The sequence below is a fragment of the Pyrus communis genome, chromosome 2 (assembly GCF_041283825.1).
Source record: "Pyrus communis isolate YQ-2024b chromosome 2, ASM4128382v1, whole genome shotgun sequence".
In the NCBI taxonomy this organism is placed as follows: Eukaryota; Viridiplantae; Streptophyta; class Magnoliopsida; order Rosales; family Rosaceae; genus Pyrus; species Pyrus communis.
The window spans coordinates 7,563,540-7,635,628 of record NC_142566.1 but is presented as its reverse complement, the minus strand read 5'-3'; the positions used below and the strand labels follow the sequence as shown (position 1 = coordinate 7,635,628).

General features: G+C 37.0%; 4 protein-coding genes across 7 annotated transcripts in view; all 4 read right to left on the bottom strand.

Moving 5' to 3' along the window:
* LOC148698458 (FCS-Like Zinc finger 3-like) overlaps nucleotides 1-230 on the bottom strand; it is a 1,008-nt gene extending 778 nt beyond the window's left edge. Inside the window, exon 1 of the mRNA XM_088683669.1 lies at nucleotides 1-230. This exon is cut by the window's left edge and continues 33 nt beyond it. Coding sequence (XP_088539795.1) covers nucleotides 1-89 — 89 coding nt within the window. The 5' untranslated portion in view covers nucleotides 90-230.
* A 19,903-nt stretch (nucleotides 231-20,133) lies between these two features.
* On the bottom strand, nucleotides 20,134-23,180 carry LOC148698457 (ATP synthase subunit delta', mitochondrial-like). The gene is made up of 2 exons (XM_088683665.1): nucleotides 22,622-23,180; nucleotides 20,134-20,675 (listed from the first exon to the last, which is right to left on the bottom strand). The coding sequence occupies exons 1-2, from the start codon at nucleotides 23,108-23,110 to the stop codon at nucleotides 20,331-20,333; spliced, it is 834 nt and encodes a 277-aa protein (XP_088539791.1). The 5' UTR covers nucleotides 23,111-23,180; the 3' UTR covers nucleotides 20,134-20,330.
* A 7,767-nt stretch (nucleotides 23,181-30,947) lies between these two features.
* Nucleotides 30,948-35,284, bottom strand: LOC148698456 (ALG6, ALG8 glycosyltransferase family). Its single transcript, XM_088683663.1, has 4 exons — nucleotides 34,340-35,284; nucleotides 32,761-32,967; nucleotides 31,979-32,216; nucleotides 30,948-31,400 (listed from the first exon to the last, which is right to left on the bottom strand). The coding sequence occupies exons 1-4, from the start codon at nucleotides 35,093-35,095 to the stop codon at nucleotides 30,997-30,999; spliced, it is 1,605 nt and encodes a 534-aa protein (XP_088539789.1). The 5' UTR covers nucleotides 35,096-35,284; the 3' UTR covers nucleotides 30,948-30,996.
* Nucleotides 35,285-37,974: 2,690 nt separating this feature from the next.
* Nucleotides 37,975-45,023, bottom strand: LOC148698455 (26S proteasome non-ATPase regulatory subunit 12 homolog A-like). Of its 4 annotated transcripts, none has more exons than XM_088683649.1 (13): nucleotides 44,875-45,023; nucleotides 44,134-44,201; nucleotides 43,840-44,034; nucleotides 41,867-41,974; nucleotides 41,658-41,762; nucleotides 41,477-41,533; nucleotides 41,158-41,354; nucleotides 39,973-40,072; nucleotides 39,600-39,712; nucleotides 39,334-39,487; nucleotides 39,172-39,249; nucleotides 38,310-38,561; nucleotides 37,975-38,219 (listed from the first exon to the last, which is right to left on the bottom strand). In XM_088683649.1, exons 2-12 carry the CDS (start codon nucleotides 44,134-44,136, stop codon nucleotides 38,343-38,345), a joined length of 1,329 nt encoding a protein of 442 aa, XP_088539775.1. In that variant the 5' UTR covers nucleotides 44,137-44,201; nucleotides 44,875-45,023; the 3' UTR covers nucleotides 37,975-38,219; nucleotides 38,310-38,342. The 4 variants fall into 4 exon arrangements, with proteins under 4 accessions (XP_088539775.1, XP_088539784.1, XP_088539781.1 ...); XM_088683658.1 differs by having other exon boundaries at nucleotides 44,134-44,193; XM_088683655.1 differs by having other exon boundaries at nucleotides 44,751-44,894.
* Nucleotides 45,024-72,089: the final 27,066 nt, after the last annotated feature.

Genomic DNA, 72,089 nt, shown 5'->3' with positions numbered 1-72,089 from the left:
GGTTTTCTACAAAGATGACAGGCATCAAGGAAGTGAGGCTCATTTGTTTGATCTTCATATGTGGTGTAGGAGAACATACCAGTCCTCATGCTTCAAAAAATAAAATTAGAGGAGCTGAGAGGAAGAAAATATTGTTGGACTGGGACTGGATGCTAATTTGCTACAAATTTGGAGCTTGCTGCAAACTTTGGTGCCAATAACAAGAAGGTGATGAGTGGGGGGGACGAATTTAGGGGGGCATCTGCTGGCCTATATAAAGACTTGTTCCAGTGGACTTGGGGGAATAAGCTGCTTTGTGGGCCTATGTGAACAAATTGTGTAAACCAATCAAGTTCTTTGATTGAGTCAACTTCTAGATTGTTATGTAAAATCAACCGTTGATATTGATTGGGAGATCTATGTTTTAGATTTATTCGATACCGTCGATATTTTCTTAGAAATATTCAAAAAATAAGACAAAGTTATGGAAATAGGGGTGAAATTCTTATGTTTAAACTAAAATCGATAAATATTGTTGATAGTTTTTACACGTGTTAAATATCAAATAAATTTTTATATTTCGTCCAAATCAATATTTGACAATTCTTAAAGTTTCATTTTATTTTTGTTTTCATTGAAAATAACCGATATCAATATAATATTCAATATATTTGTCGATATTTTTATAAATTTACATATGGATATTAATATTTTAAACAATGGGGAGGATGAGAGGTATTATGGACTGAGAAGCATTGGAATTTTGCTCACTGATTAAAAAGAAAACAGTGGATGGTGGTTTCGAGATTCCATGGGTTTCAATCTATTGGCTGCAGTGCATGCACCAGCATCAGTTTCTTAAAACCACTTTTTCTTTTATTTACTTTTTGCCACATTAGTTTTTTTCTGTTTTAGCATTTGGTCCCTTTTATGTTGGGTATTTTTAGTACATCCATAAACTTTTGTATTCCTCTTAATTGGATTGGAGGTTACCTTCCCCTAGATCATCGTAATGGAGGAGGTTAATTAGTGTATTTTTCTTTACTTTTAATAAACGATATTATCTAACTAACAGGGTTAGAGAGTGTGCTAAGTTTTAGTGCCTCACAGTGGGCTAGTAATAATAGGGTTCAAATACACATTTGGTCAAAATCGAATTTAAGATTTTTCACTTACAAGTGAAGAGGAATACCACTAAACTGTAATACTAAATGGCCGTTAATTAGTATATTAGTACCATTTCCTTTTGTGTTTGCTAAGATTAATACTAATTGCCATTTTACTAATGGTTCTTGTGTTTGTGTGTTCCTCATTTGACTAACAAGGTTTATTACCAATGAGAAGATACGATTAATTTAAAAGTTCAATGTATTAAGGGACACGAGTTGGGGAAATATGTGGGAATCTTTTTGTTTCTTTGTTTCTAGGTATGCTTTAGAATTAACTATTGACGGTGCATGTGAGCTTAAAGTGTAGATATGATATGGTATCTAGCTCCCAAGCAAAATCTAATCTATTGAAGATGCTACCATCATTGATACTTTTCTTTACTTGTACATGAAGTGTCTCATGTGTTTCGTCTCATATTTTATGTTTCATCTTACTAAAAATCGCTTTAATTTATTGATTAGGCATGTAACGTGTAGGTCTAATCAAACTTAATTTAAGAATTCGAGGTAGAGATCCTCTAAAACATTGCAAATGCAAATAAACTAACTTAAATTTGACTAATAACTAGATGGAACGACTACCAAACTACCCTAAAAACTTCTTTTTTTTTTTTTTTTTTTTGAAGAAAAAACTAGTTTATAAAGTTAAATTTCACTTAGGTAATCATTCAAGAGACAAATCGGGCTTTTGTGCGTACAAAACAAACTTATTACTATTGCATATCATGAAAATTTTTGGTAACTCATTTGTTATATAACCTCTAGGTAAGTTCTAAATTCTAAGTGGAAAAAGTAAAGACTCCAAGAAAAGAAAAATGAAAAGAAATTGTGGGTTATAAAAGAATTTGTAGAAGCTTTGGGGCAATAATGTCAAAACAATCCAATATTTTATCCTCTTTCGAAATTGCTTTTGTATTCTTCCTTAATTACAATGGCACCACCCTGGACCACTAGCAATTTGGAGCAATCACTGGGCCCCAAAAGCCCATAAGAAATCAACAACAGAATTAAGACCACACCGTGGAGGTGACTCGAGGGGACCCGCACCCACCAAAACATCGAAGCCGCGGGACCCACCTGACTCAGGATCATGCTGGCTCTACTTCCTAGGTCCTTGTCTCCCGGGCCCACGACCACTGACCGTATCCCACGGGCAGCTCCTTCCTTTTGTGCCCGTTGCACGTGTGCCTGAAAGGAACTACCAGCGCAACACATCGATTACCACACTTGCTACGTGGCAAGTGGCTGTGGAAAGAGACATAATTTTGCTTGCACCATGTTCTTGGAACGGTCACGATTGTGGAGGTGGGGAATGGACGGTGGAGATCGTCCCACGCTCGAAGGGTTCCAATTATTTGGTCGCCCTACAATTTTCCTTTGGTTTCTGTCCACGTGGACCGTAGCATGTGGCTGACGGAATGAGTTGTCAAAGTGAGTTTTTATCATTGGTTGCTTCTCTAATCAATTGAGAAATGCATTTGTGTCAAGTGATTAAGCAAATGCGCGCTGCAGAATGTGGCAATTGCTATATCATTTCGCTTATAAATTGGTGTCATTAATTTATATTTTTATTCTTAAAAAAAGAAAAAAACAGCGGATGACATCGCCATCGTAGTCCACTTGACACACCCTAACCGATATGTCCACTAGAACTCTGAATCGAACTGTGCTGATCAACATCTGAAAGGTGATGAAGCCATAAAGTGTAGTGATGTGGAAAATGTAAATAAATTTAAACCTAAAAGTACCTAAATATAAGAGTGCGCTAGTGAGCGAGAATGAACACATTTCACGCATGACGTCAAAGCATAAGTAAAGTACAATAGAGTGGATAAGGATTATACCCTTAGAAGTAGCCACCAATACTGAGATTCACTAAGAATCCTCGACGATACAATCATTCAACATCTAAAACCTGGAGGGACGAAAAAACAAGGGTGAGTGGGCCTGAAAATAAAGTTTTAATAAAAACCTTTTGAAAGCGTTATAATCCATCATCGTAAAATCCGTATAGTTTCCAAAATATCATACTACGTATAAGTGTGAAAATCAAATGCATGTTAAAAGTAAGTCCAAAAATATGTCACAGCAGAAAAGCTCAACAGCAATATAGATATGATCATGTGCTCAAAAATCTTTACTAACATGTTAGTCGAAGTCAGCTGATGTGACATGTACGACTGCACATATGGCTCATCAGTCATATGCTAACACACGAGTCGGAGTCACCTACTGACTGTAACCTATACAACATGCTAGGTGTAATAAATAACGCTCTAGTGCTATGATCACGTGAAGCTATGTGCGGGTCACCTACGAGTCGGAATTGCCCAATGCAGTTTGTATGATAGGCTAGCACCTAGTTGGATCCAAGGCTAGTGTGCGGTGCAGGAGGTGAACATACACATGAAGGTTGTGCCCTAGCCCTGGGCGAGAGCACTAACACCGAGGTGTAGCAATGATGAGCATTCTATATGCAAAAGCATGCCATTCAACCATTTCAATTCACCACGTAACCTTACCTAGACTTACTTGTGCATCCCATGATACCTTAGCATTTCAAACCATTCACAACAATTATAAGCAAGTAAAATGCATATGAATATGCCATGATGATGCATAAAACCCAATCATAATATAGCATTTTTAAAATAAATAAATCATGGCATAAAATGCATAAAACCATTTAAAAACATTTATGGAAACTATAAAGTATATGTATATACTATAAAAAGAAAAATACCCACTCACCTGAGATCCGCACTACAACTCCCTGGCACGAATATCAAGACTTCACAAACAATCGTCGCCTAGAACAAATATCAATTCACAACTCAGAATTCTTATTGATAGAACATGTAACTTACGTAAAATACATCCCCAAGGACGTTCTAGAATGATTTGAAACCCATTAACCAAAAGTTAACCATCAATCAAAGATCGATGATAGGGTCAATGACCGTACACGGTGGTCAATCGCTTCGACTCGCTGGAAAAATCAACTGTTTCTAAAAATTCTCAAACTTCACAAAAATGAAGATCTCAATGAGTAGAGCAAGTTTTATACCTATGGCTAAGTCCAATTTGGCCTAGAAATGCCCCAAATCGTCCTCAAACCGCCATAAACCCCATAAAGGGCGTGCTTCAATTCGACTTCTCCAGTGTTCCAACACCCCTATCACTGGTTGGGTCTTGTTCTTGGGTCCAAGGGGAGTTGATTAAGGGTGGTGGTGGGTGGTGAAACTCGCCGGAACAGCAGAATTGCCGTTAAGAACCTCCAGGTTCTCCAGTGAAGTTCTACTCGGTTTAGGCCTTAAAAACCCTTGATTTTTGGTGGAAATGGTACAGGAGAGGTTGTGGAAGAGGTTGCAGGTGATGGATGGGTGTAGTTGGCCTGAAAAAATGGTGGAGATTGGCCGGAAACAACCCAGGTCACCGGCAGGTTGTGGTGTGCACGAGTCGAAGAAATGGGGAAGAATATTTCTCACTCTCTCTCCTCTGATTGGTTGCTTCTATTCTGCCCTTTTTCTGATTGATCCTTACCCTTTAATTTGATTGGTCAGTTTTCCCACAAGGTGGGAGTCTAACACTTTATAATCTAGAATATAAATAATCAATTTCAAACGTCCATAACTATACCGTTATAATCTGGACTCGCAAACGGCTTTCGCCTACGAGTTCATACCAACGAGTACTACACAAATGTGCTAAAGGAATAAGTCATACGTTTCTCTAGACGATGCTTCACAGAAGTCAAAGTCCGCGCCTTTAGGGGCATTTTCGTCAATTCCTTGGATTAAAATAAATAAAAACGTAAATTTAGGGACGGGTTGTCACACCACTCTTTCGGGAATCGAAAAAACTCATAGAAGTATCTCAGTCTAACAATTGGAGTAGTCAATTTATCGAAGGGTCATGTTGTTTTCTCTAACAATGTGTAAGTTGCTGACTGACGTTATTTGGGAGATATCTAATGGAGTGAATCGATTTTACTAGAGTTTTGGTGAATTAATATTCATTGAGTGGCTAAAGTTCCTTAGAACATCTCTAAAGAAGACAATAAATTTTAAAAGTAAAATTTAAATTTGACAGTTTATGTGGCACTTTGACATCTTTTAAAAATTTGTTATTCACCCGATATATTAAATTAACCTATTATTTTATTACATTAAACTATTATAATAAATGATTTTTTTTTTTAACAAACAGTGTCATCTACACTAAGGGGGAGGGATGAGCTTAGTCTCACAATAGACTAGCAATATTGTGTTCAAATTCACCTTTGGTAAAAATCAAATCTAAAACATCTCACTTGCAAGTAAAAAGAAATATCACTAGACCGTAGTAGTAAGTGGCAAAAATAAATGTTTTAAAACAAAATAAAAACTAATAAATTGTATTTAATACCCAATTATTATTATTACTTTGAAGGGCCATCAATTTTGGTAACAAGTGCAAGGGCTGCCAATTCATGTCATGTCATACTTGATTTGGCTTTTCGGTTGAAAGTATTGTTGCTGTTTTTTTTTTTTTTTTTTTCATCTTTAATGCTGATTTGAACATTTTAACATCTGTTTTAAAGATATGATATTTTATAGCACAACATAATTTATTTAATTGTTTTCTAATATACTATACCATTCACTTAGTTTGCGGCCAGACGAAAGTAAGTAATTCTATTTGTTCTAAATAGTTGGACATGGTGGTTAACTTTTACACTACTTGTAATAAGTAGTTTGGTAAATATAAATACAAAGCACTTGACGCTAAAAGTATTTGACATGTTTGAGAGTTTTGTTCTCTTATTTCGTCTTTCTTGGGGAGAATCTGTGCGTTTGAGTTATGATTTTAATGTTAATTTTATTTATTGGTACAACATTATGGTTAATAATAATTTTTGTTTGCTGAGAGTTAATGATATTAAATTAGAAACGTATCGTTCTAGTGGGATATTAGAAAAGAATAATCAACTATCAAGGAGCTTGCATTATATCAACACATTATTTGGTTATCGGGGTCCAATGCTTATGTGTGCATTCAATCATTTGTATGTATTCTCTTTGTAATTAAAAATAAAATATGCAACGTGTATTATTAGAAAAATAATACAAATAATAATACATCGAAAACGACTAACTTTCAGTCTTGGAGGCTTTGAGCAATCTCTCACTCTTTTTAATTTGTCTTCCACTATGTTGGAACTAAAAAGGAAATTTAAATCCAAAGACGTGAAACACCATGAGCGATGTTGAGATCCGGAATTCAAAGTGAAATTTTTGTACAATCAACTTTAATATTAAACCCTATACTAAAATGCAGAAAAATTAAACCCTATACTAAAATTCTTATGTTGCAGCTACGAAGCACGGATACAAGAGCAGAGTTTAGCAATTCATAAAAATTCAAAATTTATCGGTTCGGAAGGGGCATGAATTCTGTTACTTAAAAAACAACATTAAATTATTTTTTTTATTTTTTATTTTTTTGGTCGAAGATGAAATATTATTAGATATAAATTGAAATGTTTACATCAAAAGCTAGAGCATTAAACAACCATTCTGGTTCAAAGCAGTCCCACATATGGTAGGCCCCCACACGCGTGACATAAGTTGCCACTAGATGCGCAACCCCATTATAGGCTCGAGGGGTGAAAAGAAACTCTACTGAACTTAATTGCTACTTAATATGATGAATGTCCTAGATAACACCTTCCATGACAGCCTCCTGTAACGACCCATCTCCAAATATCTCGGTTTTTATAATTTTATTGTGTGAATTTACGAAAATTCCCTTCAAGGAAAAAATGTTGACTTTTGTTGATCGTCTTGTCGTGTCACATAAGATTCATTTCCTTAACATATCCTTGTAGTAATCGTTGTTACGAACACGTGGGCGCAAATGGAATGCAATCTAGAGTTATAACAAAAAAGTTATAAACGAAAGAAGTTGAGGGCAAATTGGTCATTTGACCATAAATCTAAAAGGCTCCAAATCTGATGAAGCAGCAATCTGGAAGCCACATGTGTGGCTGTGGTGGAAATGAGAGAAGAGAAAGGAGGGAAAGGAGGGAGAGATATGACCAATCAGGAAAGGTGAAGGGAGGGAAATGAGAGAGGGAAAGGGGTAGACAACCCGAGTCCCCTCGGCTTGTTTCTCTTTTTACGACCTGACTCAACGGAAACAATGGTTTCCGATGTTTTCTCTGGCCAAATTTAGGCTAATTACACCGAATTATCACTTGGAAACAAATCCCCAACCTTCTCTCTTCCATTTGCACCCAAAACTCAATGGAAATTGGCCTCAGATTGGGTAAAATGCACCGATGGGTTTTGCGGGTGCACGGTGGCAATCGGCTGTTTCTGCAAGCACCATCATTGACCACCACCATGGTTCAACTCCTCTTGAGCCCAGGAACAAACCCTAAACAAGTTTGAGGACGGTGGAGCTGCAGATTTGACGAATCGAGGTTCACCCGTTTCTGGGGTTTTAGGTGGATCGAGGCGTTTTCAAGCTACTTCCTAGCCGAATTACACTTTGGCCCAGGTACGAAAATTCTTCCCCTTGATGAGCTTTACATTCATGTAAAATTTGGTGAATTTTAGAATTGGTCGGAATTTGTAGTTTCCGTTCATCGGAAATCGCCACAAGCTGTGATGTGTGTGGCTGCGCGTGGCCTTCCAGGCCACCATCCCCTAGCGGCTTATGCGGCGGCGCATGGGGGGAACCCGAGCTCCCTCATTAGGTTTTTCGACGTGATGAATCGGAATCCGCCGTCCGTTTTCCCAAATTCTAACGTTTTGGTACATTTTATTAAATGGTCTCTAGTTGTGTTTAGGTGTGTCAGTTGGAAGTGATCCCATCCCCTCTAGCTCGAGCAATTCCCTAGCAACAAAATATTTTTGCAACCTTTCTAGATAAAATGGCAAAGCTTAGGAGGAACCTTCAAATGCCATAATGCCAACCATATAGGATCCTTGATGTGTTCCCCACTTGATTGTCCCACACCCTTACGCCCAAGCTCCCCATTTCGATTCATCTCTTAAGCAACCATATACCCGGATTTAACCGAATACAACCCATTCCGTGTATAATACCAAATAATTCGATAAGGGCACCCAAATTAACTAAGAGGCATACTTAAAATAATCGGGCTTCCTCATTATTAAAATAAATGGTCAATAATATCCTTCTTCCATTTACCTCCTGGGGCCACAATATCGTTAACCATTTTCTGTCATCTCTATGTGCCACGAAAGAAGGAGAAAAGTACGCAAAGTAAGCAACCAGGGGTCTTTCACAATCCGAATGTTCCTACCATCCCCAACCCTCCATCGTCTTCTACCTTTCAATATTTTTCTCCCCTGCAAAATCCCTTTTCATCCCCAGGAAGTACCTCGTCCCACTGGTGCATCCACAAAAGACGATGAAGGATAGTATTTAGCTTGAAGAACTTTAGCTAGGAGAGAGTCCTGTTTACAAATAATGTGCCACCCAACCTTCGCAAGCATAGCTAAGTTAAAGGAAATAATTTCCTTGAAACCAAGCCCTCCAATTGCTTTCCCTTTCACAACTTTACTCCAAGCCATCCAGTGAACTCCCTTCTTTGTTTTCTGGTCCGTCCACCAAAATCGTGTAATCACTTGTTCAATTTCCTTTGCCAATTGAATGGGTAGCTGGAAACAAGACATTGTATAATTAGGTAAAGCAACAACCACACTTTTAAGTAGGACCTCGTTCCCATCAACCGACAAAAATTGTTCCGCCCATCCATTAATTCTCTCATCTAGCCTATTCTGTACATCTTTGACCACTTTCTTTTTTGAACCCCCAAAATCCGCTTGGAGACATAAGTATTTTCCAAAACTCTCCTAATATTTAATCCCCAAAACCTCTGCTAACCTGACTTTCAAAACATGCGAACAACTAGAGCTAAAATAGGCTAAACTCTTCTCCAGATTAATAAATTGCCCAAACCCCTTGGCATATTGTTGGAGTAAACAATTAACATGTGTAGCCTCTATTTCTGTAGCCTCGTAAAAGAGAACCGAGTCATCCACAAAGAAGACATGGGAAAGGGGCTCGGTAAGATGGTTAACCATCAACCCCCGAATGCGTCCAACCCTCTCATCATTCTGAATTAGGGCTAAAAAACCTTCGGCGCAAGAATGGAAAAAGCGATAAAGGGTCCCTTTGACGAAGTCCTTTATATGGTGTGATATATCATATGGCCTCACCATTAATAACCACACTATATGAAACGGTTTGCACACACTCCATCATCCATTGGCATAATATATCGTCAAATCCCAATTTGTGCAACATAGCGTTCAGAAAAGGCAATTCAACTCAATCACAGGCTTTCGCCATATCCAATTTTATCGCCATAAAATTAATACCTTCATCATTTCCTTGCTTCATGGAATGTAGCAACTCATGAACCACCAAAATATTATTTGAAATTTGCCGTCCCGCAACAAAACTTTCATGTCGTTGCAACGATTCAAATACAAAATAAAACATAACAAATTCAAAATACATAACAAAACATGAGAGAGTTTTAGCACAAGTAGACAAGTAGTTTTACTAGAGTAAAAATAATCCTCCTGCAGTGAAATTACAATTACTTGGTATTTTGAGAAAGTTTTAAAAGAGGAAGTTACCTTTTTCACCCTTTACAAAATTCACATAATTGCCTACAAATCCCTTGACAAACTAGACACTTTGAGAGGACAAAAGAGGAAAAAAGGGATTTTAGGATTGAATACCACTTTGCAATTGAGTCCAGGAGATTGGAATAATTTCTGAAATTACTTGTGATTAGGGATGGGTAACGGTTATGGCTGTCGGGTAACCACAGTTATTTACCCATAACCATTTATGTTCATACCCGTATAACCATTTACCTGTTGTGTAATTGCATAAATGGTTATACCCATACTCAGAACCGTTTATAAATGGTTAACCATAATCGTTTACCCGTTTCTGAACTTGTTTATCCTTTTTTTACCTATTTACCCCTTTTTTCAGCGTCTACATGTTTTTTTTTTTTTTTTTTTTTTTTTTTAACAACTTGAAAATTACAAAAGAAAAATTTGTTATAAATTTTTCAAATTAATCAGATTATGCAGGTGTTTTATGATTATAGTTTATACTAAACACAAACTTGGAAATTGATTCTCTTGTTGTTGTTGACGAATCTATTTTTGACCTGAATTCGAAGTGACAGAATATGACTTTTGCAACTTTAATTCAATATAACAGAACACTGTTCGAGGAACTTTAGATGTTGTTAAAGGTCGTCCAATATACTACTGGCTAGAATGTTGGGCTTCTACATATGCCTGCCGGGTTCAAAACTCCGCCCTTCCATAAATTATTGTAATAGTTTCAAACTATCTTCTATAATAGTTAATGTTTAGTTAAAAACAAAAGAAGAAGTTGTCAAAGTAAAAGATCATCAATAAGGGTTTTCTAGTGCGTTGTAGATTCTTATCCAAGACATGTATCATTTGGCAATGCCACTTGAATCACTAGAAACAAATAATAGCTAAACTGATACCAAAATGTTTTGTAAAGGATCAAAGAGGGCTACCATGAGCCAAAAGATCATCTAAGGAGATTCTATTTGGAAATATTACATGTCCAAGGTCCAATTTTGAAAAAAATCAAAGGTTTTTATGACTTTGTCCGTGTCAACAAACAATTAGTTAATAAGCCAAGGCAATCAAACATTGAGAATTTAGTCGCTAATCCTTACTAATCCAAACGTCAATTAAATTATTTCCTATTTGTTCTGACTTTTCTGCTCGATTTGATCGGATTGTCAATGTATTAATTTTTTTTTTTAAATTTTACATATATTAAATTAAATAAGTAAATGGATACCCGTTATAACCGTGGGTAATACCTATAACTGATGGATATCCATTATAATCGTGGGTAATACCCATAACCGCCCATTTAAATTTCATAGATAAACGATTATACCCATAACCGTTTGTTCATCTAAACGGTTACCCATAAACGTAACCGTGAACTTTAAATAGATGGGTAACCGCGGCTACCCAAACCCATGTGTATTTTGCCCATCCCTAATTGCAAGGAATATAAGGACCGAGTGCGTGTTGCTATCACTACTTTCCTAGAGCAGTGCAAAGAAACTAATGATGTACCCAAAGGAAGGGCCAAGGACTTCGCTGGACACAAGGAAACTGAACAAAAGGAAGCCAAGGGTAACTGAAGCCGGCTGGCCTTGCTAGACATAAGGAGTGGCAGAAGCAACAGGCGAAACAATATTGACCACCATTGTTTTGGTGGTTTTACCCCATCAAGTCCTTATAGCAGCAGATTCAAGATTGACTTCTTATACATATGAAATCCAACGCCAACCACAACACTTAAAAATTTGTAAGTTAAGTTCATCCCCACCAGCATCTAGTTGGTTCATCCCCACCAGCATCTAGTTGCTTTTGTGGGGATGCCTATGAAGGGACACAACTATTGGCTCATTTGGAAGAGATGTATAAGATGTACTTAATAGATAACACAAGGCAATATTTGTACGACATGTGCATCAAGGATATGGTGCCTTTGTTATCTTGAAGCTGTCAAAGTCTGAGGTATGGATGGGCAACGGTTAAGGCTAGCAGGTAACAGTGGTTATTTACCCATAACCGTTTATATTCATACCCATATAACCATTTACCCGTTGGGTAATTGCATAAACGGTTATACTCATACCCATAACCGTTTATAGACGGTTAACCATACCTATTGCCGTGCACCCATGTAACCATAACCGTTTACCCATTTAACCATAACCATTTTTCCGTTTATCCTTTTTTTGCCCATTTACCCCTTTTTGACCATCTACAAGTTTTTTTTTTTAACAACTTGAAAATTACAAAAGAAAATTTTGACATATTTTTTTAAAATTAATCGGATTATGCAGGTGTTTTGTGATTATAGTTTATACTAAGCAAAAACTTGGTACTTGATTCTCTTGCTGTTGTCGATAAATTTGTTTTTGACTTGAATTCGATGTAACAGGATATGGCTTTTGCAATTTTAATTCAATATAACAGGACATTGTTCGAGGAACTTTAGATGTCGTCAAAGGTCGTCCAATATCCTAGTGGCTAGAATGTTGGGCTTCTACATATGCCTTCCGGGTTCAAAATTCCGCCCTTCCATAAATTATTGTAATAGTTTCAACTATCCTCTATAATAGTTAATGTTTAGTTAAAAACAAACGAAGAAGTTGTCGAAGTAAAAGATTGTCAATAAGGGTTTTCTAGTGCGTTGTAGATTCTTATCCAAGACATGTATCATTTGGTAATGCCACGTGCATCACTAGAAACAAATAATAGCTAAACTGATACCGAAAAGTTTTGTAAGGGATCAAAGAAGGCTACTATGAGCCAAAAGATCTTCTAAGGAGATTATATTTGGAAATATTACATGTCCAAGGTTCAATTTTGAAAAATTTCAGAGGTTTTTTTGACTTTGTTCGTGTCAACAAACAATTATCTAAAAAGCCAAGGCAATCAAACATTGAGAATTAGTTGCTAATCCATCGGTAATCCTTACTAATCCGATCGGCAATCAAATTATTTCCTTTTTGCTTCGACTTTTCTGCTCGATTCGATCGAATTGTTAATGGATTAATTTTTTTATTTTTATTTTTTAATTTTACATATATTAAATTCAATGGGTAAATGAATACCCGTTATAACCACAGATAATACCTACAATCGATGGATACCCGTTATAAATATCCATAACAAAGGATACCCGCAGGTAATATCCATAACCGATTGATATTCGTTACAACCGCGGGTAATACCCATAACCGCACATTTAAATTTCACGAATAAATGATTATACGCATAACCGTTTGTTTGTCTAAACGGTTACCCATAATAGTAACTGTGAACTTTAAATGGACGGGTAATCGCGGCTACCCAAACCCATGAGTATTTTGCCCATCCCTAATTGCAAGGAATACGACGACCGAGTACGTGTTGCTATTGCTACTTTCCTAAAGCAGTGCAAAGAAACTGATGGTGTACCCAAAGGAAGGGCCAAGGACTTTGTTGGACACAAGGAAACTAAACAAAAAATGCCAATGGTAACTGAAGCAGGCTAGCCTTGCTGGACATAAGGAGTGGCAAAAGCAACAGGCGAAACAACATGGAACCACCATCATTTTGGTGGTATTACCCCATCATGTCCTTATAGCAGCATATTCAAGACTGACTTCTTATACATATGAAATCTAACGCTGACCACAACACTTAAAAATTTGCGAGTTACGCTCCTCACCACCAGCATCTATTTGCTTTTGTGGGGATGTCTATGAAGGGACACAACTACTGGGTCATTTTGGAAGCGATGAATGAGATGTACTTAATAGATAGCGCAAGGCATATCTGTACGACCTGTGCATCAAGGATATTGTGCCTTTGTTAGCTTGAAGATGCCAAAGTCTGAGGTATGGATGGGCATCGGTTATGGCAGGCAGGTAACCAAGGTTATTTACCCATAATTGTTTATATTCATACTCGCATAACCGTTTACCCATTGGGTAATTACATAAACGGTTATACCCATATCGATAACCGTTTATAAACGGCTGACCATACCCATTGTTGTGTACCCATTTAACTATAACCTTTTTTCCGTTTATCCATTTTTGAACCTGTTTATCCTTTTTTTACCCATTTACCCCTTTTTTATTGTCTACATGTTATTTATTTATTTATTTTAACAACTTGAAAATTACAAATGAAAAATTTGTCATAGTTTTTTTTTTAAATTAATCGGATTATGCAGGTGTTTTGTGATTATAGTTTATATTAAGCAAAAACTTGGTACTTGATTCTCTTGCTGTTGTCGATGAATTTGTTTTTGACTTGGATTTGATGTAACAAGATATGGCTTTTATAATTTTAATTCATTATAACAGGACATTTTTCGAGCAACTTTAGACGTCGTCAAAGGTCTAGTGGCTAGAATGTTGAGCTTCTACATATCCATTTCGGGTTCAAAACCCCGCCCTTCCATAAATTATTCTAATAGTTTCAAACTATCCTCTATAATAGTTAATGTTTAGTTAAAAACAAAAGAAGAAGTTGTCGAAGTAAAAGATTGTCAATAAGGGTTTTCTAATGTGTTGTAGATTCTTATCCAAGACATGTGTCATTTGGTAATGCCACATAAATCACTGGAAACAAATAATAGCTAAATTGGTACCCAAAAGTTTTGTAAGGGTCCGAAGAAGGCTACCATAAACCAAAAGATATTCTAAGGAGATTCTACTTGGAAATATTACATGTCCAAGGTTCAATTTTGAAAAATTTCAGAGGTTTTTCTGACTTTGTTCGTGTCAACAAACAATTAGTTAAAAAGCCAAGGAATCAAACATTGAGAATTTAGTTGCTAATCCATCAGTAATCCTTACTAATCCGATCGGCAATCAAATTATTTCCTTTTTGTTCCGACTTTTCTGCTAGATTTGATCGAATTGTGAATGGATTAATTTTTTTTTTTTTTTAAATTTTTTCATATATTAGATTAAATGGGTAAATGGATACCCGTTATAACCACGGGTAATATCCACAACCGATGGATACCCTCTATAAATATCCATAACCGATGGATACTCGTTATAACCACGGGTAATACTTATAACCGATGGATACCCGTTATAACCACGGGAAATACCCATAACCGCCCATTTAAATTTCACAGATAAATGATTATACCCATAACTGTTTGTTCGTCTAAACGGTTACCCATAACTGTAACCATGAACTTTAAATGGACGAGTAACCGTGGGTACCTAAACCCATGGGTATTTTGCCTACCTTTAATTGCGAGGAATACGAGGACCGAGTGCGTGTTGCTATCGCTACTTTCCTATAGTAGTGCAAAGAAACTGATGATGTACCCAAAGGAAGGGCCGAGGACTTTGCTGGACACGAGGAAACTAAACAAAAGGATGCCCAATGGTAACTGAAGCTGGCTGGCATTACTGGACATAAGGAGTGGCAAAAGCAACAGGCGAAACAACATGGAACCACCATCATTTTGGTAGTTACCCCATCACGTCCTAATAGTAGCAAATTCAAGACTGACTTCTTATACATATGAAATTCGACGCCGACCACAACACTTAAAAATTTGCGAGTTAAGTTCCTCACCACCAGCATCTAGTTGCTTTTGTGGGGATGTCATTGAATGGACACAACTACTGGGTCATTTGGAAGCGATGAATCGGATGTACTTAATAGATAGCGCAAGGCATATCTGTACCACCCGTGCATCAAGGATATGGTGCCTTTGTTAGCTTGAAGTTGCCAAAGTCTGAGGTATGGATGGGCAATGATTATGGCAGACGGGTAACTGCGATTATTTATTCGCAAACCGTTTACCCGTTGGGTAATTGCATAAACGATTATACCCATACCCATAACCATTTATAAACACTTAACCATACCCATTGCCGTCCATTTAACCATAAACATTTTTCTGTTTACCCGTTTTTGAACACGTTTATCCTTTTTTTACCCATTTACCCAATTTTTACCGTCTACATGTTTTTTTTTTTTAACAACTTGAAAATTACAAAAGAAAATTTTGTCATAATTTTTTTAAATTAATCGGATTATGCAGGTGTTTTGTGATTATAGTTTACACTAAGCAAAAACTTGGCACTTGATTCTCTTGTTGTTGTCGATGAATTTGTTTTCGACTTGAATTCGATGTAACAGGATATGGCTTTTGCAATTTTAATTCAATATAACAGGACATTGTTCGAGGAACTTTAGATGTTGTCAAAGGTCGTCCAATATCCTAATGGCTAAAATGCTAGGCTTCTACATATGCCTTTCGGGTTCAAAACCCTGCCCTTCCATAAATTATTGTAATAATTTCAAACTATCCTCTATATTAGTTAATCTTTAGTTAAAAACAAAAGAAGTTGTCGAAGTAAAAGATCATCAATAAGGGTTTTCTTTTGCGTTGTAGATTCTTATCCACGACATGTGTCATTTGGTAATGCCATGTGCATCACTAGAAACAAATAATAGCTAAACTGATACCAAAAAGTTTTGTATGCGACCGAAGAAGGCCACCATGAACCAAAAGATCATCTAAGGAGACTTTATTTGGAAATATTACATGTCCAAGGTTCAATTTTGAAAAATTTCAGAGGTTTTTCCTGACTTTGTTCTTGTCAACAAACAATTAATTAAAAAGCCAAGGCAATCAAACATTGAGAATTTAGTTGCTAATCCATCGGTAATCCTTACTAATCCGATTAGCAACCAAATTATTTCCTTTTTGTTCTGACATTTCTGCTCGATTCGATCGAATTGTCAATGGATTTTTTTTTTTTAAATTTTACAGATATTAAATTAAAAGGGTAAATGGATTCCTGTTATAACCGTGGATAATACCTATAATCGATGGATACCAGTTATAACTGCAGGTAATATCCATAACCGATGGATACCTGTTATAACCGCGGGTAATACTCATAACCGTCCATTTAAATTTCACAGAGAAGTGATTATACCTATAACTATTTGTTCATCTAAATGGTTACCCATAATTGTAACCATATACTTTAAATGGACAGGTAATCGCAGGTACCCAAACCCATGAGTATTTTGCCCACTCCTAATTGCAAGGAATACGAGGACCGAGTGCGTGTTGCTATTGCTACTTTCCTAGAGCAGTGCAAAGAAACTGATGGTGTACCTAAAGGAAGGGCCAAGGACTCTGTTGGACACGAGGAAATTGAACAAAAGAATGCCAATGGTAATTGAAGTCGGCTGGCCTTGCTGGACATAAGGAGTGGCAAAAGCAACAGGCGAAACAACATGGAACCACCATCATTTTGGTGGTTTTACCCCATCACGTCCTTATAGCAGCATATTCAAGACTGACTTCTTATACATATGAAATCCAACGCCGACCACAACACTTAAAAATTTGTGAGTTAAGTTCCCCACCACCGGCATCTAGCTGCTTTTGTGGGGATTTCTATGAAGGGACACAATCACTGGGTCATTTGGAAACGATGAATGGGATGTGCATAATAGATAGCGCAAGGCATATCTGTACGACCCGTGCATCAAGGATATGGTGCCCTTGTCAACTTGAAGCTGCCAAAGTCTGAGGTATGGTTAGGCAACGATTATGGCAGACAGATAACCGCGGTTATTTACCCATAACATTTTATGTTCATACCTGCATAACCGTTTACCCGTTGGGTAATTGCAAAAACGGTTATATCTATACTCATAACCGTTTATAAACGGTTAACCATACCCATTGCCGTGTACCTATTTAACCTTAACCGTTTACCCATTCAACCATAACCATTTTTCCGTGTATCCGTTTTTGAACCCGTTTATCTTTTTTTTACCGTCTACATGTTTTTTTTTTTTTTTTTTTTTAACAACTACAAATGAAAAATTTGTTATAATTTTTGTAAATTAATTGGATTATGCACGTGTTTTGTGATTATAGTTTATACTAAGCAAAAACTTGGTACTTGATTCTCTTGCTGTTGTTGATGAATTTGTTTTTGACTTGAATTCGATGTAGCAGGATATGGCTTTTGCAATTTTAATTCAATATAACAGAACATTGTTCGAGGAACTTCAGATGTCGTCAAAGGTCGTCCAATATCCTAGTGGCTAGAATGTTGGGCTTCTACATATGCCTTTCGGGTTCAAACCCCCACCATTCCATAAATTATTGTAATAGTTTCAAACTATCCTCTATAATAGTTAATGTTTAGTTAAAAACAAAAGAACAAGTTGTCGAAGTAAAAGATCGTCAATAAGGGTTTTCTAGTGCGTTGTAGATTCTTATCCAAGACATGTGTCATTTGGTAATGCCACGTGCATCACTAGAAACAAATAATAGTTAAACTGATACCGAAAAGTTTTGTAAGGGATCGAAGAAGGCTACCATGAGCCAAAAGACCTTCTAAAGATATTCTATTTAGAAATATTACATGTCCAAGGTTCAATTTTGATAAATTTCAGAGGTTTTTCTAACTTTGTTCATGTCAACAAATAATTAGTTAAAAAGCCAAGGCAATCAAACATTGAGAATTTAGTTGCTAATCCATCGGTAATCCTTACTAATCTGATTGGCAATCAAATTATTTCCTTTTTGTTCCGGCTTTTCTGCTCGATTCGATCGAATTGTCAATGGATTAATTTTTTTTTTTTAAATTTTACGTATATTAAATTAAATGGGTAAATGGATTCCCGTTATAACCGTAGATACTACCCATAACCGATGGATACCCGTTATAACCGCGGGTAATACCCATAACCTATGGATACCTGCTATAACCGTGGTTAGTACTCATAACCGCCCATTTAATTTTAATGGATAAATTATTATACCCATAACCGTTTGTTCATCTAAATGGTTACCCATAACCGTAACCTTTAAATGGATGGGTAACCACAAGTACCCAAACCCATGGGCATTTTGCCCACCCTAATTGCAAGGAATATGAGGACCTAATGTGTGTTGCTATTGCTACTTTCCTAGAACAGTGCAAAGAAACTGATGGTGTACTCAAAGGAAGGGCCGAGGACTTTGCTGGACACAAGGAAACTGAACAAAAGGATGCCAATGGTAATTGAAGCCGGCTGGCCTTGCTGGACATAAGGAGTGGCAGAAGCAACAGGCAAAACAGCATGGAACCACCATCATTTTGGTGGTTTTACCCCCATCACGTCCTTATAGCAGCAGATTCAAGATTAACTTCTTATACATATGAAATCCAACGCCAACCACAACACTTTAAAATTTGCGAGTTAAGTTCCTCACCACACGCATCTTGTTGCTTTTGTGGGGATTTCTATGAAGGGACACAACTACTGGGTCATTTGGAAGCTACTTAATAGATAGCGCAAGGCATATCTGTACGACTTGTGCATCAAGGATATGGTGCCTTTGTTAGCTTGAAGCTACCAAAGTCTAAGGTATGGATGGGCAACGGTTATGGTAGATGGGTAACCGCGATTATTTACCCATAGCTGTTTATGTTCATACCCGCATAACCGTTGGGTAATTGCATAAATGGTTATACCCATACCCATAACCGTTTATAAACGATTAACCATACCCATTGCCGTGTACCCATTTAACCATAACCATTTTTCCGTTTACCCATTTTTGAACCCATTTATCTTTTTTTTACCCATTTACACCTTTTTTACCATCCACATGTTTTTTTTTTTTTTTTTTAACAACTTGAAAATGACAAAAGAAAATTTTGTCATAATTTTTTTAGATTAATCGGATTATGCAGGTGTTTTGTGATTATAGTTTATACTAAGCAAAAACTTGGTACTTGATTCTCTTGTTGTTGTCGATGAATTTGTTTTTGACTTGAATTCGATGTAACAGGATATGGCTTTTGCAATTTTAATTCAATATAACAGGACATTGTTCGAGGAACTTTAGATGCTAATCCATCGGTAGTCCTTACTAATCCGATTGGCAATCAAATTATTTCCTTTTTGTTCTGACTTTTATGCTCGATTCGATCGGATTGTCAATGGATTAATGGTGTTTTTTTTTTTTTTTTTTCTTTTAACATATATTAAATTAAATGGGTAAATGGATACCCGTTATAATCGCGGGTAATACCCATAACTGGTGGATACTCGTTATAACCGCAGATAATAACCATAACGGTCCATTTAAATAGACGGATAACCGCGGTTATCCAAACCCATGAGTATTTTGGCCACCCCCACTTACGATACGGAGCTGGCGTTTCTATCTCCAAGGATTGTGAAAGATGCTCTACTAGAAATATTCTTGGTATTGCTGCGTCTCATACTCCCCGAAAAGTGGATGGATCCCTTGGATTTTATAACAACTATATTCTACATGCTGAATTGTATAACAGAAAGTATTGACTTCCCATTGTTTTCTTGGATGAAACAAGAACATCAAATTCCGGTATTATTTGTTCACCAATTCCACATTCAACACACAAGTACAAGAGAAACAAAATGACATTTTGGAGAAAATATTGGCTCCAAGAGACCAATCAGTGTCGAATTGCATCACCTTAAAGATACGACAGAGGGTACAAAAACCGAATCGATCAACATCACACAAGTACCAGTAAAACTAGCCGGTGAGCGCAGAGTTGAGGGCACTATGCACATCGACTCCAATCTGGGCTTCAGCTTTCTCCAAGTCAGTCGACGCTGAGTTCAGCTTCTGGTTGAACTCTGCAAGCCCCTTCTGGACAAGACTTGCATCGACACGGTCAAGTGGGACTGCCTCTACAGCAATTATGTCTGCAATAGAGTTGGCATGGACGAATGCAAAACCACTGCTGACAAAATACTTTGTGACATCAGTTCCTTCATGTACCGACATGACCCCAGGTTTCAACTCTGCAATTGTTGCTACATGTCCAGGAAGAACACCCATATGCCCAGTGCTCGCTGGTATTATTACCATGTCAACCTGTTAAGATATAAATTGTAGAAACTAATGAATATAGTACAAAATCCATGGATATCGAACCAAATACAAACAATTTTAATGCAAAACAAAACTCTTGGCATCGCTTCTTTGGATTACTGGTTCACACAATCAACAGATAATGTTGCTGCTAAAAAGTTTGTTCTCAATAGTCATAGAGTTTGGCAACAGACATGGTGACCTCACTTACAAAAGAAAAAATTGAATTTAACATTGTCGAATTCTGTTAACTCTATCAATTTCCACTTTGGCAAGAGACTTTGAGTCATAACATTTTTTTATTTTCTCTGCAGAAGATGGAACTCAACTTCAAGAAACTAATCTCCGATAACATTAAAAATAGTCATGCAATTATGCAACTAATCATTGTGTTTAGTTCCATTTATTTACTCTATCAGAAGCAAGTTATGCTGAAAGTTTCAGTTCAGTTTCAGTGCCGTCTATCAATGTCAGAAATGGCAGTGAAAAGGATAGTAAAGAAGGTGTTCAATGATTATCCAAGTCCAACGCTATAAATGCAAGACCCCGATGAAACTGAGGAGGGAGAGCATGTTGATCTCAAAATGCATCACCAAAAACTTTTTCTTAATTTGTGGAGAAAGAGAGAGATTCATTTGGTTTTACTGGGACAAAGCCATCTTTAGTTCCAAATGGGATAAATAAAACAAAAAAATTGGACAAGTATAATATGCCATGATGTACTTACCTTTGCTATTTGAAAAGATTCACATAGCAGTAAAAAGGAAATTATGACACCATTCGTATAATATGGAATGTAATTTTCAGTTTTCAAATAGAAGTAACCTAGATTATGCACAGGAGCAAATGCATTACACAAAACACACAGGTAGAAAACTAACAATTTAAAATCAACAGGACCTTGACATTTTTTTGGGTATGCAACCATGTACTCAAGTCCACAAATTTTTTAAAAGGGAACTTCAAATGCATTAACAAAACAGAGTTTCCAGCCCTTTAGATCAAATGCATTAACAAAACACATTTTCCAGAACTTTAGCTTTCGTTACAAGCAGTATTGGTTTCTCCTCGGATTGAAAAGTCCGCAAATTTTTTAGAAGGGACCTTAAAATGTCCACATCTGTTCACATGTGAATTTGAATTATTTTACACAGTACAGCTTATGACTTGTAAGAAAGAAAAATGTACTACACTTAAAGCATCCTTACATAAACTAAATTGAGATGAAGTTCATCTTACAACAATAACGAATGAAAACATGGAGTATATTGCAAAAGTAAGTGTGATATACAATAAGGAAGTGGGATATGAGCACTAGAAATGTTTGAAAAAATATGGAAACCAAGCAATAAGTGCAGGTCTAAATCTTTCATTGGTCAAGAAAGTCGAACACTACGGATTCAAAGTTCCATTTTCTTTTCTTCCAACACCATCAACAGAAAAGTAACCAAAAGGGATCAAAGTGAAAACATGGATAACTAGGATTGGAAAATGCTATAATGCATCCACTCAAAATCCGAAACAGATAGATGCTTAAAATCAATCTAGCAAAGACATTTTATGTAACAAGCATAATCAGCACGATTTAGGTGTAAGTTTGACATCGAAACAAAATACTAAAAGACTTTCGCAAAGAAACTCAAAACACAGAAGTCTCATACAAGAAACAGCACAAAAATATTAATATGGCGGCATCTTTTGTAAGTACTATGAAGAATCGACATTAATATTGAATTAGCTCCAAACCCACCTAGACCTACTAAAAACAACAGAATACCCAAATGAGTTCACATCAAACAAGAGATAACAAATTCAATCTCAAAACCACAATTAACACCGAACCCAGTAAAACCAACATTAATTATACCAAACCCATATCACAGAAATGTCAAATTAAACACCAGATCAAATATTTGAGAAAACCCACAACAAATCTCTCCGAAACTGACCTCTTTAGCCGAAAGCTCGGACGCATAAGGGAGCACAAAGTTGACAGTGAGCTTAGTGGGGATCGACGACGGGGTAGCAGGCCGAGGCTTCATGAAGGTCAATGGGGTCTTGGGGGGGTCTATGTGCGGGACCACTTTCTTCCAGGCGTCAGTGAAAGTCGAATCCGCTGGGGCAGTCTCAGCGACGTCGGTGGAGAAGGGCCGGGCCCTGAGGGAAATCGTGGATCTGGTCAAGAGGGTGGTGGCTCGGCGGAACATGGTGGCGGAGTGAGGGGTCGCTCGGGTTTCGCAGGGTCGGAGACAGAGTATGGAAGGCTGGGGGATTTTGGTTTGTGTTTCGGAAATGGCTCTGCCGTTTCGGCTTGTGGAATGGAGGAGAAATGGGTACGAATTTTGTTGAGGACTGTTGTGGGCTTTGTCAATGGACTTTGATATTTGTAGTTTGGGCCCATTGGACTCATAAGTAAAGATTAGATTATCCCAAATCATTTGTTATTTATTACCTACCTATAGCCGGTAGGGTGTACCCTGTAGAACATAGGTCGAACTCAGGGTTTCCATGCAGACAATTACTTTAATTCTATGCATAATTACAAATTTACGCTATTAGGCTTGCTATTTGTATAGATTAATGTGACAACATTTTATTGACTGGGTAGTTTTAATTAGATTCAAGCCTTTTGTTTGTCTAATTCCATTCAGTGGCGGATCTATGAATTTTTGTTTCGGCAAACGAGGTATAAAAGTTGGTGTGGTTTGTTGGTGGGTAGGTTTTCACGTTGGTGGCACCAAAGGGATTGAGGAAGAAAGTTGGGACGAAGAAATTTGAGTCAAATTAGTTTGAAATGGAGGAAGAGAGCCAAAAATGGCTGTTGATTTTGGGTAGAGAAGAGATTTTACCTCTCCCTTCCTTGCGCTTGTGTACACCATTGTTGCCAATCTCATCTTTTCGCTACCTTGGCTTTCCTAGTCGTTGGGTGGGCAAAATCCGGCCAAGTGGGGAGCTTTATTTTAAAGAAATGCCCCAAAATGGGACAATTTCTTAATCTTGGGACATAAATAGGATATTTCAAATATGCACATGGCATGCACACTCCATGCACAACAATAGGACAGAAATAGAATTTTTCCTACACCTTCAAATGATCAAATTGTCTTTTCATATAAATGGGTTATCCAAAAATTCCAGCCTTCATTTCCCATCTTGTAGAGAGAGAAACAAAGAGGGGAGAGAGAAAATCTTTCTCGCTCAAATCCAATTCGAAGAACCCCAACCCACCCATCTTCTTCATCCAAGAGCTCTCTCTCTAACCCACCCATCTTCTTCATCCAAGCTCTCTCTCTCTCTCTCTCTCTATTTTGAATATGCACAAGAGCTCTTTCTAACCCATCTTCTTCGACTTTTACCTTTTCATTTGTAGGTTTTGTGAACTGAGTTTGCTTAATTTTGCTTTTTGATTGATGGATTTTTGGAGTTGAAGTAATTGGTTTGGTGTTTCTTGAAGGAGACCCAAATCCTTCAATTTTGATTTTTTTTATATTTTATCATTTCTCTTATTTATATGTGGGTTTTCATTTCTTATGTCTTCTCCCTCCCTTTACTCCCTCTCCCGATCCAAATTTACAAGCACTAAAATAGGGTTTGGCTTTTGCTGCAATTAAATGAAAAAACATATTAAAGGTTAGTTGCCTTTTGGAGAATAGATAAATTTGAGCGAAAAGAGAGAAACCGAAGTGAAAAGAAGGAAGGAGAAGGATATGGATGAAATTGTTTTGCATACTCGTTCGCTCTCTTCGTATTAAGCTCACTCATACATTGTATGTACACGACATGCACATGACATGCACATCTTATGCTCACATATCTGAGCTCAACTCAAAAACCCATAGCTCACAGCTCTCTTTTCGAAACCAGAAAAATGACGCAATCAGATAAATGACCCTAAACTTTATATGAAGAATCAAAGATTCATTAATTTGAATTTGGTATCAAATTTGATTGGGTTAAAATATTTCAAGAATTTCAAAATTGCAGTTTGAATGGGCAGGAAAGAACCCAACTGAATCAAAGAAAATTGTTTCCTAAACTTGTTTGATTTTTTTTGTATTTGCAGGGCTTGCCTCTAAATTAAAGGAAAAAGTAGTAAACTGCGTCAATGCGAAGAGTATCAAAGATGTAAACACGCACCATATACATTATATGCACACCACATGCACATCATATGTACAGTACATGCACATGATATGCACAAAGCGGAAGAAACTTTAACGGCAACGTATTGGTATAGTGGATACAATTAAAACATAATTGTTATGTATATAAGGTTATAGTAACAGTTTAAAAAATCTTGTTATGTAAATCAACCGCCACTTAACCGTGCACATGGAAAACAAGATACTCGTTATCGTTATTTTATGGACACGCATGACCCTTAACGTCCTTTCAGCATTTTTTTATTTTGTTTTCCGTTGAGGCCAACTAGGTTGTGGTCATAGTCTCGCTAAATTCTGGGGCACAACATACGTGCATCATAACTAGTGAACATTCCCGCTTCTCATATTAAGATGTGGCTATGCACACCACATGCACATTATGGAAAAAATTTCACAAATTTCTGCAATTGGAAACTTGAACCAGAAATTGTTTCATCCCAGTTTTCTAGCACATCAAAACTTGAAATTTGTTCCACAACCTATACGACCCAACATGAAACACAAACCCTAGTTTAACTTCTAAGTATTAATTCATCTTACAAACAACTCATTTATTCCATAAATCATTGATGACGGAACTTGGAACTAAACACACTACCTTACTATGCCCGCTGAAGCTTTAGTCGTCGGTAAAAATGAAACTTTCCGGCCAAAATATAAAATATGGTACAAAACCCAGCTCACTCTTCTCACCTCTTTCTCTCATCCCCTTGTTCGAAATCAGAGGTATGAGGTCAACCCAAAACCCAACTCACTCTTCTTGCCTCTCTTTGGACTTCCCTTTTTCGAAATTGGAGCTCAGAGATCTAAGCTCAACCTAGAAACCTAGAGATCTCTCGACATGTAACGACTCGTCCCCAATTATTATGATTTTTATAATTTTAATATATGAATTTACAAAAATGCCCTTCGAGACAAAAACGTTGACTTTTGTTGATCTCTTTATCTTGTCACATAAGATTCACTTCCTTGGTGTATCCTTGTAGCACTTATTACTACGAGCACGTGGGCGCAAACGGAATTAGATTTGGAGTTACGATGAATGTTTTACGAAACTTTGAAGTCGAGGGGCAAAATAATCATTTCACTATTCTAACCACTTCCCCTACGATTCCTGCCTTATTCTTCATTGGTTCTGGCGACCCACAAACTTAACCAGGTCGACCCGACCCGCAGCCCAGAAATCCAATTTAGAACGCAACCCTAAACCGGCCCAAACCCAGTACATTAACCTGGCCCAACCCAACAACCCTGAACCTTGGATCCGGCCCGACTAGGACTTATGCTCAGGTTCCATGGTCGGTGCGTGGGACACAAATGGGTCTACGCGTGGGTGCGTGTCATGGCCAGTGCTTGGAGCAGATGCATCTCCGCTACTGCTGTGTACACGGCAGCGTCGGCGACTTTTTTGGCGACCCATCTCGGCTCGTGCGATGGGGTGTGGCTTTCCGGGCCGCCACCCCGTGGCAGTGCGTAGGGGAAGTCGAGGTCCCTCCTTATGTTTTTCGATGTGCCAAATCCAAATCCACTATCTGTATTCCCAAATTCTGATGTTTTAGTAGAGTTTTTACTAAATGACCTCTATATGTGTTTAGGTGCATCGGTGGGAAATGGCACCATCCTCGTTAACTCGAGCAGCTCCCGGGCAACAAAATATTTGTAAGTGGACCCCTTCTTAACTTGCATGTTTTTATAAAATATTAGGATTGCATTTACGAAAAGCAAGATTTCATGATTTTATGTTTTATGCATTAATTATGATTTATCGAATTTACGTTTTACAAAAGGTTACGAATTATTGGATTTTCGTATATGAAATTCTATGGATTACAAATATGAATTATTGGATTTACGAATATGTTTTACTACGGATTTATGAGATGAGGAGGCTTTGATCTTTTAAGCTCCGCTGATTTGATATGAGATTTGAGATATATTTTCGGTGCTTATCTAGTGGGTTATCATACAACACATCCACACAACACGGGTATTAGACATCTATGGCCATAGGACACAGTTGAGGATATTTAAGTATATATTTCTTTCTTCTCTGGTGTAACCCAGAGTCATACAGATTCACCTTTGGATGATGAGGCCTACCTTGTTTCTTTACTGGCGTAACCTAGTGTCATACAGCTTCACCTTCGGGGTGATGGACAAAAACTGCCTTCAGGCGAATAAGTAGTGAGATATTTATGTCATACCCCGAGTTTCACTAGCCACGGCTAGTCTTGGTGTGTGATGTTATATGTTTCTTTTCTGGCATAACCCAGAGTCGTACAACTTCACCTTCGGGTGATGGGGCTTACCATGTTTCTTCACTAGCATAACCCAATGTCGTACAGCTTCACCTTCGAGTGATGGACAACTAATGCCTTCGCGCGACTATGATACCCTTAGAGAGAGTACATCATTGATGAGATTTAAGGATTTGCCTTCGAACGGCTATATTATCATTTCTAAGCACTGGTTTATATGTACTGGTTTTACAAACGTTTTCATGGCATGCTAGAGTTTTCAAAAATCCTACTATGTAGTACTAAATATGTGTTTTCAAAATAGGGAGTTATTATGTTTAGAAAGGAAATGGTTTTCATATTATTAGTATTAGTATAAATTATGGTCCACTTACCCTTTGTTTTTGCACCCCCTCAGGAGTTAGAAGCGAGGCATACTGATAGGAGCATATTTAGGTGACTTAGTTAGCTTGTTTTCTTACATTTATGTTGTTAGTTCATAGTTATTTTAGTATTTTAAGCTATTTTCGTATGTTTGTAGGTCCATATGGCTAAAGTAGCAAGAAGGTGCATTTTGAAGCCTTTTGGAGCAAAATTGGACTTGGAATGGATTGCATATGCTTGGAGCAAAAGGAATGGACGAAATTGAAGACCTAAAGATGTTAGGATTCCTAATCAAAGAAGGATTCCTAATCAAAGAAGGTTTCCTACTTGAAGTAAGAAAGTTAAGCCAAGGTTTCCTATTTTGGTTTGACCTTCATTGAAGGTCTCTTATGCATTCTAGGACACAAACTAAACTTTCCTTGCACCATTCTAGCCCTTGCCGTACCCCTTTCCTTTTCCTTATTCCTTGCCACACAAGGTAGCCTAAATCCTTACCTAATTTCAGCCTTAAAACACATTCCTATTACATTCTAAATCCTTGCCGTGCAAAGGGATTGTTTCTTCCTTATTTTGTGTCCCAAGATCACATTCCTTTTTAATCCTAGTCAATGCCGCACCTCCTAATTTCGGGTTTAATCTTTCCTTCCCTTTTCTTGCCGCATGTCACCTTCATATTTCCGTTAATTTCTGATCTATCTTACTTATTTTCAGGAGATTCTGACCCTCAATGCTCTTGAACAAAATAGCTAAGTCTCATTGATCTTCCCTAAGACTTTGCCGCACCCATAGATACATTATATTCATTCATAAACACAATTGAGCCATCATTCATCTCTCTCACCACTCATAGCCGCAACCTATATTCATTCTCCACCATCCCCATACATTCATACCTTCAACCACGCATCCATACATCATTCCTCTACTTTGCCGCAATCCCTTACCAACCCAAATCCACTCCTAATCCAGAAACACATCCAAAATCATCCCTAAAACCTTTGTGCCACAACATAGCAAGGAAAAAGAATAGGAGAAAAAGCCTTGGACGTTTTTGCATTCAAGTTGGATTGTTGGAATGTTTTTAGGTGTAGTCTATTTCAATGTTTAATTTAAGTTTTCTTTGTTTTGCTGTGAACATAAGAGGCTAAACCTGTTTTAGCTAGAGAAGGCTTTGAAACCATGATTATATTTGTGATATGAATTGATTAATTCCAGTTGTGATTTCATAAATTGTGAATGTAATTTACTTAACCGTTTGATTGAGAACTTATTCTTGTATGTTGATTAAGGAGGCCTACTTAGTTTGCATGCTTGAATTTGATGCTAGAATATAAGGGAGTTTCACATAATCATTACAAACTTCTATTCATAAGTAGTTAAGGTTGTTTATCACAATCATGTTAAGTTAAATTCCTAGCATGAGTATCGTGATGTCATAGTTACGAATGCTTTGTCAATGCTTATGATTTTCATAGAACGTAATGATCTTTGATTGTATCTCTATTATGATGTCATGTAGGAAACTTTTGAAGAATGCTTTGGGTTGTCGAATGATGTCATCCAATCCAATAACTAAAGGAAAATTTGAGGGTTAATTAGTGATGTCACGATTAATCTAGGGTATTGAGGTTCATGGTTTATTGAGAAAGCAACTGGAAATCAATTTGTGTTCAAATGTATCATGTGTGGAAAAGAATCCTCTAGCTAGCTAATCATCCATAGTTTTTCCCCAAAATCGTCCAAACTTTGTTTAAGTCCTTAAGTTACTTGTTTTACTTTAAATTTGTCCAAAAACCCAATCCCCTTTTCTTTGTTGTGTCTAAATAGCTAGAATCTGTCCAATTTGTGTTTTTGAGTGTTTTGAGTCAAAACCAATTCTATTTTCGTCCAAATTAAGTCCTAGAGTCTAGTTTGAGTCAACTTGATTGTTTTGTGTTGTTTTGAGTCGTATAAGTTTAGTTAAGAGTCTTTGAGTTTATTTAAGTGTTTTCAAGCCTATTTTTGTATTCTTGAGTTAGTTTTTATTAGATTAGCAATCTCTCCTAATCCCCGGCCTAGAACAATCCCCACTTACATCTTTACTGCAATTGTCAATAAGAGAGTTTAATTTGAGTGCAATTATTTATCACATCACATACGATCCTGGTGTCAGGGCATTTCTGCATAGGTATCCTCGAGTCTTTTCAATGTATGTCTCATTCCTTTGTTCAGATCTTTGGTGTTTTTTTTTTTTTTTGTTAGTTGTATGCTCTGAACACGATTCGGCATTGGTGTAAGTCTTTATATCTACATATTTTTATTTGTATGCATGTTAAAATGGCTTCGTCACCCTCAGGTGTCGACCAACATATGCCCACCCTGGTATATGGGGATATCGGGGTCAGGGCGTGTCACAACAACCCTCTCTTCCAAATGAGAACAGTGATGCAATGCGCTAATGATTTTTAGTATTTATATCACTGTTCTAAAAATCCTCGCCTAGCGTTGCTTAGGCGAGCGGCTAGTCACCGCCCCGATTAATGCCTAGGCATTTGAAAATTAAGAAATGGCGCCTAAACCTACTGAGGTGCCCGCCTAGCCCGCCCAGGCACCCACCTTGGTTGAAACTCACTTGGACAAATAGATAACATCCATTTTGAATTTTATTTTTTTCAATAAATTGTAAGAGACTTGTTGAATACTTAAATGAACACACATAATAGGTTTGTTCCCTATGTTTTCATTATGTTCCAATACTTCATAATAAATATGTCATTATATTTTGTAGTTTATGATGAAATTATATATATTTTAAGTATAAACAGACACTTATTTACATGAAATATAATAGATTTACTTAAATCCGCCTTGTCCGTCTAGGCACCAACCCACCACCCGACTAGCATCTAGCGTCTTTTAGAACCTTGATTTATATGTGGGTATTTCAATAATTTCGGTTTTGTGCATAGTGTACATGGCTTGTGCATGATTTCTGTCCCAAGATTAAGAAAGTGTCCCCTTTTAGGGTATTTCCCTTCTTTTAAGCCAAAATCCAGTCCAATAGGCAAAATATTTATCACAAAATGTGTCCGGCCATGTTTTCATTGCTCCAAACCCAACAGATTGATTTGTCACCTCTAACGACAACAAACAAATATTATACTTGAGAAATCCAATTAAAGGTACAAGGTCAATTAAGTCCTGTTTCACGTATGAAATGACAATCATTCTAAGAGTTTTGAAATGAGGACAAAAGCCTTTTTGGGTCTCGAAAACTAATTTTTCTTAAATAATCCGAAACTATTGAATTGTCCAGGAAACGAACGTAAAAATTGACTTTAAGAAATCTAACATTAAGGATTGTTTAAAAAGTCAAACTACTTGGCAGGCTAGACTCCCAAAAACTCCTCTAAAACGGACGCTTTTTCCAAATTTCTCTTTATATCTCTTTATACGCATATATGCAAAAAATATTTTGAGCTAGTAGGAAAGGAATTAGAATCCACCCAAAATTCACTTCATAATACTATATTAATTAAGATAACGTCAAAACCTGAACAATCACGAATCAAGGATCCATTTTAATTGCCAAATGAAAGAGTACATGACCCCTATTCCACAGTATGTTGAGATAAGCATGAGGGGTATAAAAGGAAGCTTATCACCAAAAATGATGGGATGCAAAAACTGACCCCAAATCTCAACCAGCAACATACTAACCAAATAACTCCAGTGAACCCACCCAATAACAAACCCTCCTTTCTGGGCAGCTCCAACAGAACGTCTCTTCGATTGAAAATCATCATCTTTTTTCTTTCCAGAGTTTGCCGTTTCAAGGGCAATCCCGTTAGTGAATTGTGCAGAGAAACCTAACCACATAAGCGTGGAGTGTAGTAACAGCAATAGGACCTTTATTGGATACTCCTGGGCTTCATATAGAAGTGGGAACAGTGAGTAGCAGGACACTGCATATGAAACAAGGCACAGAACTTTCAGTGTATAGGTAGGAAGCCAAGGATCAATAGTACAGATAAAAAAACCCACATTAAAACTTAAATTGGAATACCGTTAGTTACACTCGAAAGTGTTGCTAAACAGTACCTGTGATTTGGGGAAAATTTGCAAAATAAAGAGCTATATAATGCTGAAATCACGATGCAGAAACTTTATTTTTCAAAAAAATTCTAAACAGCAATACATATTATTAGAGACCTTAAAACGTTGTCATTTGAATTTTGTCACGACAGACTTCAATTTCAATATTCCTGGGTAAGTAGGAAGAAAACAGTTCCATAACATATTTAGTCATTTTAGGGACAACTATTTCAACATGCACACATTTCAGTTTTACTTCAGCTAGGTTAAACTTCTGACATTTTACGCCAGGTCTAGGATAAAGCTCAGTTGGTAATGCTAACTTATGTGAAGTTAGCATCTGGCAATAGCTCGCAATCCTGAAGCATATTAACCCCCACACAAACAAATCTGTAAAGGACACCCCCCTCGTTTCTCTGCAAATAAATGAAAGCAAGAAGAAGCATACCAATTGATATCAAGAAGTAATGCCTTGCATTATCCAAACTCTGCACTGCAACAATGGCAAGGGGGATGACAAAGTGGAGTGATGCCTTCTCATGAACGTGCCACCCAAACATAAACCCACAAGTATATGCATAGGCTACCCATCTGGTAATCAACGATGGTCGTGGATGTCTCCAAGCTTTAATGAGACAAGGGGTTAAGGAAATCAGAACCAGGATAAAGGTTGTCGCAGGAGTGACCTACCATTTCACCAATTTACAAAAAATTAGGTCCCAAAAACATCAAACATGTGAAAGAAATAAAAATCTGTATTTATCTTATTTGATCAGTTAAGATAACCTAGTCCTAAGCCTGATAAGTAGAATATCTCATCTCATCAATCAACAGCACTCAACATACAGGGTATGAAGAGCCTGCTTCCTTCTGCTCGGTCAGAAGCTCAAGCTAAAGGTCAAATACTGACACATGGACTCAGGGTGATTGGTGGACCACCCGAAAAACAGTGGCAAACAATTGAATTGGGCATTGGGAAGTCTTTAATTACTTAATTTCTTTGCTAGTTCTATTGAGCGTAAGGTAATCAGAGCGTTGATTACAAGAACCAAAGCAGCCTTAACCTACCACCTATTCATACTTAAGTGAATTTGTATCGGTGTGCAGACAAGTGAACCGTCAACAAGCAGCACCATCCAACCAAGGGGCTTTGTTTCCCCATTTGATTTGATAAACTAAAATGTTATCCTATTATATTGCACCTCCTTCCAGTTCACCATTGAGAATTACCTGAGGTAGTACAGCAAAAGGGGATGAATCCCCAACTAGCCCACCAGTGAATGAAGCTGCTGGTGCTTGAATGTTGAATCCAAGTCTTCCAAGCAAGAAAGCAAGCACTTTATCCAGTATGATATAGAACACCCAAAAATTCGGTGCCCAATAGGCATGGCAAAGTCCCCTTCCAAAAGGAAACATGCGGTGGATAACTTGTTGCATCTGCAAGGTAATGTTCAGCAATCAAATTACGATGCATGAATAAAATTGATGGCATATGCTGTAAAGGTACAAGAAAAATTAAATGACTTGTCCAAGATGCATGGAAATTGTTATTAAACGATCAGAGAGCAACATTACTGCATAATTATCTTGGCATAGTACATTCCCTTGCTTCATTTTGTTAAACATCGAGTACCAGTAGACTGGGTGGAATACCTTTGTTCCCACAGTTTCTTTCATCAACGTTTTGAGGTTTAAACGATTGAGGCAGGAGTTTCGATTTTCATCCCTATCCTCACTAACTACGTTTAATTCATATTGTAGATATAAGGGTCATAGAACAGAAATATGGGAAACTTAAGAGGCCTTCCATCCCATGGAAGGAAGGACTAAACCCTAAACACTAAATCATCACCAAGAAATGTCAAGACACGGATACATATGGTTCATATGCTAATGCTGTGAACTATATTAGCTCCAAATGGGGTAGCAGTTTCGTGGAGCTCATCAATATTGTAGAAACAGATACTTAAATAACAACTTTCATATTATTTTTATATGTCCACTTATCATTCTAAGCTAAATCTACAAGAAATAGAAGGATACTCATAATTATTCTTTCATAACAAATGGATGAATAAGCAAACGAAAAATAGTACTTCAACGATTAAAATTAGCTTCAAAAGAACCACATCAAAATTCTGAAGACAACAACACCAAAGGGATACCAAAATCGAAACCTATACCACAACTGATCCACATCCTTCCCCCTTTCTCCCTAAAAATTCCTCTTATTACCCTCCTTCCATACCACCCAGAAAAAGAAAGTTGTACAATGTGAAGTTCTTAATGTAATATGTGCAACAATTTTCAGTCACTAGCTCTCAAAAAATATGAATCAGAATAATAATTGATATGCAATATTATCTGCTTTTCCAGTCAGTTTTCTGTCACTGAAAATCTGTATCTTTCCTTATGTTCATGGTTCGCACAACAAATGCTAATACAACGTTACTGTTGCTAGGAAACTCTGTGGGTTATGGTAATGCAATATTATCGATTAATCAAGTTAACAAAAGAAGATAATATTTCAGATGATCTTCATCTTCCAATAGTAAGATACACAAAAAACAGTACAAAGAGGTGCCAAACCTAAGAAGTCCCTTACTATTTGTTTGCAAAGTATTAACAAATATTCAGCTCTCCTCAAAATTCCATTTGAAGGGAAAAACCACCGAGCTATTCATTGTTTGAGCGACAAGTCACAAGCAAAGACCAGAATAAATATGAGGTTTCTTAGCAGTAGTGTAGACTAATATGAAGATTGCAAAGAACCATTTCAAAAACAAAAAGCCAGAGCCGGAGAGATTACCTGCCCATGATACACAAATGGGGCATATGCCAATGCAAAAACAGCCACAACAACAGCCCCCAAAACCGAAAGCCGCCAGAAACCCCTCACCAATCCTTTCCAGCAATAATGCCTCAACAAGTAAACAAAATAAACGGGCGCCGCGACCGCAAACAAATGCTTGAAGCACAATAGCACAGCAAAAATAAGCCCACCCATCAAGTCCCTCCCTTCCTCCAAACACGAAAGCGAAATCAATAAAATCCCAAGCAAAAACCCATTGTACTGGAAATGCAAATGGTCCACAATCACAAGCATTGGCGACCAAATCACCAATACCCAGATCATCTTTTGCTTCATCGAAACCGAATTCCTAGTCAATCGAAAAACCCCATACAAAAGGCACAAATCCGATAAGATTACAGAGATTCTTTGGAAGTAAAGCACTGTGTTTGAGCTGTAGTTCAAGCCCTTTTGGAGGTGAACGATTTGTGGGTCGATGAGATTGGCGAAAACGGAAAGGAATCGCTCGAAGTAGGCGAAGAATGGCGGGTAGTCGAGGGTCCAAATGCTCGTCTCGTCGGAGTACCATTGGGAGAGAGGGAGAGAGTGGGTTATGCCTAGCCAGTGGCGGTGGACCTCAAAGTCTGTGCTTTTGTAGGCTGGGATCAGAAGCAGCTTTACGCAGGCGGAGATGGCAAAGAACCACCATACCTCTGTGATGGGGTTGCGGGGTTTCGGAGGGTTTTGAAGTTTCGGGGCGGTTTGAGCTTCCATGGAGTTGAAAATTCCGTGGAAAGCGAGTTGCGGGAATTGTAAAGTTTTGAGGGGAAAAGAAAGGGAAAAACCAGGAATTTGAAGGCGTGTAGAATTATGGATTGGCTATCGCTTTTAGCCACTGTTTTAAAAATTTCCGTTTAGCGGCTCTTAGGCCCTAGGTGGTAGACGGCCGTTCAACACTTGATTAATCCATAATGTTTGAAAATTAAGAAATGGCGTTTAGATTTGTTTGTGCACTCGTTAGACAGTTTAGGCAACCGCTTATACCGCCTAGGCGCTCGTCTTGCCTGTCTAGACATGTCTAAATGCCTACCTAGACTCGCCTAGGCACCCGCTTGGGTCGTAACTCTTATTTAGACAGAAAATAGGTAACTTTTATTTTGCATTTTATTTTATTTTCAATAAATTGTAAAAGACTAGCTGAATACTTAGAAGAACCTACATGATATGTTTGTTCTCCATGTTTTCATTATATTCTAATACTTCATATTCTATATGTCATTTTACTTTGCAATTTATGTATCTTAATGTAATTATGTATTTTTCAAGTATAAACGGGCATTATTTTACACAATATATAATGAACTAATGTATCTCATTTAGAAAGAAAAAAATAGATAACTATTTATACAATATATAATAAGTTTACTTAAATCTGACATCTCATTCAACAAGTCCTATGGCACAGGGAAGTTGGTGTTGTTGATTTCTTCGTAGGTCTTGTAGATATCCCAACCACCCAGTGGTCTCGCACGTGCTTAACTTGAAAGGTATCCAAGGTTGTATCCCTTATTATGGGCTTCATGAAGGGCTGCCAACTCCGATTTGTGCACGTCCGTGAGCTATTGGAGATTGCAATGCGGCTAACCATTGCGTTTGAAATTTAGACCTTGATGACGAGCGTCATCGTGGGGTGAGTGGACGTTCTCCAAATCCTGATCGGAAAACGTTAGGATATTGGAGTCGATTGGAAGTGGTTTGCTAATAGTTGCCACCATCTTGGGCTTCTTGCATGCCACCTTTGTATCCTTGTGGATCTTCCCCAGGTACTCTTACTCCCCATAAATGCAGTTGACATTGAGTGTGGGACCTTCGGCTAGGTCTTAGAATTTCAAGGATTCTTGAGCTCTCTTGGGCTTCTTTCGTGAAGCCTCAGGAGCATAGCGTCAACTCTTCGCTCGTGAGTACAGAACAACAATTCTTGTTGTGGTCTGAATAGGCATTGCTTCTGCTACGGGTTCTATAAAATTGGAGATGTCTTCCTTTAGGGCCTTCATGTGCTTCCCGAGGTCAATGATTCTTGCGTGCTTTTTTTTTTGTGAGACATTTCGGAACTTGTCGACAGTCGCGTAAATCTGTAGCAGACTCTCCAAATTCTATCCATGGGTGGAGCATCCTCGTTGGTGCAATTACACCGTGGGGACATTGCTGCAGTCATAGTAGTATAGAGTGATTTGGTCGAAAGGTTTTTAGTTCCTCTCAATAAAACCACCGATTACTGGAACCAAATACGCGCACCACCATGAGTGGTGTGGATGCTCGAATTTGTTTACCTATAAAAGAATTCACAACCGTGAGTAAGGCTAGAACCGAGGGGTGTGCAAGTCAAATGCTCTCCGACGATCAAGCCGAAAATTAAAGCCAAAACACGATCCAAACCGGACTGCACATAATGGTTTGATTTTGTAGTTTTGAAATCGAACTGAAAGTTAAAATAACAATTTGGTATCGGTTCCTAATATGTAGAATCGAGCCGAGCCACATAAAATATATATATAAAAAAAATTGATTGGCCAATTAGGCATTTGGGTTAGTGTGGTTATCAATTTTGGTTTTAGATATTGTAAATTATTCTTCTCTCATGCAAGTGGTCATTTACCATAGTGGTGGAAAAATGTTGAGCCTTTGCATGATGTCGTGAGTTCAAATCCCGTCAATGACTAATCTAACAAGATCCATTGTTCGACCAAAAAAAAAATAAAAAATAAAAAAATTAAATTCTTCTATCACATTTGGGGCCCAAAACAAATTGAAAAAGAAAAACTTTAAATAAAAGAATTAAATTGGAAACCCCAAACCGGAACAACCCTATCAAGCAAGTCCAATTTTTAATGGCCCTATAAGTAGGCCCAAACCGAAACAAAACCATTTGAAATTGAACCAAACCAAAGCCGATTGGTTCGATTTCATTTCGCTGCACATGGTCAAACCAAACCAAAAAAAATTTCGGTTTCAATTTTACCCTAAAACCGCTCCGCACTGTGCTCACCCAGAAATTGTATTTGTTCCCACATTGCGATCCCTTGTAGCAATAGGGGTTTTAAAATGGTCCCGGATAAAAACCTAATGGCAACATTCATTTCCTAAAGATCCATCAAAACTGATTTTGGTGTAGGCTTGCTAAAAAGTAAAAACTAAAACAAATTAAGTTAAAAACTAAAACCACTAAAAACTTTGGCCTCCGTTTTTATTTTTTTGCCAGGTCCGGATCTAGAGGTATACGATATTTCCCCTATTGTATTGATTTTTTTAAAAAAGAGGTCAATGCTATGGTGCCCTATTATTTGATCCAACATTGACCGGGGACGAACCCCAACTTCCATAGGTCCTTGGACTGCCCCGCGCCGGTTCACTGGACCGTTGGGTTACCAAGCACTTGCCCGCAGCTCCTGCCACCCGAAGGGCGGGCGGAGCACGTTGTCAAGGATAAAAGAAACATAAACCTAAGACGTTCTGGCAATGTTATCGATATGAAACAATCACGTTAAAAACATTACCCAAAACACTCTGAAAGCACAATTCTAATGGAGATATTCTGCAGCAACCATGTATGTAGCACACAATGAATCTTAACAAAGCCAAAGAGCATAAACAAGTGAAGTGAAACACTCAATTTCTCTTTCGAATGCAAAAAACAGATACCATCAATGTTTTGCTTTCATTACCTACTAGCAAACTAAGTGCTCGTAGCTTACAACAATCTTTTAGTTTTAACAAGCATAACGCAAACAAAACAAACATGTTACGCATGCCTGATCAGCCCCAGTTCAAAACAAAGATTTAATCCAAATGCTTGAATCTGAAAGTTGTTTTAGTCCGCGAAACAAAGATTTGCGCCTACCTGCAAGAATGGTTTAAGGGGCATCATTTTATATTATCCATTTTTGTTTTAAACCCATTTTAAAGCAAGCCACGCGCAGAAGAATTCTACCTGAAACCTGAAATTTTGTGATACTGAGTCTTCTCAAGCCTTCAGAGAAGCCTTGTGTACCATGGTTTCTTTGTGTATTTGGTGACAGCTCTTCTCGACAAGATCAAGCAGTTTCTCCAAGTTCATAGCCCACGAATTCAGAATGTTGTTGCTATCCTTCGCAGTTTGGAAACAGACTATTCCTACTGGCCTGTCAATCTTGGCCACAAGTGCCTTGGACACAACCATATCGGACAGATGCTTCTCAGCTTCCTGCATAGGACGGGGGCAAAGCTATATATAAAACTAGAATCAAAAAGAAAAATCAAATATTTCAAATAAGTCCAGCTACGGCATCCTAAACAGTCAGATTATCCAGATAACTCTGTTATCATATATAAATATGTTACATATACAATGATACATTAATACATTTCAGACTTTTTTGTCAATAAATAAAACAAAAGAGAAACCAAACATCAACACATCACAATTAATCAGGATTACCTATGACTTTAAACATCACACACGTAAGGAAATGTAGAGATTAACTAAAAATCACAATAAAAGCAAGAAAAGAGTGCAGACAGAATATAGAGTGATGCAGAGAAATGGATAAACTACTGTGGGGAAGGACACACAGCACAAGAGCCATGAGACTTATAACCGAAAGCAAATCACACCAAAATGTTTTAAAACTAAGGCGTGATACTTCACCACAACAGGCTGTAATGTGTAAATCTGGCTTCCAGTGGGGTTGTCTTGGAAATTAGAAGAGATTCTAATTGAAACTGATTATATTCAAGCCTGTTGTAGCTAATCTGAAAAAAATCATTCATCGTAATAAAGATTTAATACTAAATGCAATTGAGCATTAACAAACCTGTATACTCAGACACAGCAGCTCTGCAAGTCGCTTCAAGGTAATTCTTGAGTAGTTCTTGGAAACAACAAGTATGTTCTGAAAAAACAGTAACACATGTCAGAAACAAATTACTAATTGAACAGTTATAAAGAGCAAATTGCAATGTAGGGGAAACTCTACATGTTCAATAATTCTCTGTCTCAGATCTTCAGCTGCTTTGTCACCCAAAGAGCCTCCAAGCATGTTCTTCTCGCTCTCAAACTCATCCTTGTATGTATTCCAAAGAGTGTTCCATTGTATGACTTCCATAGTTACCACCTGTTTCAACAACAACCTACAGCATAATAACAAAGGCAGACATCATAAGTCATAGAAGAGCATATGTTAAATGCGAACCCACAAAGGGAGATGAGCAACAGATGCTAATATGCTATTGTTGAATATACCTAAAATATGGAAGTTCAGAAAGATTCTTATCCTCCAGGATGGAATTGAGAAGGCTTGACTGCATTGGATCATATGGAGCCAGAACCAAGTACCAACAGATCTTCCTCAAGACCTAAATGAATAAAAGTGTCACAAAAGCTCAATTTAATTCAAAGGGATTTTCCTCAAGACCTAAATGAATAGAGTGTCACAAAAGCTCAATTAATATTTAAAGGGATTTTCCTTCAGACCTAAATGAATAGAAGTGTCACAAAAGCTCAATTAAATTCAAAGGATATAATATATATATAAAACTGAATAAAAGTATCAGAAAAGCTCAATTAAATTCAAAGGATATAATTCTTAATAATTGTATATACATGTGAATTTTACCGGTATCCACTGAGCTGAATTCTCCTTAACAGAAGGAATATCGTATATCGCCTTGTAGCAACGGCAAATCTCAAGGTAATCATTGTTGTGAGAATAATACCTACAAAGGCAATAAGAGAACATCAGCGATCCATTACATGTCAAAAGGTTTACAACCATCACGTAGAATTCAACTAGTTGTGATCATGTGCGATTCTCAATTCTGAGTCACGGGATGCCCTAAATTATGCAACACAAGGGATGATAGGAGTCTGACAAAAAAAGGCTTTTCCAATTCCAAAAACAAAAGAGTGCCATCCACTTGTTGCTAGATATTTTTGATATGTTATCCAAGGTATAATGCTGCCAACAGCAATTTATTTATTTAGACAGAAACAATTCACATAATTATGTGGAAGCCATTCAGCTTCTAATCTGAAACTAAAAACGAGAATCATGGATTCATGGACCTCATACCTAATCTTATGAACAAACCAAAAAAAAAAAAAACACTTAAATTATTCATCACGTCAGATATTTCGTTCTTTAAAACTGTTGTGGTTTGTATGGAGCCATGCCAGAAAACAACATTAGAATGGAACAATGTCAGAAATTGAACGAAGCTAGTGTTTTGGCCAAATCAGACTCTAGGAACTCCATGCTTATTCATTGCAATGGGTTCCTAGAAACCCATGCAATCCAATATTCACATCTTTGTGCTTGAAAATACTAGGATGGAACTGCTTATATACCAAAGCACCAATACAAAGTACACCTATAAGGGCATATTCATCAATATAATTAAATATCAAGACAATCAGGGAATGGGAGATCCACCTCTTTTTTTTGGGAATGCAAAACCTCATTTGATTGGTTTTGAATAGCTACGAAACAGGTGAACCCATACCCATTTGCACTTAAAAACACAGAAGGAATCTCATACAGATTCCCAAGTGGCAAAATAGTAAATCAAATACTACCTAATAACAGCATTTCAATATGTACATGATATTCACGTGATATGTAATTTCATGCATATTAAGATGTTTGTCTGAATACAAGCCTACAAATGTACGAGTCAAGTGTATCATATAGCCTCAAAAAATCTAAAGTGGTAGTCAAGCCATAGCAAACCGTGTGAAGATAATATAAACATTTAAACAAATACAGAACAAAAACATAGAATAGGATAAAAACACTCAATACCGTATCATTAATTCATAGTAGATCCGCTTCAACTCCAAGAGCGATGGTATATCAGCAGGAGCTTCTTCAACAACATTGTCACCTTCTTTTGGTTTTTTCTTTTCTTTTGAAGCATCAATATCAAAAACTCTTGGACTGATCTTCCTCGAGAGTATTTGAGCACGAACATAATCTTGACGGTCTAAACACAACCGAACCTGCAAAAAAAAAATAAATGCAGCATGCCTCATAATGAGAACCAGAACTAAGACATAAAAAGTTGTGACTAATGAATGAGTAGTGAATATAAAGAGTAATCTGAAAAGAATTAGACCCATACTTGTTCAAGAATGAAAGCAATCTTCTCAGTTTTTGCCATGGCGCCAAAAGTTTCCACCTGCAAAGATTAACGATTAAAAATGAGTGCTAAAAAATGCATTGTCCTTCCTTTTTTTTTTTTTTTTTTTTTTTTTTCTCTAGAGAGCATGGAGGGAGAGGGAAGATAATAATTCCATACTGACCGCAATTTCTTGCATCAAATCAGCAGCTTCAGCAATAAGCCCTTGCTCTTCCTTAATCTTTGCAAGTCTCTTGATTAACCGGGCTCTCTCAATTTCAACATATATCTAAAGAATAACAGTGTTCATGAGAATTTTAAACAAAAAATTATTTAAGTTGAAATTGCATAATTTGAACTGGAGGAAATTGAAGCTTTTTACTATAAGTTTACCTTCCCAGCAGAAACATTATTCAGTGTTTTAATAAGCTCTACACGAGTTTCAATATCTGGTGTCTGATCAATATATTGCATTGCTTGCTGGACCATTGCAGTCACAGCCTGCATGGAAACAAACAACCGAATGAGCAATAACAATAAAAGAACATTACTTCTGGGAATGCAATCAATTGTAACTTGGAACACATATTATCACAGAAAGTGACTAATATAGGATATGCCAATAATACTTAATTATGACCAAGACAAACACAGATAAATGTGCATTGGAAAGCAGTCTTCAGCAATAAAACCAATATTCAATATTCTCCAACCAAGAAATGATGAAAGATATATATTCACAAAAACAAATACATACATACATATATATATAATGAATTTTTTATATTTTAGTTTTTGCTTCTGAATTAAATAAAAAAAAAAAAAAACCCACAATCATAGATATCCCAACCACAGCAGTGAATTTGTTCCTCTGAAAGGAAAATAGATACCAGTAACACTTCAATTGCGTTTGGATGAGAAAACTTAAGAATACTAAGGATGTATAAATAACAGAAATTGAAATGACAGAATTTTATTATCTAGAATTTGTGAATTTTCTTGTTTGGTTAACCTAAAAGAACAATGGAATTTAAATACGGAGTTAAATGTGTATAGAGTCAATAATATATAATGAGAGACAGTAGTTAGGAAATGTGCTAGTAGAGGTGGTGGAGACGGTGGTGATGACGGTGGGTAGTGGTGGCGGCAGGAGCGTGGGAGACAACGGCATGTGGTGGTGGCGGCAGTAGTGATGGTGATGATGTGGTGACATGTGGTGGTAGTGGCCACTCATTGTTGAGTTATTATGTATCTTTTATTTTAAACTCTCACTCAAGGAAATTTGAAAATGACAACTATTTACATGGAATTTAAACTTGGGAATTGGAAGTCCCAAATTCCAAGTTTTTTTTTTCCACGCATAAATTCTATGTCTATGAATCCAAACAAGGGAATTGGTGCATGTCAATCATTTTGGTCCTTCCATGAAAAACCTCCATTAAATTGAGGGTAGCCACTCATTGTTGAGTTATTATGTAATTTTTATTTTAAACTCTCACTCAAGGAAATTTGGAAATGACAACTATTTACATGTAATTTAAACTTGGGAATTGGAGGTCCCAAATTTCAAGTTTTTTTTTCCACGCATAAATTCTAAATTTCTATGTCTATGAATCCAAACAAGGGAATTGGTGCATGTCAATCATTTTGGTCCTTCCGTGAAAAACCTCCATTAAATTGAGGGTGGCCACTCATTGTTGAGTTATTATGTATTTTTTATTTTAAACTCACTCATGGAAATTTGGAAATGACAACTATTTACATGGAATTTAAACTTGGGAATTGGAGGTCCCAAATTCCAAGTTTTTTTCCACGCATAAATTCTAAATTTCTATGTCTAAGAATCCAATCCAAACAAGGGAATTGGTGCATGTCAATCATTTTGGTCCTTCCGTGAAAAACCTCCGTTAAATTGAGGGCATTTTTGTACAATCAACCCCTCCACTTGCTTTTCAATTTAACAGGGATTTTTCACGGAACGACCAAAATGATTGACAGTGGACAAACTCAGGGACTCACTTCTATCGATTTTCAATGTCAGGGACCCAAGTGAGGAGTTATGTCAATTTCAGGCACCATTTAGGCCAAATATATGTATATATACAACTCATAAGACAAAGATAGCTACATAGATATGTAAATACATGATCAAAACTCTATTTCTTTTAAAAAAAAAAAAAAAAAAACCAAATAAATGCTCAAAGCACAAAAAATTAATGTAAGGGACAACAGTAACTAATTGAGCACTGTACTAGTACCATTTAAACAAAGACTCAATATTTTAATTGGATGGTTTCATTCACAAACTTAAAAATACACAATCACAAACAAAGATGCCAAAGAATCTAAGAGTTACTAAAGTTTACCTGCTTGAGCTGACCACGACGTTTGGATAATACAACAATCTGATCATTGAGAGTCTTCCAAGCACCCGCTTTAAAGCAGAGTTCAAGAATGTCAGTGGCCGCCTTCTTGGTTCCCGCTACATCACCAGCAAGCCTCATTTGCTTCTCTACATTCAGCAACTTCTCTATTTGGGTATCCAAATCGCCTCCTCCTTCCTGAAATTCAATAAATTCCACATAAAACATAACAATTCAGGGTCGACAAAAACTGTTGAAAGATTAGAGTTTTAGATCTGGGAAGAAGAAATGGCTTACCATTGTAAAGTTCAAGTAGAAATGAAACCGCTAGCAAAGTCCTCGTACGACGAAAGCAACCTGAAATACTACACGACGATAAGATCATGACTAATGAAGCAAACACATTACATAATCATTTTAGTTTTACTGTTTTACTTCAACATATTAAAGGGGCACAGAAAAAAAACCAAAATCTGAGCCATACAAACGCCCTTCATCCCTTTCGTTTCCAAGGATATATCTCACACACTGGTCAGTCCGTCCCTCCTCTAGTCCAAACATATCCCCTAAGGAACTGAATTAATCTAATCTAAATTCCTTAAAAAATTAGCAAAAAAAAAAAAAACCCAAAAATAAATCCTAGAAACTCATAGCCCCAAATTCAAAAGCAAACATAAAATTAAGCTAAAAACAAGCCCAGTTCCATTAGAAATACAATCACAACTAAAACCCATTACAAAAATCAACTGAAGTACCAAAATAATCGCTTCAAATATGAACAATCACAGGCCTGAAACCCTAAATCTTAGTTTTCATGGGAACATAACAAAAGAGCAGCCGAGTGAAAGAATCAGAGGTCACAAAATCATATTAATAAGTACAAAATTAAACACGTAGATCGTTAGCAAACAAACCCAATCTCTAATTCCCGAATCGAAATTCGAAACAGCGCAAAAGCCCCAAATTGAAAGCCGATCAGATTTCTTAATGTATGATACAGCAAACAGAGAACCCTAAAAGAGATAAACTTAAGCGTACCTTGTGAATAATTGAGAATTTAGAGAGAGATGGAGAAACAGGCGGAGGAGAGAGAGAGAGCGTTCGGAGAGAGAAAGATACAAGTAAAAGAATTTGAGAGGCCGATTTTTTTCGTCTTTTACTTGAAAATGTTTGATTGAGGGATAAGTAAAAGGAATTTGGGTCGTGTATGAACCTATCTGTATAATACAATACAAGGTATTTCATCTTGGCCCTTGAAAATCATCCTACGGCTATGTAAAATTGATTTGTTTAAATACGCTAATAAGTGGTACACTATTAGCCATAGGATAGTTCTGAACGGCTAGGATTAAATTTCTGACAGTGCCTGGATTGTTCTAAACTAGTGGTGTTAGGGTCCAACTTACAAGCTCAATCATGTCTCAAAGGCCGATTATTGTGGAAGGGTTACAAGTCTAACTTAAATTCATATGAAACATGAAATGAAGAGTGTGCAAATTACGATCATATCACACCAATAAAACAATAGTCTATTAGACGTCAAGTCCATGCAAATCATGCATATTTATCATGTCAAGCCTTATTATAATGTTAATACATCAATTTGAGTCACGCTAAGCATGTGACATGCTTAAATGCGCCCAAGTCATGTAATGGGTCTTGTCGAGTGGTTCGTTTTGTGGATGGTTATAAAGTTTACTAGACTTATGTAAAATTAAAATTTTGGAAGACTTTTGGGCCACTTGGGAGCACCAAAATTCTAACCCCTTGATTTTGGTTTCACGTGGGAAGGCTTAAGTGAAAACAAATTTATCCTTACCCCTTCCCTTGCAAACTAACTAGGATACTTAGGAAACAACCAAAACCCAAAGTCGAGCTAACCAAATCACATGTTTACCTAGAGTCACGTGCCCATTTTATTGTGCAGAAAAAAAAAAAATTTCCTTTCCAAGCTCACATATGTTTCCAAAACCCAAAGTCAAGCTAACCAAATCACATGTTTACCTAAAGTCATGGCCCCTTTCATTGTGCAAAAAAACAAAAAAAAAAAAAAAAAACTTTACTTTCCAAGCTCACATAGGAAAAAGATGAGAGAAAGCATGGAGGAGCGCTACCAAAGATAGTCATGATGTGGGACTTAGTCTAAGAAAGGTGTTGTGGACTTGGTCCATGAAAGGTGTTATGGGACTTGGTCTGGGAAATAAGATACTCTGGGCAATGTGCACCTAAAAGGAAACTTGTAGCTACAGCAATGGAAAGGTGAATGAAAGACTTAGCTGATTTGGAAGAGGAGAAGAAACCAAGAGATTTCCCAGCTAGAGCTTGGAATGATCACTACTATATAAATATAAGGAATCAATATGCTCTAAAGACACAACTATGCAAAGGGAAGAAGAATGACAAGGGCAAGAATGCATTAAACATAGCAAGCTTTGTCTAGTGTAGAAAACCTTAGTTCTTTAGGGACAATCTTTCCTTTCATCCTGAGCCTTCCAATAAGCTTCCTTAGCTCCTACAAAACCACCAAACCATTAGAAACCTTAGATTAGCTACTTCAAAACTATACATCCAAGAATAATCTCTCTTTCATGCCAAACTAGTGGTTTTTAGCTTTCACACCATACATCATTCGTGCAAGTCGTAACTTATAAGATTATCACTCGTTCCTAGTGTTTGTTAGTTTAAAAAATACTCCTCAAAGCCACCGAAAGTAGTGAGGGAAGCACTTTGACAGCGCCAAAGGAAACACTTTGACAGGGCCGAAGGAAACACTTTATCAGCAAGGGAAACACTTCGTTAGCTAGGGAAACACTTCATCAACGGTAAGGGAAAAACTTCTTCAACACCGAGGAAAACACTTCGTCTACTAGGGAAACATTTGACTGTCTAGAAAAGCATTCACAGTCATTGGAATAACTTCAACAACCGTAGGAAGAGCTTCAATTACCACATGAAGCACCTCATCAACACTAGAAGTAATTCATCAGCGTTAGAAGCACTAAACATATCACTAGGCCAAGCACCTCAAAAGCTGCTCAAAAGAACAACAAAGCATTCACTAGGACTTGCTTTTCCTTCAGGATGCTTTGGGTCTAGTCCTCGCTAGCTCAGAAACGGAGGACGTGAAGGTTTCGGCTAGCCTCCTTACAAAATAAGCCCATCATAGCATTCAACACAAACCCCCACCTCCCCTTCCCCCCAACAACTAGTAGAAATGGGTTTTCTCTTTAATGCATTACATCCTGAATTCAATCATTGCCCTTCCTACAATTTAGACTAAATAAAAGTCTCACACAATGTGCATGTTAAAAATATGACAATCTAAACAAGAAATTGGAATCAAATTAAAAAGGAGTATGATTTTCTACCCTCCTAATCTCTCTACCCTTCCATCTCTTCCTATTTGAACTGTCACGGTTAAGCCACGTTAACATTTTGTATTGATTTTTTTATAGAGATAATTAGATAAAAACTAATGTGTGAGAGGAGGGGATGGAAATAGGAGGGTTGAGAATCCTCCTTCAATTAAAAAAAGGAAAAAGTAGGAAGTGAGATAGAGAAAATGGAGGAGTACTATAGTTATATGTGGGTGATGAAAAAAGAAAAACAAACAAAAACATGTTTGTGCAAACTTATGCCTATAGCTTTTTCTTTTCTAATATTTCTTTTCAATTATGTATAATAGTAATTTCATTTGTTTTTGTTTGACAAACATAGTTATATTTTTTATTTTATTTTTGCTACAAAGGGGCCCAAAGCCCAAGCAAAACCTCTAAACAAGGAAGAACTTTAGCCTAAAGGTTTACACAAATAGCTCGAGTCCTAGCAACTCCGAAAATATCATCTAGAAGCAAACCAACGAGTAAAGGATAAGGGTCACCCAACATAACATAGCCCAGGTCCAAAGAAAAACTCAACTTTGGCAAACCATCAGCCACCATATTCCTTTCCCTATAAATGACTTAAATCACATTGATCAAATTGAGAAATCAAGTGATTACAACCATATAACAAAGAAGCTAAGGGATGCAACTCATGCCTAGTACATTTGCCGAGTGACACTAAAACATTAGAGTTAGATTCCACAAATATTCTTCTAGCACCCTTATCCAAAACCATTTTCAAACCTAAAAGGAGACCCCACAACTTAGCTTCAAGGACTGCTCCTACTCCCATATTAGCTAAAAAACCTCTGATCCAAAAGCCTTGATGATCTCTAAGCACTCCCAAACTGATAGCATGGTTTTTCCCTTAGCAAGAACCATCAATATTCAATTTCAACCATTCCTCATTTGGAGAAACCAAGCCAATTTTTCAAGAATTCTGAAGGGCTTAGAATGACTAACCTTATTAGCATCAGTCCACTCCTAAGCATATTTCAAAATAATATTCATAAGGTCAAGGGGAGTTTGATAGGATGGATTGAAGACAATATAGTTTCTCCACTTCCAAATATGCCAGCACGCAAACTAAAAAAGATTATACCATTCCAACCCTCAGTGACTAAGAGTTTTACAATGTATGTTAGCAGCAATCTATCCTTTCAGGTCTAAATTGAAAGTAGAACGAATATTACTAGGAACCTTCAACGAATTTCAAAGTTCCAAACAACCTTAGCTTTAGAGCACTCCCATTAAAGGTGAATTAAATTTTCAACAAGACCACCATGCGCGTATAGGACAACTAGTATCTAAAGTCATATTCTTCTTAAATCTTTGTTGGTTAGTTAGAATATTATTGTCAATGCAAATTTCCGATGTCTCTTGCTTTGAGGAAAATGCACTTGCAAAACAATCAACACCTTTGATAAAAAAAATCTAAGCCTCACATGCCCATAAGATGGGGAGGTGTAACACTTGGAAAGTGTGTGTGTGTGTGTGTGTGTGATAGTAGTAAAATTATTTTAGCTTTTAAATATTAAATAGGAAAAAAAAAAAAAAAAAAAAAAAAAAAAAAAAAAAAAACACCCAACAGACAAAGGATGAGCTAATGTGTAGACATCCTAAACTCTTATTCTTCTTCCCAACCATCACACGGTGGGGAGCCATGAGAATCTGATCCTGTTCATTAATTTTGGGGGTGATGTGGGTAGTCTAGATGGGTGAGTAAGCATTCTAAAACAGAGAATGCAATGATGGGGTTAGAGAGAGTATTTCTAACCCTCACCGAAAAACTCGAGGAGAGCGAGAGTTTTTGGAAAGGGAAAAGTAGGAAAACGAAAAATAGAGGAGCTGAGAAGGTGCCTGGTGTGTTCTTTAATTGGTACAAAAGGTTAGCTCAAATTAGTTAATTTTCTATTTTCTTACCACTGCAACTTTGATTTCTAGAAAACTGCATTTCGTGAGCCTCACTTTGGCTCTTGTTTTCTCTCAATCCACTACACCTTTTTAAAAAGTCTTCTTATATATTTGAAATTAGACATGCCAAGGAACAAAGCCCAATTTATTTCATCGATTTTGGTTGAGATCTTCTATGGAAAAATATGATTTGAAAATGTGAAAAAAAATCTAGAAATCTGCAGATTTTCTGCAGAAAAACTGTTTGTGAACTCAACTTTGGAGCTTGATTATTTTCTTCTCTTAAATCCGTTTTGAGAAACTCTTATTAGATTAGAAACTAGGTTTGTTAAGCTTTAAAATCCAAGTAATTTCATCATTTTCCATGGAGTTTTGAGGGATGAAAATGGGGTCAAAATATGGGGACTTAAGCTTGGTTCATCATGAGGTTGTGACAGGGGTACATTTGGGTAAACTTTTGATAGGCTGAAATTGAATCTTCATTTGGCTTTGGAGTGACTCCGGACACTTCGGAGGCTTAGAGAGGTATTCTAGTTAGCTGGACTTGAGGTAGGGGCTCTATTTCCCGATGATAGTTCTATATCATGTTTAATCTTTGTGATATTAGTAATTATATCTACTACAGTAGTAATAAAATGCTTGGATGAAGTTGAATCATTTGATTGTCATGGTTGCGTTATGGGTTGATAGTTTCTTTTCCGATGTATTTTATATATCGACTATGTTAAATGTTGATATGTTTTGATGAATGGTTGAGCTATGTAAAATTGCTGGATTAAATATGTTGAGGTTTACAATTGTATCTGTGAAATTGAAATGCTTAGGTTGCATTACATGAAACAAAATCAAGTTTTGGGTTGTGTAAAGTTTTGGTTAAACAAAGTGTTGGAAGATTATATATATGTTCAAGAGTCGGGGGAAGGGCCCATATTAATGAAACTGAAACTACTAATAAAATTCGGGGTTAAGGGAGGAATGGGAGTTAACTTATATTCTATGGTGTTCGGAACCAGGTGGTATAATCATGGTATGGGACGTACGGGTTTGGATGCCATAAATATAAGTTAGCGGGATTAGAAGGGAGTGAGTTCATCAATATTTCTTTGTCATATCATTTGTATTTTGCCATATTGTTTAATGCATGGCACTTTGATTAACTGTGATAAATGAACTTGAATGGTATATGGTTCCTATTGGGCATGAAATGCTCACACCCTATTAGCTATTGCAGGTACTAGTATGGAGGAACATGATGATGACCTGTCTCTAAATGAATAGCTATATCATATGTGTGTTGGTTCCTAGTTGTAATTAAAATAAAGTGTCTTAGTATCTTAAGAGTGTGTGGTAAGAGTGGAACTATTTAAACTCAACATGTATTAAATAAACACATCTAAATGAACTTTTAGATGGCTCTGGTTCCATCATACTTTTGTTGTAATATTTAATTTTTTTTTCATCTTAAGATACTATTCATGCCATAATTTGATTATCATCCTTATTTTCAAATTTGGGGTGTGACAGGAGGTTAAGCCAATAGATCTCCAATGCCTAATTTAGTTTCTTTGAAAGGAGTGTTTAGAGTATTTATAGGTAGCAAAAGCTTACCGAAATTCGGTAGAGATGAAGGTATATATCAGGGGAAAAGGCCGGTCATGGTGTTAAGGGTTTTACCCTACACATGATGGCACCCTATTGGCCAAGGTTTATGGAGAGAATATTTTAAAGATATTAAATCAGAAATAATATCTTGAGATAATATGCAAATATCGCTAATTAATTTAAATAGGGATTACTTACTTGAATGAAGTCAATCTTTAATTAGGAATGTATTAAAGATAGGATTTGATAATTAATTCTTATTTTTAATGTTTTGACTTTTTCTTGCCATAGGCTAGTGAGTTGTTGATAGTCATATTCAATTGCATGGACCTTCAAGGGTGTTGAGCTACGCGTGGGAGTATCTAAGAAGCATACCTATTTAATGAGGGCAATCTTGTCTTTCTTGCTCTACAATTATCACGGATGACCAACCAAGCAAAGACCTTTAATTTTGGTGGTATATGCAGCTTCCAAAGTGGAAGCCAAGGAGATTTAGGAAAATTCTTAGAAGGAAAGAACAACTTATAAGTAGATTTATATTAACATGTAGTTTAGATAGATTTGATGTAGATATTAATTATTTAAAATAAAAAAATACAAGTAAAAGAGGAAAATGTTTTATAGATTACAACTCTATGCGGCCTTTTTTGTATACATTAAGACGTGTTGACTGAACAAATGAAATAATTCTGGCCACTCGAGATAGGAGATAGAATACTATGAAATAATTATGGCCACTCGAGGTAATAGATTTCTACTAGAAAACTGTCTGTGCGCTGCTATAGGTTTTGAAACTGTAATGCAGTGCATGAACCATTTTAACAAAAAGTCACATAAATTGGTGATGATGGGACACCTTAACGAATCATATGCAAATGGCAGCAGCCATAGAATAATTTTTATGGTGCATTGAAGACAACATAGAATATGGAACCATCAGGAAAATTGCACCATTCCAAAACATATATCGTGAAGTACAGAAAAAAGTTGACAAAAATCTCAATCCAAAGGAAGGGGAAATTCTTGTGTAAAACAACTCCAGAAAAATACCAACTCAGAATCAATTCAAGTATATTAGCAGTGCATTTGCACTCAATATAGGAAACTAATTGAAAGCAAACCTGAAGTTCTTCTAATTTATTTTGTACAAACGAGCAAACTTTGAATCAAATGACATTTCAAATCCCAATAAATGATAACCAAAACAATAGCAGGCAATTCAGGTGTTCTATAAAAATTAAGACCAAAATTAATCAATAATTTCAAAAACTATAGCAAGCAATTCCAGATGTTGTAATTAAACCTTACTATATTGTCTGATCTTGAAAATTTTAACCATTATGAGATTTACATTTAACAATTACTAAAGTAATAAAGTAAATATTGATTCCAACCTTTCTGAGATACACTAAGTGACAATTAATAGGGGCAAGAGACAATAGTATCATAATTTCCTAGCATTGACTCAACAGATCTCCAAACTGTTAAAGAATCTAAGAAGTTTCATTTCTATTATGTCAATTGTTCAATAACATAACAAAAAAAGTAAAAAAGAAAGTCCGAGCATGTTTCTTTAGTCTGTACTTACTTTAGTATGTAGCCTTGGAGGATGAGATTCGGTGTTTGAAAAGAGAAAATTGAAGGGAATATAACCTTGAGACAGGGTTAGAAAAGAATGTAAAAATGAAGATTTGAGTGTTTCAGAAGAAAATGAGAAAAAGGATTCAGCAATTCAACTTAAGATTAACATTCAAACTTTTTTTTATTGGATTAATATTTAAACTTCAGATAGAACAGCAAGCCTACCCTAAACTACATAAGGATAACATCCGCAAGACTCCAATTCTAGATTTATTGGGAAAGATAAACAATTTTTTTTATGAAAGATAACGCTCTTCATCTACATTGTGTGATTCTCACATTTATTGAATTTACGGCTATACTTATTAAGTGACAAACTAATGAACTACTTTGTATAATAAGTATTAAAGACAACTGAGCTTGTACAATAGTGGACAAACCATATAGAAATTAAAGTGAATGAACCTATTGGGAAATGGAAAACATAGTAATTACAATAGGCTATTAGCAACAAATCTATTGGAAAATGAGAAAAAATTTGCAAGTTATATAGAGAACTAACATGTAACCTTACAAAATCTTATAACAATTTCATTTAGTTGAAAGTATAAGGATATATATAGTAAAAGGAGCTAACATGAAGTAAGTCTTCCTCTCTTTCATCTCCTGACTCTACACATGTTCAATCATGCGTTAAAACTGCTAAGGCCTTAAAATGTCACATATAACCAAGTCTCAAGGTGCAATTGTTTTACAAACCTCAAGCCGAGCCCAAATACATGCAAAAGTGCAGAATCGAGAAGGAGTTATATTCGTAATCATATCATGCTAAGTTAATCAAGCCACACATTTGTATAAATCACGCCACACTCGTGCAAACTCATGCATATTGGTCAAGCCAAGCTTTATCACGCTAATCACTATTCATGCTAAGATAAGCCCAAGTCATATGCTTGGGGCTTGTCAAGTGAATTATGGTGTGAATGATTAAGAAAGTTCATTATACCTACGTGGGATCAAGATTGTGGAAGACTTTGGATTGCTTGGGAGCCCAAAAATCCAAGCCCATAACCTTTGTATGCCATGTGGGTAAGTCTGAGAGGGTAAGCCTAATTTCTTCCTTTCCCTAGTAAGCTAACCAACTTATTTAGGGAGGAACCAAACCTTAAGCCTTAGAGTCACGTGAAAGCTCAGCAAGACATGCATTTAATGAAAAGAGGAGCAGACTTTCCCTTCATAGCTCACGCAAAAACCAACGCATGAAAGCCATGAGACGTGTTACCAAAAGTAACGCATGTGAAAAATTGACTCCGAAAAGTAGCGCCTCAGGAAGGAGGTGCAAAACAGTCTTCACATGAGCGCCTGTGTTTAGTTGTCTTACACCAAAAAGGAGTGTTATAGTTAGGTTAGGAAAAATAGAAGAGAAGACCAAGCCACAATTAGGGATTCATTAGGAACCCTAGAAATGAATCATTCACATACAAAAAAGGGAGTTAAAAGTCATTAAAGGAGATCCAAAAACTTAACCCAAAATAACACAGAGGTTCAAATGTTTGGGAGAGAGATGCATAACCATTTTTCAGCAACCTTAGAGTTTTCCCTCAAACTTTCTTCAACCCTTTCAGTAAGGGAAAACCTCTTTAGAACCTAGAAAACTCAAATTATCCAACCTAGAACACCGTGCAACCATGCCAACTCTCGCTCTCTCAACACGCTAAACTGATGAACTTCTAGCTTCCACACCATGCCTCACTTAGGTAAGCCATTATTTGCTTAATCATACTATCTTCGAGTCATTGATCCAGCCGAGATGTTTCCTAAGGCGTGCCAATTCTTTCAAGATATTCTGAAATTTGGTAAGAAACCGAACCAAGGGAGACAATAGGACATTTTCAAAGCCCAAGTCCATCTCGACCTAAAAGTCCCCCAACAAAATCAAACAAAATTGGTAACATAAAAATTCATCTCTTGAAAACTCAAAACTCAAATGAGGTTAATGATCTCTACTATTATAATCTCCATTCTGTGGAAATAAACAGAAGTATAATCGAACAAAAAGAATTGTCTAAAACAAAAACAATTAGTGGAGACTGGAGAAGCATGGGTTATATAACTAGGTGCTGTGGAATCAGCTTAACAAAATACAAAATACCAAAAAACAAAGCAAAAACCATGCTTTGCTAGATTAGATTTCACAACTAGTCCCTTGTTTATTAATGTCATTATGCAGGACCATCCACTATACCATTCCCTTGCAGAAGTTACAAAGTGTCCAGGTTTTCCCTTTCCATTCTCTGGCCTAAGAACAAATCAGGTCTCACAACATTACATGCATCTGTATGAAACATAAATGAAAAACAACTTACGGAACTAATATAATGAATCAACATCATGCATAATTGGCACATGAGAAAGTCCAATTTCTTCAGCTACATCAATAAGCTTACACATAAATTCATTCCTATTTTTAGTTCCCCTGAAGAAAAATGTATCATTAACTCCTACTTCCAAAAGTTAGACAAAATACATTCAATTACAAATGTAATGAGTGCACACTTAGTTAAGCAAATTCCAAATTACCTGTAAAGTGTGATCAACAATGCATATGCCACATAATTCTTTAGTGGAACATTGCGTCTGCTTTCTTTGGTTCTCTTACCTAAAATACACGCACATTTGAAAGGAAAAAAACATCAAATTTAACATGTAATCATAACACTAGAATGTAATCAAATGAATTATAAAATTACCCTTTTTAGTTATGTCTTCTAATTCAGAATTGTTTGAAGCGGTATCACCTGACCCTTTCATAACTTCAAAATCCACTTCCCTATGCCCCTGCACCAAAATATAAACAGTTCACATCTTGCCAATAAATCAAAACATGCAATGGTAAACCCCTTCAACAACTATTCAAATTATCAAGATGTTGTTTGGTCTTTCAAGATAAGCGATAAAAACTCAAATTCGTATTAAGCTTACAATGTGAAGACGCTTTCTTATTCCACAAAATCACGTAAACTCCTTTTCAATCAAGTCATGTCTGGGGTTCACATCTCACCTCTATCTACAAGGCCTCTGTTCATACCTTGCCTATGTCTGCAAGGCCTTTGTTAACCAAGATTTATGCGCACATTGTCATCAACCTTGATACGTAAGTTAGCATCCCACTCAGGGATAGCTACCGTAAAATATGTTGGGTTTTTAATAACAATTTGTGATATCATTCTAAGTGGTTATGTATACATACAATGGTGAACAATTCATAAGGTCTACCGAAGTGATTTTTAAACCAAAGGACAATATTTTAGATCTTAAAACAACTAACAAAAAACCCACCAAAAAGGTTTAAGAATTTTGTTCATTTGATTGGTTCCTAAGACAATATATTTGCATCAAGTAGTGAATGAGTCTCCAAACAACTAATTGGAGATAACAGGTAAGCTGGTCCTAGGCACTTGGTTACATACTAGTCTGAAAATCCTTAATATTTCTCATCTTCTACATCAATGACACGATCCAAAACGCCACCTAGAGTTGCATTGACCTCCATAAACACGAATCTTATACATGCAAAACATTTTAGATGAAGTTGTGATGATGGAATTGAAGAAACAGCCAAATTCTAAACGAATTTTAGACATGCAATTAGAAATCAACACTCATAAAAACGATTCAGAACTCACAAATTTTAATGAAAATTTTAATAAAACCTAATTATATGAATCACAAATTCGAATATGATCTTCATATCCAATAAGTCTAGAAGGTACATAAGGTGATGCTGAATTGTTCGAGACCAACCTAGACGTCGACAGTAGGAAAAATCATCGAGAAACTCATTAGGAAAACCGTCACAAATCAGTGGGTGAGTTCTTCGTTGAAAATCAGTCGTAAATCAAGGAGATGAAAATGGTGATGTTTTGGGTTCGTCGATGAAAAGTTGGAACAAAAGTTTTTTTCTCCGAGCTGAAGTTTTGTTTGGCAACGAAATGAAATAGGAAAGAACAGAGAATAACCTGTGTCTTCCTTCTCTGTGTGTGTGACTCCCTTTCACATAATCTCACACTCACCAATAACCACCCATGATTTGAGGAAACAAAATCGACCCTAACCCCTTCCTTCTCTCTCTGTTTGAATTCCTTTCACAATCAAACACCCATCCCTCTCAATCTCTCAATCATCGACAACCACCCCTTGATTTAGGTTTCCAATGCAACTTCATAAATAGAATCAAATCCCCAATCCAATGGCACGACCGTTTTTAATTCAAGATCGAGGCCCATTTCATGTGCAAGATGAAAAGTGCAATTGAAATATCTATTTTAGATTATAGTAATGGATTTGTACAGACTTCTTTCATGGATTTCTATGGATTTGTAAGGATTCCTACAATATAAAATAAATTGTTTTTACATTGCACAATTTTAAAGGAATATGAACATAAATATATATATACAACCCTTTCTTTCACAAATATAATATGACATAATGCAAAAATCTCACACTTTGATTAACCAAGATTTGTATTTGCTTAACAAAAAGGCAATACAATCTATACATGTCTAGCAATAACAATACACTCAAGAGTATTTTTCCGGAAGAAAAAAAAAAATTGCTTGAACTCTATTCATACCCTTCTTCCTCCAAATGTACTCTCATCCACTACTTGGCAAAGCTTGAAACGCACAAGCAGTAGTACATACAATGATATGCTCCGCAAACTTTTGTTTTATGCATAACTACTGCTACCCTTGGTCTTCTGGGTTTTCCTTGTCAGGATATTCTTCCCTTTCTACCTCCTCTTTCAAAACTGGGGAAGTATATTTGATCTCCTCCCAGGTTTAGGCGGTTCCCATTCCATCAATGTTAAGAAAATGTGCATAATAAGCAAATATAAAATTACAATTACTCAACCCGTTAGTTAATTCATATGATGCATAAGAAAAATTTCCAATGGCAAATATAACCTAAATCTTATTATGGAATTAAGAGCATGTTTAACCTTCTCTCCCTAATCTATAATGAAATCCTTATCGAGCCCACCAGAAACAAATACAACCCTAACAAATTTCGATTAACACCATTCCAAAATGCATATATAAGGTATATTTATATAAGGGTAACTTGTCAGTTGCGATGGAGAATGAAGCATACTATAATGAATTAAGCAATAAGCACTAGGTCGAATGGACTACCATCACGATGTTGAAAGAATTCAACCTTTTCATATGTTTAGATGACTAACCGCATAAAAGGTTCAGTGATTTCATTGTTGAAAATCCTGTTAACATATACGTATGGAAGACATCGGTGAAACAATGTAATAGACTTATAAGAACTCAATCAAAAGATGTTAAGGAAAATCCAAACAACAAGAAGCAAGCATGTATTAGAGATCCCTAGTTTGGTTTGTGCATGTGTATGTGCAAGTGCAGGTGCATATACACATAAGTATAATTTACACTAGATGATTGGATATGTTCCACTACACAAATAGGCCATTGGCACTTAGAAATTTGCTTCCAACATGTAAGATCCTGAGTACTCGTGCCATACCCAACAAACAGGAACCCTTATGTTGTTGAGAGCTCAACTGGACTAAGTGAATTGATCCTAACAAGGAAGAAAAATACGAGCATTATGGTTACTTGTACAAGAAAATAATGAGAAAATAAACCAACTTTTGGAAACATACAGAGCACATAACATGTTCGAAAAAATTACCCAAGGAGATTGAGGTGGGTTTTACAATGGGGAAATTAAGAGAGGATTTTGAGACAGTTCTAGCCCTAAAAACTGATGTGTTCACGTGGTGGATGAAGGATTTTAAGACATTTCAAGCAGCAGTGAGTGCACTGGTTTTGAGAATATGGAGAAGTTAAGGAATGATATCGAGAAATCGAACAAGGAGAAACTATGCCCTTCAAAACTAGTTTTGATGCATAAAAATGAGAGGGGTAAGCTTGTTACCAATGTAAACAACACCACTCCCCCAACATTGCTTCCTGTGAACCCTTATCATCTTCAATGACGATTGTGGTGAACATCAAATTGGACAGGACCAACCATCCTTTATGGTTGGCTCGAATCATGTCCATGCTTGAGAGTAGAGACTTCATGGCGTATGTCAATGGTACAACAGAGGCCACCCCCCCCCCCCCCAAAAAAAAAGAATTTACCTAGAAATACTGATGTGGATCCTAGCTACATTGCTTGGGTACAACATGATCAAATCATCCTCGTCAAGATTAACGATTACTTAAGTGTCTATCTTGTCTGTGGTTACAAGCAAATGCACGACTTGTGAGCTCTTGAGCAAGGGTATGTCTCTACTTCCTAGAATCAGATTTTGTTCCTGCGAAATGAACTTTTACAAACAAAGAACGGTGATCTCTATGTGGCTGATCATCTAGATCGCATGAATGATACTGTTGACAATCTTGTGTTAGCTGAAAAACATGTGAACAATGATGAATTAGTGTGAAATCTCCTAGATTTCACTGTTGTAATCTACGTATTTGTATTATTGAGATTTTATATTATTTTTCAAGAAATTATATTAATTTATTTGAATTTAGATTTAATTAAACTAGTTACGAAGTTTGAAGTTTGAAAATTAATTATCTAAAATTTGTAGACCTTTCGAGGTCACCATTTATATTTTCAAATAGATCTCAAAAGTACGAGCCCATCGTCGAAAACTGTTTGCAAGTACGGATTATAACAGTATAGTTATGGACCTTTGAAGTCGTTTTACTAAACTTTAGATTTTAAGTTAAATAAACTTCCACTTTGTGGGAATTTGGCCCTACCAGGAATGACTAAAATTGGATCCAATCAGACAAATGGAGGGAGGGGAGGCAACCAATGAGAAAAAAGGGAGAAAAAAAAAAGAAAAAGAAAAAGAAAAAGAGAGGGAAGCTCCCAACCTTCCCTTGGCTGGTGTCGTTGGGCACTCCCACACCCAAACCGACCCACTTTGGTGATTTTCACCATTTCTTCTGTCGAATCACCACCATCCAACATCTGCAATCTCTTCTACAACATCCCCTCTACCACTTTCACTCAAGATCGTGGGGTTTTAAGTAAAAAATCGTGTAAAAACCGTGCGGGTGATCAGAGGTGTTCAACGGCAAGTTTCACCACCCACCACCACCCTTAATCAACTCCCTTAGATCCAGGAACAAGACCCAATCAGTTGTAGAGGTGTTGGAACATCGAGGAAGTCGAATCGAATAACACCTATCTTAGGGTTTCTGGCAGGTTTGAGTGAATTTAGGGCTTTTCCTGGCCAAATTGGACTTGGTCACAGTTATGAAACTTGCTCTACTCATTGAGATCTACATTTATGAAAAATTTGGTAATTTTTGGAGTTAGTAGAAAAATTTGGTAATTTTTGGAGTTAGTAAAAAATTGGATTTCCTTGTGCCTGAAACCGCCACTCACGGCGGCGCGTGGCCAGTGGGCCGATGATGCATTTCTAAGTTCAATTAGATGTCTTGACTTTGTATTTGATATTCGTATGACGTGGATTGATTTTTTGAACCTAATTTCACTATGATTCATTACTTGATCAAAATATGAATCGACGATCCGACCGTTAGATCGTTACCAAACTTTAAAACCTTATAATAGATAATATTTAAGGACCATAGAAACTTACAGATTGGGGATCTTACTTACGGATCTTCCCGAATTGAATTTCTAAGTTTGTAAAATCAAACGTTGGCCTCCACTTGAATTTGTAATTAGCAGAGATCCAACTGTCGGATCGCAATGAAATTTTAGTATATTATTTTAGAAGCATAATGTGGACTTTAGAAAGTAACGGATCCAAAATCCAATGTGCGGATCTTCCAGATCGAATTATGTAGAATTGTGGACCCTACCTTTGACCGAGAGTTGACTTTTGGTCAACATGTCTCGAAACGTTCTAAATACTAAAATTAGTACTACGGGAGACTTAAGTGAAGTCTAGTGGGCCTACATTGGTTGAAGAGTGACTTGAACACATATGATATGGTTATTACCTTGATTTCTTATATTGCTATCATCTATGAATGTGACTTGGTTTTATAATGTGATTTCTATTGAAATGTGATTATAATTATATATATACACACACACACACACACATATATATATATATATATATTTAGACATAGACCTATGTTTATTAAACATGATTTGGCTTGTGTACTGATGATGATTGTGATATGTGATTTGATGTGCATATTTGAAAGGTGGTTGATTTGCATAGATGGTATGATATGATGAAATGTGAGTGACTTTAATATATGTGGATATGAAATGGTTTTATAATTATGTTTCTGTTGTAAATAGTGGGTATGTTTGCCCACATATATATAGTAAAGACTCATATGCTAAATAGTAACCCTTTTTGTAAGTTTCCTTGAAGTGGCTCTATAAATAGAGCACTTCGATTGTTCAAAGTTGACGAACACCAAAAAGAGAAAGGAAAGAAATATACTACTTTCAGTATCTTTTATTTTCACACTTGCAATAATTTTGTGGTAGTATTAAAAAAAACTAAACAGTGTAATATTTGCACCTGCTTCGCCCTTGCTCTTAGCAAAGGTTATTTCTCTAACTTTTGCCTATTTATAACACGTTATCAGCACGAGTCTCTTACCATTTCTCATTTCTCTTCGCCAAAAGAAAAGAAAAGAAAAAATGTTTCCTCTAAGAATTTTACCATTCTTCTTCTTCCTCTGCCTCAACTATTGGATATACCCTCACGAAGAACTGTTTGCACCATGCTTGCTTTTAGTTCTTAACATAACAGTTACTTATATCTTTGATTTCTTGTTTGGTGTAGCTATTGACTACTAACCCAATGTTTATTTATGCAATCAAAGATGGTGCGGTATCATCACCTATCTTGGACTGTAGATTTAATTTTACTGCAAATTTTAGGTGAAGCGGTATAATTGCCCATCCTATCCTGCATATTTAAATTTTATTGCAATTTTAAGTGGTGTGGAATAATCACTCACCCTGCTCTGCATATTTAAATTTTATCGTAATTTTAGGTGGTGCGGTATAATCATCCATCCTGCTATATTTAAATTCTCCTGCTGTTTAAAGTGGTGCGAAATAATCGCCCATCCTATGCTTGTTCCGATGAGAATGGTGCAGTATAATTGCCTTTCTCATTAATCATGTAAATCTCGAGCCTGAAGTTTCGAGTACTTATCATTTTGGCCTGAAGATCAAAATGAAAAATTTGTAAGAACCAGAAGTTCTAACAAAATATTCCTCTAGAATACATATTATTGCAAGTTCTTACACACCTCAATTTTCTTTCAAATAAGAAAATGGCGAACTTGGCAAAGCTTGATTTTGTTGCCCTGGATATTAATGGAAAGAACTACGTTACCTGGGTAATGGATGCTAAGATCCATCTGGAGGTAGGAAATCTTGGGGAAACCATTAAGGAGGATAACAATGCATCCTCTCAAGATCGGGCGAAGGCCATGATCTTTATCTGTCGCCACCTTGATGAGGGACTGAAGAGCGAGTACCTCACGGTTGAAGATCCATTAACCCTCTAGAAGGCACTGAAAAATAGATACAATCACCAGAAGACGGTGATTCTTCCAAGGGCTCGTTATGAGTGGACTCACCTAAGGATCTAGGATTTCAAGACGGTTGCTGAGTACAATTCTGCTATATTCAGAATTACTTCCCAGTTGAAGCTCTGTGGAGAAACGATCATTGAGGAATATATGCTGGAAAAGACTTTCAGCACTTTTCATGCCTCCAACGTGCTCCTGCAGCAGCAGTATAGAGAAAGAGGCTTTACTGAGTACAACCAGTTGATATCTGTACTCTTCGTGGCTGAATAAAACAATGAGCTTCTGATAAAGAATCATCAGTCTCGGCCTACTGGATCTGCACCATTCCTAAAAGTGAATGTTGATTCCCTTGAAGGGAATACCACATCCTCTCATGGCAATAATTACAAACAAGGACATGGCCACAAGCGAGGCCGGTGGAATGGGAAAGGCAAGAACCATAGTGTCCAGGTTCCAAGGCATAATACAGGCCCGAGCTTTAAGAGTGCAAATCACTAGAAAGGCAAAGCTCATATGAACACTCCTAGAAATCCTGAAGGAGTTTGCCATAGGTATGGTGGCAATGGGCACTGGGCGCATACCTATCGTACTGCAAAACATCTGGTGGATCTGTATCAAGCCTCCCTCAAGGAGAAGGGTGTCGAGACCAATTTCCTCGACCAGGCTAAATCGATTGATATACCTGATCCAGTGACATATTTATTAGGACAGTTGAACACAACCCACCTGGATGTTTCAAACTTTATTATTGAAAGAGGGAATGAAGTTTATGAGTCCGATTGAATCATTTATATTTAATGTACTCTTGTTATTTGTACTTGTGGTTTAATGCTCGCATTTTCAATTCAATAAAAGTAGTATTCCAGTATGAATAAACTGCTTTTAACTGTAATTTCCATTACTCAAAGAGTATGGATAAAAATTATGGTTATTTTCAAAACAAGAGCAATGGCGGAGACCTTTGTGTTGCAGACAGTGCAACCACGCATTCAATACTTCGAGATCGAAAATATTTCTCAAACTTGGTACTTGCAAAAGTAAATGTAACAACAATATCAAGGCCATCAGATGTAATTGAAGGCTCAGGAAAAGCCCAGATCATGTTACCAAATGAAACAATATTGTCCATACATAATGCCTTGTATGCTACTCGATCTACTCGAAATTTGTTGAGTTTTAAAGACGTACGTCTAAATGGATACCATATTAAAACAAAAAGTGCAGAAAATGTGGAATATCTATGCATTACCTCCAATGATACCCAGAAGCGTATATTGGAGAAGTTGCATGGTTTATCAAGTGGATTATATTATACATACATAAAGACAATTGAGGCATATATTGTCATGAACTAGAAGTTCATGAACTCAAAAGTTTATATGCTTTGGCATGACCATCTGGGTCATCCAGGATCCACCATGATGCATAGGATCATTACCAACTCTAATGGACATCTATTATTGAACAGACACATTGCTGTCTTAAATGATAACTCTTGCAAGGCTTGTTCCCAAGGGAAGTTGGTAATTAAACCATCACAACTAAAAGTTGATGCTGAATCTCCATTATTTTTGCAAAGGATCTAAGGGGATATTTGTGGGCCTATTCAACCACCTTGTGGACCATTTCGATATTTTATGGTTTTGATTGATGCATCTACCCGATGGTCATATGTTTGCCTGCTGTCTACTCGAAATGTAGCTTTTGCGAGACTTCTTGCTTAGATAATTAAGTTGCGAGAACAGTTCCCAGATCATCCCATTATGTCAATCCGACTTGATAACGTTGGTGAATTTACGTCTCAAACCTTTGATGATTACTGTATGGCAATGGGCATTGATGTTGAACATCCTGTTCCTCATGTCCATACTCAAAATGGTTTAGCAGAGGTATTTATCAAGCGGCTTCAATTAATAGCCCGCACTCTACTTATGAAAACAAAATTGCCAGTATCTGCATAGGGACATGCCATATTACATACTGCATCATTAGTTAGATTGAGACCCATAGCCAACCACCAATATTCATCAATACAACTCGTGTTTGGGCGTTTGCCAAACATTTCACATTTACGAGTTTTTGGTACAACGCACTAAAATGGGACCTCAACGCAGACTGGGAATTTATGTGGGTTTTGATTCACCATTTATCATTAGATATTTGGAACCCTTGAGAGGTGATATGTTTACAGCTCGTTTTACTGATTGTCACTTTGATGAGACAGTCTTCTCGTCGTTAGAGGGAGAAAATACAGTTCCAGAAGAACGGCAAGAGCTGACATAGGTTGTTCCCACCTTGTCTAATTTTGATCCTCGAAGCATGCAATGTGAAAATGAAGTGAAAATGATCATTCACCTTCAAAGTATTGCTAACCAAATGCCAAATGCATTTAATGATGCTTCGAAAGTGACAAAGTCACATATACTAGCTGCAAATGCATCTGCAAAAATTGATGTCCCTGTTGGACAAAATAAAGTGGCAGCAAATGATTCATCTAGTGCACGCCTGAAACGTGGTAGACCCCAGGTTCAAAAGATTCAGCCCCTCGAAAGAGAAAGATGAGGGTATAGTTGAACCCAAGTGAAATCATTCAGGAAAAAAAAATGAATGATAAATCCACAATTCATGATTTTGTACTTCCAGAAAAAGAAAGTGTCCTTGATGAGACACATGTCCCTGAAGAGACAGAAGTACATGAAAGCAAAGAAATATCCATAAATTATGCACGTACTAATGAATTGTGGGATCGAAATGAAATAATCATCGACGACATGTTTGCATTTGCAATAGCCACTAAAATTATATTAAGCGATGACATTGAGCCCTGCTCTATTGATGAATACAAACAGAGACATGATTGGCCTAAGTGGAAAGATGCAATCCAAGCAGAATTAAATTCCTTGGAAAGGCGAAGTGTTTTTGGGCCAGTAGTCCAAACCCTGCCTGGTGTAAACCCTGTGGATTACAAATGGGTATTCACAAGGAAACGCAACGAGAAAAATGAGATTGCAAGATACAAAGCAAGACTCGTTGCATAAGGTTTTTCACAAAGACCTAGAATTGATTATGAAGATACATAATCTCCTGTAATTGATGCAATTACGTTCTGTTACTTAATAAGTTTGGTGGTTTTAGAAAAACTTGACATGTGACTTATGGATGTCATCACTGTGTATCTATATGGAGAATTAGATACTGACATATATATGAAAGTCCCAGAATGACTTAAGTTGCCTGAAGCAACTAATAAACCACGAGGTATGTTCTTAATTAAATTAAGGTGATCATTATATGGGCTGAAACAATCTGGACAAATGTGGTACAATCGTCTAAGTGAGTATTTGATTAAAGAAAAATATGCCAACAATGTCATCTGCCCTTGTCTATTAATTAAGAAATCAAATACTGGATTTGCTATAGTGGCAATATATGTCAATGATATGAACCTAGTTGGAACCTCTGAAGAGCTCAATAAAACTGCTGAATATCTAAAAAGCGAATTTGAAATGAAAGACCTTGGGAAAACAAAATATTATCTCGGCCTGCAAATCGAGCATTGTGTTAATGGAATTTTGGTCCATCAATCAGCTTACATTGAAAAAATACTAAAGCGATTTGGCATAGACAAGGCTTATCCACTTAGCACCCCAATGGTCGTTTGTTCTTTGGACATTAAGAAAGATCTATTCTGTCCAAAAGAAGATGATGAACTGGTCCTTGGTCCAGAAGTATCATATTTGAGTGCAATATGTGCTTTATTGTATTTAGCACAATGTACTAGACTAGATATAGCTTTTTCAGTCAACTTGTTAGCAAGATATAGCTCTGCTTCAACAATTCATCATTGGAAGGGAGTCAAAGATGTTATACGATACCTTCGTGGGACAACAGACATAGGTCTCTTCTACTCAGACAAGTCGACAAATAACCAGATCCTTGTTGGATATGTAGATGCTGGTTTCCTCTCTGAACCGCACAAAGCTTGCTCACAAACTGGATATGTGTTCAATAATGGAGAGATTGCAATTTCATGGCGCTCAATAAAGCAAACATTAGTTGCTACATCTTCCAATCACTAAAAAATAATTGCTTTGCATGAAGTAAGTCGTGAATGTTCTTGGTTAAGATCAATGATCCATCACATTCGGAATTCATGTGGTCTACCTTCAAAAACAGACACTCTAACTGTCATCCATGAAGATAATGCATCCTGTATTGCCCAAATGCAGGAAGGATTCATCAAGGGTGATAAGACTAAACATATATCTCCAAGATTTTTCTGTGCACATGAACTTCAGAAGGCTAAAGTTATTGAAGTCATACAAATCCGTTCCAATGAAAATTTGGCAGACTTATTCACCAAGTCTCTACCAAAGTGCACATTTCAGAAGTTAGTGTAGGGAATCGGATTACGTCGACTTACCAATTTGAAGAATGCGGAATCAGAGGGAGATACAATTCAGGGGGAGCATCCATGACACATGCATGTTGTACTCTTTTTCCTTCGATTAGGATTTTTTCCCACTGGGTTTTTTCCTATCAAGGTTTTAACGAGGCAACGTAAGTATGCTTAACACCATATCAACAATCTGGGTAAAGTTGTACTCTTTTTCCTTCGCTGTGGTTTTTTCCCAGTGGGTTTTCTAAGCAAGGTTTTAACGAGGCAACTGATGTTGATATGTGGGCATCCAAGGGGGAGTGTTGTAAATAGTGGGTTTGTTTACCCACATGTGTATAGTAAAGACTCATATGCTAAATAGTAACCTTTTTGTAAGTTTCCTTTGAAGTGGCTCTATAAATAAAGCACTTCGATTGTTCAAAGTTGACGAACACCAAAAAGAGAAAGGAAAGAAATATACTACTTTTAGTATCTCTTATTTTCACACTTGCAATAATTTTGTGGTAGTATTAAAAAAAAAATTAAACAGTGTAATATTTGCACCCACTTCGCTTTCGCTCTTAGCAAAGGTTATTTCTCTAACTTTTGCTTATTTATAACAATTTCTTATAAATTGTTCATTTTTATATTTAGCCATCAATGTAGTTTTATAAAGTGTGATTTGACGTGCATATTGGAAATATGGTTTGTTTTGTATGATTGGATTGATGTGATGAAATGTGAGGGCTAGTGGTGGACCGTTAAGCCATTGTCATGGGGTTTGTTCCTTCGAAACGTGCTTCACCCTTCGTTTCATTATTTCATTTCTCGTTTCATTGAGCCTATATAACTTGAGTAACTTGATTCATGTCTTGAATCATTGATTGGTTGGTATGCATTGTACTCTGCGATTCCATTGAGTGATGGTCCGGAATCATATCCACTCGGATTCCGTTGAGTGATGGTTCAAAATCCCTTCTACTCCGCTCTGCGATTCCTTTGAGTGATGGTCCAGAATCGTATCCTGGTTTAGATTTCGTTGAGTGATGGTCCGAAATCCTTCCTGCTCCACTCCGCGATTCCGTTAAGTGATTGTCTGGAATCATATCCTGGTTTGGATTCCGTTGAGTGATGGTCCGGAATTCCTCTTACTTGGTGTTTTGGTTCCGTTGAATGGTCTGAAACCTGATGTTGATGGATTTCGTTCAGTGATCCAAAATAGCATCATTTAACTTGTTCGTTCCTTAGATTCGAGTTCATCTACAGAGTTGTAGGCTTCGACCGAACTGTGTCACACTAGCCCTGCATTTCGATGTATTGTACGTGTTATTGTTTGGTGAGATTATTGGATGATGTTGTTGTGATTGTTGGCATTATGATTAGACTTGTGGATCAATATGACTAGAGAATATAATTGTGCTTCGTCGTTGTTCTTTGTAATATTGCATGATATGCATTGTGGTATATTGTTGAGACATAGGGATTTATATGATGAATATTCGAGTGTAGTGAAATGACGAACTACGAATGGCTTGATCCCCGTTTAGGGTACGTAAGTAATCTAACGAGGTTAGATATAGCCATAAAGTTTACAAAAATTACCATTCAATTCGAATCATGAATTATGTTATGTACATATCCCAGAGGCGGGGTATGTTAGATAAAGGTTACTTGATGATGTCACGTGTCGATTTTGGACGTAGGTCGAGATCTGGGTGTGACAATTAGTACATATCATCTTGAACAATCTTGGACCTGCGTTCGAGATGACAGTGAATGCATCTCAAGCACAAGATATTCCAATCACATATCCTACCCTGGAGGCTTCTTATTGATTAAGGAGAGAATGATTGCGGAGCAAGCTGCTCCTCTTGTGGAGACGACTCATGCAAATGCTTTTGTGGTTGCAAGAAGTCGTTGCGGACGATTTTGTGGTGGTGGACGTGGTCCTTCTCTGTCCATTCATGGTGGTGGTGCTAACTATCGTGGCTTCATTAAGCACCAAGTTACCATTTAGTGCTTTAGAGTCTGTTTCTCAATTCCCTCTGCAAATTTTACATTTGGATGTTTAATGTTCTCCAATTATTTCAATTGAAGGTTTTTGTTATTATGTGCTATTTGTAGATGATTATTCTAGAAATTTATGGACATATCCATGAAAAATAAGTCTAAAGTTTTTGAAACATTTGTTAAACTTAAGGATACGGTAGAAAATATGTTAATACTTCAATAAAAACCCTTCAAAATGATGAAAAGGTGAGTACAAGAGTAATGCCCATAGGTTAAACTTGATGGTTGTTCAACAGCCACTTTTTTAATTAACAAGATGCAAACTTGAGTTTCATCAAATGAGTCGCTATATGAGAAATTACTTCACAAATTACCCCATTATGAAACATTTAAAGTATTTGGTTGTCAATGTTTTTCGTGGTTATTGCCTTATGCACAAAATAAACTTTAACCAACGCCAAAATCTTGTGTGTTTTTAGGGTATTCTTTGAATCGTCAAGGGTACAAATGTTTGGATTTGTCCACGAAATGAATTTATTTGTCTCATTTCCATTTAAGGAACTCACATTTCCTCAAGAAATTGTCAGCACCATAGATATTTCAATTCTTCTGATATGTTATGTTATTTACTTTCCTATAATGCCTCCTACAAATCTTAACCTTATCCAGCGCTTAGAGTCATTGTTTCTACCAAATACAACTACCTCCACTGTGGAACCAAAAATAATCAGAAGCTAACACGTAGATTTTGAGACAAGAAAGGACAAAAATACCCTTAAGGTGCAACGGGTTTCCTAGGCGCAAGCAGCGGGCAATCATCCTTCAACCAAGTAAAAAATGCCCACGAAAGGTAACAATTCAAAATCCATCTCATCAAACCCCTCTTACAAGGTAGCTCCCAAAACCTGTCTCATTCCATATATTTTTTTACCTCTTTTTCCCTTTTTAGCTAAGCTATCATTCCATAACTACAAAATATTCCACATAAATTACATAACCTCCCAAAAACATTCCTTTTATTATGTTAATTAGCCAATTAATATATTTATTCCTAATCAATATATTAATTGCTACTTAAATCACCAAATAACACCCAAAAAACACATAAAGGGTCGACCACTCTTTCTCCAAAGACGACCAGCCACGCCCTATAAATATGACCCACTTTTCTCTAAAAACCTAGGTTCATACTCTTGCAAAAATTTCAAAAACTATCTAAACACTTTTCTCTCTAAATTCTAACTTTGGCATCGGAGGTTCTTCGGCCAAAGCCCCCCCATTCATCGTGGGCGCGCGAAGCTCTTAGCCTTGATCCTAAGGTGTTAATTGTTTTGTAGGTGCCAATTTTGTCCAAGAAGAAGGTGGAAGAAATTTGCATCCACAAATTGGTGCTTTCTTTCTTTGAGTGTTGAAGTACACACACTCGTAGAAGACTCTCGCATAAAAGGTTTTTCTCTATTTTTTCTTATCCATTTGTATATTTTTTGTACGTTCTTATTATTAGAATTTTTTATTTGCAAAGATTATTTGATAAAACGTAAAAGAGAAATACAATGGCTAGAAATTTAGAAAATTCCACAATTGAAAATTCCAATATTCAAGAAATGGGACCGCGGCGATCCATGAGGCTAAATGTGATCATAAGTGGAGTGGCACCACCGCTACAGGGCTCCACCATGGCAACCACCGCGGTGGCCACCACAGCCACCACCCGCGACGAGGTTCATGGCCCTACAACCACGACCCGAGCCGTGCCATCTAAGTAAGCTCAAGGCATGCCAACTAAGGCCCACGACACCAAAACCACAGCCCAAGCCATATTACTCTAAGCCCAACGCGAGCCCAACGTGTTGCCAAGCTGAGCCTTAGCCTCACACCCACGTGTGCCACATGCCAAGCAGCCTACTCTCGTGGTCTAGCTTGCTCCCGCGGCCTAGTCTGCTTTCATGGCCTTCCAAGCAGCCCAAATCGATCTAAGATTAGTTCAACCATGCCGACTCCAAATTTTCGGACCAACGATCGAACTGGGAGCATTTTCACCACATTCTTCTACAGATTTGATATTTCCTCACTCAAATCTCGTGCCTAGAACCACACTTCCGATGTTCAAGGAAACGCATTTCTTCCAAGGTATTCCAACCAAAATGGAGAACAAAACTTGTCTTGATAAGTTATAAAGTTGACGAGCCCTCGCACAGCAAACGACCTTGGTGAACCAGTTATTGCAACGTACCGAAATCCAACGTGCCCCAGATAAGGTGTCCCGAAGTAGGACAAGGGCAGACGATGAACCTCTCAAGTAGCGTCCTGGCAAGCAGCCACTCAACCAACCACAAATCGAGCATTCAGGCAATGTACACTCCCGATTGGGTCCTCGAGACAGCGTATACTCCTTTCTTAGCAGGCGGAGGAGCGTGCGATCCCGACTAGGCCCACAGACAAGTATACATTCACAGTTGGGGCCACACTCCAACAATCAACATGAGCAGCCTTCTAGGAAAATCATTCATTCGCGGTTAAGTCCACAAGCAACATTATCCGCATCACATCGGAGCAGGCAGCATGAAAAATGGAGAGAAACAATCACTTAATCCGGTTCAAGTTCAACCAACAACTTGCGAAGAAACCCCTCGCCTGCTAGGAATCTATCTCATATACCGCAACCGAGGCATAGATGAGCCGAACATGTAGAAGGGCAGCCTGGACCAGTTGGTCAAGACTTGGGGCAGCCAAAAGCTCAACTAACACAACAAAGGAAAATCCAATAAGGGGTAGAAAGACTTTTCAATGAACGGTTGGGTGATTTCCGACGCAACGAAATGGCTGATGAAGCACTAAGGCGGGATATGACCAACATAAGCAGGTCACCTTTCACAAACGAGATTAAGCAGGCAGAGCCTCCACGCAAGTTTAGCATGCCGCACTTCACATCTTTCAAAGGAGATAGAGATCTAGAAAGGTACTTGAAGCACTACCGAAGTGCGATGGTCTTTTATCGGAACAATGATGCCCATATGTGCAAAATATTTGCCACTACTCTACAATGCGAGGCACAAGATTGGTTTCACACCTTGCCACCATGACCCATCTAGAATTTTGATGATCTTTCTTTGGTTTTCACCAAAGAATATTCATCTTACCACTCGATCAAGAAAAAGTCTGATCACTTGTTCAACATAAAGAAAAACCCAAAGGAGTCACTCCACGACTACGTGAAGAGGTTCAAAGCGGAGAAGGCAAAGATCGTCGAATGTGATGACTCGATAGCAAGTGCAGCCTTCCAAAAAGAGCTCCCAACAGACCGCCCACTGTTCGAAGAAATGATCATGAAAGAAGAAAGAGTCGGCAACTGCTCAAAGGAATGAGGACAGGAAGCCGTCTAGCAAGGGCAGGCAGGAGGCCCAGCGTAGGGACCAACCCACAACTAAAGAAGGCCCGATAACCAAAAACTATTCTAAGTTCTCAATTTCGATCCATCAAATCCTTCGTGATATCTGATAGGAGCATATTTATGCTACTTAGTTATGTTGTTTCCTTGCATTTAGTGAGTTAATTACTATTTATTTTAGTCTTTTAAGCTATTTTCGTATGTTTTTAGGTCCTAATGGCAAAAGGAGCAAGAAAGGGCATTTTGAAGCTAAATGGAGCAGTTTTGGGCATGTATTGGATAACTTAAACATGGAGCATAGAGGATGGATGAAATTGAAGTCAAGAAGGGCTAGGAAAGGCTACAAATCTGGTGGATGAAGTCTTAATGCAAAGAAGATAAGGAAATAGCAAGAA

Excerpts from the sequence above, each read along its gene's own strand:
- LOC148698457 (XM_088683665.1), bottom strand. The coding sequence starts at position 23,110 with ATGATTTGGGATAATCTAATCTTTACTTATGAGTCCAATGGGCCCAAA. Across the intron at positions 20,676-22,621 it reads CCGAGCTTTCGGCTAAAGAG|GTTGACATGGTAATAATACC; the intron begins GTCAGTTTCGGA and ends ATATCTTAACAG.
- LOC148698456 (XM_088683663.1), bottom strand. The coding sequence starts at position 35,095 with ATGGAAGCTCAAACCGCCCCGAAACTTCAAAACCCTCCGAAACCCCGC. Across the intron at positions 32,217-32,760 it reads CTTTTGCTGTACTACCTCAG|GTCACTCCTGCGACAACCTT; the intron begins GTAATTCTCAAT and ends GTGAAATGGTAG. Across the intron at positions 31,401-31,978 it reads TTACTTCTTGATATCAATTG|TGTCCTGCTACTCACTGTTC; the intron begins GTATGCTTCTTC and ends TTTCATATGCAG.
- LOC148698455 (XM_088683649.1), bottom strand. Across the intron at positions 41,355-41,476 it reads TTGCTTTCATTCTTGAACAA|GTTCGGTTGTGTTTAGACCG; the intron begins GTATGGGTCTAA and ends TTTTTTTTGCAG. Across the intron at positions 39,250-39,333 it reads GACAGAGAATTATTGAACAT|AACATACTTGTTGTTTCCAA; the intron begins GTAGAGTTTCCC and ends CTGTTTTTTCAG.